We start from the raw sequence: 72,089 nt of genomic DNA on the forward strand, positions 1-72,089 counted from the left end.
AAAACTAAAGAAAAGCACCCCACTAAAATAAAACCTGGACTCACTGCATTCATTGAATATGTGAATTACAGGGAACTAGCACAAGATGGCAGCAATCTCCGGCCAACTGTGCTGAATTATTATCAACTCATGTAGGCATGAGTTGTTATCTTCACCGAGCAGAATTTTAAACTCCTAAATACATAAAAAAAAAAAAAAAAAAAGATTAAATCCTGACAAAAAAATAATGGCTCTCAACAGAATAACCCCTGATGCTAAAAGAATAATATCAAAATTTTGCCAAAGACTTGAAAAAGAAGCACAGCAGAAGAGCCGTAAAATTTAACTAAAATACTTTATGCCAAACTGCAATGTAGATTGAATCTGAAAAGGAATAACGTGCACATTGTTTCAATCTGAAGTCATCTGGAAAACTGTAACTCTGATACTGATGAGTCATACACTGAAACAACTTCAATGCAACATTTCCTGAGAATTCACTGTGTATGTTTTCACTGCAACAATCGTTTTTATTCTTTACAATTGCTCATGCCCTGTGGACAGTGACATAACAGCACCAAAGGCTCTTCTATTCTTACCACTGTCCGTGTCTAAGTCAGCAGTACTGATTTGCTTATTCTTTGACTATCATGTATAGACATCGTTAACTCGACTACTAAGACCAAAAAATCATGCTACTTGACTGCTGTCTTCGAAAAATAGATAAAATAAAATAAATTAAATATAAATATATATATATATATACGTATGCGTGTGTAGTAGTAAAGTTGGTGGTGGTTTCACAGATCATTGGTGAATGCCAAGCTTTAAACAGTCCACCATGGCGGGCTCCAGCAGCTGCTGCCACTACTACTGTAACTCCACCATGTTCATTTCCATGCAGCTCCTTCCAGCTAGTTACGTAAAGTGTTTTCATACAAAACACATTTCGGTGAAGTCAGTGGAATGTTCAGACGGTGTTCCAAATTAAATCTTGTGTCATATGGGAAGTCGACAAATGTGCAAAAACAATTCTTTGACTTTTGAAATTACGTACATCCAAAACTGTGCCAGAGGCTGCTGTCTAATGTGTGAGGCATTCTCGGTTAGCGGTTCCTTGACACTGGGAAAGCACTCGGACGGAGAGAATATGACATATAATGTAATATTTTCATGCAGTGGGATTTTATTTTGACTGACTATGAAATAGAAATGCTTGCGTGGTCAATATCAACCTTTTACTCGCTAATGAGTTGGAGCATTTGGAGGGAAGGAAAAAAAGATCCCTTTACAACAGGGGCCCTCTTCGTGCCAGATCAGATTTCTGAGTTCAACAGTCTGAGTCTCAAAGAAGCAAGATTAGTGACTCAGTGCTACTTCCTGTAACCCAAAACGGTCAGAAAGAACTCAGACCCCACAGCACGCTGAGCTGACGAAAAACCCCGACAAGTCTGCTGTTTTTGTTTTGCTGGACACAACGAGTGTATTTCAGGTCATCTGTGTACACCACTGCCAGATGGAGAGTAATTGGGTGGTGTGGCATTGACTGAGCAGCTGGATGTCTGACTGATGGTGAAAATCAGTGTTCATCCTGCTTTGAGACTTTGTTTCGCAAGCTTTTATTTTTCTTTGCTGACTCCTGGAATTCTTCAGACAACAGAAAACACACCCAGAATATAACCAATACTAGTCTTGTTTCGGTTCCATCGTTTATCTTAACTCTGCGTTCCTAATTGTATTTAGTTTTACTCTTTACACTGTAATCTGATCTAATTTATTTTCATTATATCTCGTTGTATCTCAAATGTCAAAAAATAGAGTATAATCCAATCAAAAGCCAGCTCCTAAAGTAATCTAGTGTAATCATCTTTATTTTATAATGATTTAATTTCATTGTCATACACTCTCACCTCTACTAAACTCTATTGTAATCACACATGATCTGATATGATATAATCCTGTGTAATTATGTATATACTTGTAATTTATATACATATTTTGGTGCTCTCTCTTTTCAACTTAAATGCTCTTTTACTTAAATTAAAGTGTGTGCCAGTTAAGACAATGTCTTCATCTAATTTTAGGTCCAATTCGATGAAATCCAAAATCATCTCTTTTGATCTATTCTCTTGAAATCTGAAAAAATTGCTGCTTGGTGCACTGCTTTGCAGTCTTCGGAAGAAATTTGGTTCCCCGAATTGCGCTTGTTCGTTGCAAGAGACACAAAAAGGAAACTGTGGGGTGTGTTGTTTGTGGTCAACAGAGTAATAACACAAGCTAAACATGCTGCATTGCAGATGAAAGCGCCAGGCCCGTCAGCTCTTGCAAAAAAAAAAAAAACGATTCCAAATGTGTTGTGTCATTCCAGGAAAGTTTGAGTGAAAATAAATTTCACTCTCCACTTTAGCTCAAGGTCGGCCTTTGTAGCTTGTCCTTAAGGGTAGGCCATTAGGCTTGTGGTTCAGAATAATTAATATTAAAGATCTTTTGTCTAACAACAACTCTATGAAGAGCACCAAACAAAAGCCGTTCTTTTGCCTAGACAGTCACACTATCAAATTTAACTCTACAGTTTAGTCATACGTCATCTAGTAGTCTGAATTTGTCTGAAGGTCAAAATTACATCATCGAAGTAATATGTGTGACTTTATCTATTGGCCTCTTCGTTCCCTCTTTTGCTTCTCCTTTGGCTAAAAATAGGACTCCAGTTGTACACATTATCATGGAACAAAAATTACGCAGTGATTTTTTCTTGAAATGGTCCTACAGAAAAAAAAAAAGTCACCTTCCAGAGAACTGCATGGTGACAATCAATTTATGTTGATGTCTTGATGACAGGCATTAACATTTTCGCAGCTGAATGATCTCTCTGAGTTCACCATTCAGTGACAGAAATGATAATGTATCGTGTAGTCTGTTATATTTCACAACCATCTTTAATCAAAGTGAGGATAATAAGGGCCTTATTTCATCACTATGGGTGCACATGTTCACTATTGATGAATGTTCATCATATTTCTCACGTCACATCTTAGCAAATCCCACAAGCTTAAGAAATGTCAAAGGTAAACAACACTTTCACTCATAAACTACGCTACAAAGGGAGCTGCGTGCCTGAGGCAACATTTCTTTCACATAATAAGTCTAGTCAGCGAGAAAGAATAAAAGGAAAAGTGTATTTTCCTCTTCTTTTTAGCCATTGTCTTCCACTGTGTAACCCGCAGTGTTTATGGTGTAAACACTCCTCATCTGTTTTTAACAGGCACCAGAGTCTGAGTTAACCTCAAAGCCGAGGTTCTCCTATATCAGAGAAGTGAACTGGGGAAACCCTTTTCCAGCAAAGCCCGTAAAAGGCCACTGACTTAAGATATTTACATTGAATACTTAATTACCCAGAATAGCCCGTGACGTGACTGGACTGGCAATAGTGCAGTTAAAATAAGAGAAAATCCTGTGACTGCTGGGCTACTACGGCACATACTTTCCTCGGGAAAGGAATGCTGCTCCAGAGTCAGACGAAGGGAGGAGGCACTTTTTCCTCCCAGTTAATGCACATTTTTTGAATCCCCTGTAGTGTAGACCTGACCGAGAGAGAGAGAGAGAGAGAGAGAGAGAGATTTATTATTATTATTATTATTATGCTTCTCTTGCGTTTCTATTCATTTTTCTCTTTATTGTATTATATTTCTATTGCTGCTTGAGATTGTCCCATTTTTATCCTATTTTTTTTAAAAAGCTTTTTTTATTTTTATTCTATTTATCTTTTTCGAAATATGCACATTCATTGTGGACATCAAAGAAGGATTTCATTGTACAGGGAAACACATTTCTTTACTGTACGTATGACAATAAGCACTTTGAGTCTTATTTATCTGCTTGCTTTTATTTTTGTTTGGTTATTGTTGTTGTTGTTGTTGTGACTTTGTACAGACTGGTTTTGTAAAGTAAGCAAAAGCAGTCGCCAGCAATATCTATCTTCTATTTATGGGACCCCCCACCTTCTTCCCCTCACCAGCCCCCCCCCCCCCCCTCCCTTCCCAGACTGACGTCAGCAGAAAGTTATTTTCATGAATGGAGGGGGCGGTCACGAGGAATCGGTGACGTGAGTGCTTGCGGAAGCGGAGCGTGGAATGTTGGTACATTGTTGTTGTTTTGTAGTTTAATTTAGTCCGAAGATCCGCCGCCGCCGGAGCGCCGGACAGCTTACCGCTTCTCCTCCGTCTGGGATCTACTCCACACTTTGATTTTATTATTATTATTATTATTATTATAAAAAAAAAAACCCCACACATTCCGGTCCGGTCCGGCCCGTCCACAGAGGTGAGCTTGTTTCTTTTTTTTTCTTTTCTTTTTTTTTTTTTTTTAGAAATGTGGAGATGTTTTGACGTTCCCTACCAAACTCCTAAAGTTTCTCACGGTGACATGTCGGGAGATATTTATTGCAAAGCGGGATTTATGAAAACGCTCGTCATGTTGGACGTGTAGACCTTTTTTTTTGGGGGGGGGGGGGGTTTGAGGGTTGATCCCAGTTGGGATTGTTGTGAAAGTTGCTTTTGACTTTTAGATTGTTTAGTGCGGACACGTGTTGTGTTGGAGTAACATAACATAACACAACAACCCCCCTCCCCAATCAAAAAAAAAAAAAAAACAAAACAAAACAGCTTGTTCTTAGAAAAAAGCGGCGAAAATAGTTCTTCTAAAATTATTGGCTGACTCATTTCTACTTCTCTAATTCCTATTTTAGTCTAAACTGACGGTTTTAACGACCAAAAGGAGCTCAGGAAAGTTGACCTCGTGGTTTATTCAACACATTGAATGAAAGGTTTATCTCACAATGTTGCTTTTTTTAGATTAAAAAAAGAAAATCGACGGCAAAGTGACAGGAATAATGTTACAGCCCTGAGCCCCAGTGACTGGAAGATGTTGGGGTAAAATGTGCTTTTTGTTTGTTGGGGATTCTTCGTAGCGACCCTCCGATTAGTTTTGGGGGGAATTGGTCGATAAATGAATTTAAAAGAGGCTTTTTTTTAAGGAGGGGGGGGTACATATTAGTTATAATTTCCATATTCTCCTCTTAATTCTTGCGCTGTTGCTCATTTCAAGGCGGGAGTTTCTTCATGCAATGCAAAAAATAATACCAGCCTACTTTTGACATTGGAAACAACACGTGGTCTGCATTTTAGACATGTGGGACAAAGGGCACGATGGGAAGTCAGACCACCAAGGCTGACTGGCCTACACAGGAGAAACAAGCAGTCACCAAACAGCCGGGGGAGTGCATGTTTCCACAAATACTCAATCACCCAGGAGGAAAGAAATGTCTTTATCTTATCTCAGAGTTTAGCTGTGATTCCTGCTTCACGTAAATCTTCTGATTTAAAGATAACAGAATTGGAGTATTTCCTATTAATAGCAACATTTTTCTTTTTTTTTTTGTATCTCAGAAACACTGCTGCTGCTGATCCTGTTGTTTATCCTGTGTCCATGGACTTTTGAACTCTTAAGATCATCGTGATTAATAAATGGAAAATATTTGTCTTAAACTAACTTGTTCCACTCAGTTGGTCACTTGTGCCCCAGGGGGCTTTTCTGATTCACTGTTGTCTTTGGTGGGTGCTACAGTGAGTGTTAGTTTCAGACCCCCCCCCCCCTCCTCCTCCTCCTCTCCTGTCATGGGGCTACCATGTGGTTAAATCTCCAAAGTGATGATGTGTTCTCTGGATAGAGAAGTTACAGTGGCTGACTCATTTAGCCATCGCAGTGAGCGTGTGTGCGTGTGACAGTGACAAGGCACATTGGGAGAAATTCCCATGAAGACACGGGACACAGCTCAGTTGTGCACCATTCTTCATTTTGCTGGTCTGTGGTGATTAATCAAAGTGACACAGAAGGCACAACATTTTTGTGGTGGCGGGGTATTGTGAAAGTGAAATAACTGTGGTTAGGTTTGAGATGAGTCACAGGACGCACGTTCGCTGTGGCGTGTTTTGCTCTTTTTACTGGAAAAAAAAAATATGTAGGGTTTTGATTATTGACTCTGGAAGCTGGTGAGTTTACACACAGTCGAACATGCCAAGCGGAGTGTATACAGTCTGTTGTGGGTTTATTGTGTCTGAGGCTGCTCTGTCTGCCACCCACTGTGATTTGCATCCTGTCTTTTCCTCCTTTCCTGTCAGCGACTGGATCCCAACCTGCTGATTTCACCTCGTTATGGTTCAGCTCACTCGTTTGTTTATTTTGTGTAATCGTGTTGTTGTTGTTGTTTTCTTGGGGAGGAGGAAGGTGAGGTGGGGGATTCCTCGTTGCTGACTTGCTGATTCAAACGTTGATCCCTTTCCTTGGAAACTTTCCACATTCCGACACGACTCAACAAACTGCAGGTTGACAGCAAAACGCAAACAAACCCGCGACACCATTCAAAATGTGCGATCCTGCTTCCACATCCGGTTACGCAACTGGTGGAGCCTGTTGTTTTGAAGGAGACTGCGTGCTGTAATATTAGAAATGTTTTAAACTAAAGTTGTTGGTTTGTTTTGATGTGTCAGGCTGAAAAATGTCAAATGTGATGTAATGTAACTTCTGGAGGAAAGGGGGAGGGGGGGGGTGTTAACATTTCCCCTATGCTTCCCATGTTTTTGTTTCCCAGGTCGTAAAAACTTGCACAGGTATGTCTTTTTTGCATTCTTGGCATTTCTAATGTCCCAGTGTCCCTGTCTGGGAGAATATCTCTGCTCAGATAATTGCTGAGCTCTCCTCCCTTTCCGCACAAACGTTCCGGCGCTCATGCCAACCATTTCCAAGGTTCTCTGTACTTTTCCTTCCTCCCCACGAAACAACGGGATTTTCCAGGAAACGTCAGATTGGGAGGGTGTGATTCCCTGCCGCTGGTTTGTCCTTTTTTACCAGTAAACAGCGTGAGTCACCGCTCAGCTATGCTCTCCATTTCCTTCGCATAATATCTTACCAAATGCGCTGCGCTGCGCTGGGCGGCGAAATCTTTGCACCTCCCCGAGAAAAGTGCAAGAAAAGCAGGAGCTTTGTGAGAGGAATGCATCAGACTGTGATTCCGCTTAACCTAGTGAGAAGAGAAAGGAAAACGAAGAGGCCACACAAGCCAACTCGGCATTTATCACTGAAGCATGAGCGCAGGAGTCTTTGACATGCTGTTTATTTTAGGGAAGGTCTGGGCCCCCGGGGGTCACCTGCTGGAACTGAAGTTCAGCCTTGAACTTGGCCAGATGCCTGACTTTAAATATATAAACAACAAAATAATAATAATAATAATAATAAAAAAAAATTGCACGGGTTCATAGAGAGTTGGTGTAAACAGACGTAGTTGTTGTTTTCCTGCTGTCTGGAAAGAAGTGTTGAAAAGGGTAAGTTTGTCTTCAAAGAGACGTGCACGCCCAGCGAACAAAGCAGCAGCTTTCCACATCAAATAAAACGCTGGCTTAACTGTAAGAATAACCACGAATTGTGTGTGTGTGTGTGTGTAATAGTTATTTATACGTTGTTGTGACGATGGCCTTTTTTTTAGCTCGTTATTCAGTGTCTCCTGGTTACTTATCCTCATTTTTCGGTGGGTGAGAGAAGGAGGAAAGTGAAAGATAGACAGTTCTGCTTAGGTCCTTCATCAGAGACAGGTGGAGGACTGCAGCGCACATGTGCTTGTTTGGGCAAGCGAAAGATGTGCGACTCGTCTGAATTCCAGACATTTTGTGAATTTTGCAGCCGTTGTTTTACAAGTGGGATCGTCTGAACCCCCCCCCCCCCCCCACAAAGAGCTGAGTGCATCACAGGACACATCCAGACTTCATGTTCCCTCTCTGAAGATTCGCCTCTGTGCATGTGATGGTTTGCACATGTGTGTTCTTTCAGGAATGTGTTTTTTCTTCTTCGCCATCTGTGGCTTTGTTTTTTTTTTTTTTTTTTTTCTCCTCCTCCTCCTCCTCCTCCTCCCCCCTTTGAGGTGCTTTTTCACCCAACTCCTTCTTCTTGGTGTTGTGGAAGAACCAAAGCCAGAATGAGAAGCCGTGATTTGTCTGTGCGGCGAAGCCTCAGAGGTTTTGGCCGTCTGATGTAGCTGCTTGTTTTTAGTTCTGATGGGGGGGGGGGGGGGCGTGAAAGCTCTGTCTGTGTGAGTTGCAAATCAAAAATAAAGCACATGCCTAAAGAATGTCAGGGAAGCAGCCTGGCCTCTTCAACAGGTTTGGAGGCCTCTTGTATGAAGAGAGGGAGCCCCCACACCGCATTTCCATGATTCTCACCAGGAATATACCCAGGGACCCCCCATGTGACGCAACACCGCTGAAATCGGGCTGTTTGGGCCAACCTGCTGTCGAGGAATACTTCGTTTGACTTTCCCGTCTTTATCAGAAGGTTGTGAAATGTTTAATTGTGCAACTGTTTGCCGAGACATCAGATGCCGTCCAAATCTCTCCACAGACGGCTCGAGGTTCAGCTGTCCTTTATCACACGGTGATTTTCTCTCAGCGTCTGCAAAGCCCCACGTTAGCACTGTGAAATGGAAATGTGATAAATACCCCCCCCCCCAAAAAAAAGGCAGAGCCACACCCAGAGTATTTTCTTCCACGATTGCTCCGGCTTTTCGGGCCTGCAGAGAAGACTCCCCCCTTCCTCCTCCTCCTCCTCGCTGATGTATCGCTTATCGCAAACTCGCTTAAATTGTTTAGTTGGCAGAAATTTGTGTCAGCACCGCGAGCTAAATATATCCAGCAGAGTTAAATAAGGGCATGGAGCAGCTCAGGAAAGCCCGGTGTAAGAGGATCCGAGGGGCCCTAAATCGATCGACTACAATTGTCTCACAGCAGAAAATACACCAGTGACTATAAAGGAAAGTATTTCACCGTGACACTCTATCTGCAGGAATGTTTCCACATGCATATCTACGGCCCTGTAAAGTTCAGCCTAACTGTAAATGTCTCTCTGATGATCCGAGGCATCCTAGATCAGGGGACAAGAGACATACCACGATGCAAGCCGACTTTTATTTCACTACGACTTATTTCTCTCGCAGCACGCTCCCGGTTTACCGGGACGAGTCGCCGTGCGAAGCCGTGAAGCAGTTTGTGGTTATGAATGAGACTTGTTTATCCATTTCGGTGGCCATGTGACTCACACTCCCACGCCCATTGGTGGGGTGTTTCCATGGCAGCAGCGGAGCATGGAACAGTGCACTCGTAGTCAGGCTGGTCTGCAGGTCCGGGGGGGGGGGGGAGATGTGAGCCTCTCACAGGATCACAGCTCTGTTTTTGCATGTGCCCCGAATGTAATGAGCCACAGAGGGGGCTCTTCTAAAAACTGCCCCTGCAAAAAAAAAAAAAAAAAGAATAAAAATAAAATAAAGACAGAACAATAAAGCCAAAGAGCTTCCATGGGGGGGGGGGGGGAGGGAGAACCTGGAGAACCTGTTGCTGATCTTGCTTGGTCTGGTGAACTACATTGTCAAAGCTTCCCTCCTCTTACAAGCAAATGATGGGGCGCTCCGGTGCTGGTGTTTAATGGTGGCATGGCGCCCTCTACTGGCCCATTATGGCTCCTCCGCCGTCACACAAACACAAATATTGGCACGTGAACTCACACAGGAGTGTTGTTGTGTTCTGAAGTTACATGGGGAGAAAGGATCAGGGTGTGTCGTCAGTTTTTCTCCACTGTGGAACTCAACGCTGGTGGAGGAGTCCAGCCAAAGAATCAAAGGGATTAAAAAAAAAAAAAAGTTTAAAAGGGCCACGAGAAAGCTCAATACTTTCCCCTAAAATGTAGCTGAGACTGTATTTGCAAAATTAGACGAGCTTATATATTTAAAATAAACGTGCATGGCTTTAAATTGTATGGAAGTAAACATCTTAATTGAAGGTGTAGTCACAGTTTCTTCTTCTCTTCTCAGTGTCTCCTGTGAGATTCAGGCCAGTTGTCTGCATGCAGGGAATGACGACTCATTTTAAGACGAGCAAAGCTTTAAAGGTGAGTGTGAGAGGCCCGAGGTCGGTCCTACGGGACTAAAGTTCACGTCCAGACATGCTCTGGATTCTCATCCTCTGGCCGTTGTCCTGCAGGTCAAGAAGGAGGCGGGTGAGAATGCCCCGGCGCTCAGCGACGATGAGCTGGTGGCCATGTCCGTGCGGGAGCTCAACCAGCACCTGCGTGGGCTGACCAAGGAGGACGTCGTGAGGTTGAAGCAGCGGCGGCGGACCCTGAAGAACCGTGGCTACGCCGCCAGCTGCCGCATCAAACGCGTCACCCAGAAGGAGGAGCTGGAGAGACAAAAGACAGAGCTGCAGCAGGAAGTGGACAAGCTGGCCCGCGAGAACGCCAGCATGAGGCTGGAGCTGGATGCCCTGAGGGCCAAGTACGAGGCCCTGCAGTGTTTCGCCCGGACTGTGACCCGCGGGCCCCTCTCGCCGGGCAAAGTGGCCACCACCAGCGTCATCACCATTGTCAAGTCCGCCAACCACAACAACTCCAACCAGACCCCGTTCTCTGCCCCCTCCTAGTGTTGACAGGACTGGGCTCAGCGTTCTCCTGCCTGGTCCTTGCCGGTTCTGACCCAGCCCGAACCCGCTCATCCCGTACTGAGAGGACGCTCAGTAGTTAAGACTGAGGGATGGGACGTGGTGGGCAACTTAGATGTGATGTTATTCTGAATTCACGACTCCGTCTCCCTCCCTTTTTTTTTTTTTTTTGTCTCTGTTATACAATCTACTTTGTCTGTGCACTGTGCAAATCCCCCTCCCAGACCCCCAGCACCGGCAGGGTAATGGGCCTCTGTGACCTTACGTCCCTGACTTAGAGCAGAGATTTGCTTTAGCTCCAGTGTGAAGAAGTGTTTGACATGCCTTAATGTGGCAGCAGTGGCCTAGAACAGCTTTAATACTTCTTTTTATTAAGCAGAAACCAGAGAGATTTAAGTGGCGTATATGTGACTGAAGCTATTTCCAAATCTTTTCCCAAAAGCCTTTAAAGCCGTTGCCTTAAAAAGGATCTAAATAAATTAGAAGCTCGCATGCAGTTTAACATACAGAAGATATAATTGTTCCAACGTTGTAGTCGGATGAGCAGCCCTTTAGAGCCAACGTGCTTTCAAGAGCAGCCAAACACAGCAGCAGATTCTTTGACTGACACGTTCTTCTTCTCTTGCTGAAGGTACTAAGCAGTAAAAACAAAAAAAGGATTTATATATATATATCACCAATCCTCCACATGGCTCTTTGTGGTCCATTAGGAGGTCGGCATTACGACCAAAGAGTGTAACAGCCTTAGTTATAGTATACAAAGTTTTGCCTTGGTGTTCTCTCATGCCTAATAGCCGATTTAGTATTTAGGAGTCAAAGCTGGAAGATTGTTTCGAAGAAAAACTAATTTCGCAGATCAATTTTTGACTAGTTTGGCAACTTTGAAACTCCATTCCCCAGAAATTCTATGCAACTCTTCTCGAGCTTGTTTTTGTGCATCTCTGGCCACCCGGCTCGCAGACACCTGCATCGCGTCTGTGTCGGATAGCTCAGATTTCAAGGCAGCATATCTGGTGCATCATCAAAGCGCTGTTGTCATGGCCTGTCCATGAAGCGTGCGAGCTCAGCGAGGAAGAGGTGGACTTTGTCAGTGGGGCTGCGAAGTGTTGATGCTGAAGACAGCGTGTGATTCTGCTGGTTTCTCTTTGGCCCCCTTTGACTCAAGAAATTATTCAGTTTCTGCATAGAACATTTTAAAAAGCACGAGAGTTGAATTATACTTGATTTGAACAGATCTGAAGTGTTATTTGATTGGAGAGGTCGACTTGAGAGGAACTCAAATGGTAATGTGAAAGGTAATACTGAATAATCTTGGGAGCGATTTGTTTGAACGCAGCAGATTTGACATCGCCCAGTCTCTCATTTTATAGCACTTAAAGGAAAACTGTCAAGATGCAGTATAAAAGGGAACAATTCACCGGGGAAAGTGAGCCCTAGGATTAGATGACAGAAGCTGTTTTTGCATTTCTGAAGTTACTGAGGCTTAAGTGTATGATAATATGTGGTGAGACCACATTTAGCCTTGTGTACATGAGGATGGTGTACTCTATGTATGCCACAGCACTTACTGGGCGATGTTCTGCCTCTCTCCTTTATATGCCACTCTTTGGTAGGTAATCCATATTGGATATAATGTAATGAGAGAGGCCTTTACAAGTGAATTGTAATTCAACTTACTTCCTGTATATTACAGATATGATAAAGCTTGCCACTGCTTCCGTTGTTACTGTACATTGAGAACTCCGTCCAAATAGAAAATCATTCCTACTTCTGGGTCACGAGAAGTGCTGCTGCCGGTGTTGGTCACTCTGAAACAGTAGCTATGTACTTTGCTTTTTGACACGCTCTTCGGCAAGAGAACTCCTGACGCCCATCTCTAGAAACAGCGGTGTCACAACAGCTAAATGCAGTGAACACCTTCGTCCTATTGTATGTTTTGAGATATTTAAATATGAAAGTCACTTGAAAAAAAAAAAAAACAAAAACAAAAGGAAGAAAAGCCGTTCTTAACGAGGATCCATTCCTAATTCGGAGTGAAGTCAATAGAGATTGTTCAGGTCAGGATTTTCTCTTGGCTAAGAGGACATGACTGTTCTTCCCCTGTTCCATAGTTCTAAAGAACAGTGTGGGGAACTTTGCTGCTGTACAACCTGCTGTGATTTTGAAAGCAGGGGCATTGCTGTGTTCTTACTCTTTATTTTGTATTTTCACTTGGTTTCTATGTTGATACAACCTATGTTCTCTTTCTGTTACCTAGTTTTATATGCATACATTATATATATATATATATATATATATATATGATGTATGCATATATTATATATTTTTCTATATTTATGCCTTTAACTATCCTGGGAGTGGTGTGATTATGTAATCATTCTTTGAAGTCTAAATATGTTGACGCTGACCTTTTTCTCGGAATAAGTTGTATTCACATTTACAATGAGAAAACTATTCTCATAACTTAAATTCTTCTTTGTATTTATAACCCCCGAATAGTTCTTCTCTGCACATTTATTATTTGTCTAATCCAAAAATTGGACAATGACTAGGGCTACATACAGGCTGAAGCAAATTTTCTCTAAAAAGGTCAAGAATGAGACGCTTAAAAACAGGAATGAGTTTGACTGCTATTTCACATTCTTAGTGAGCACACGTGCTTCCCTCATGTTATATATAAAATTTTTTTTAATTATAGCGACTATACTGTCCTCCTTTAGTCGTTCATGGTGAGGTGGGAGTCTGTTTTCCTACTCTATTGAAACAATGTCCATACGTTTCCACTTTTGGGTGATGTTCCCGTTTATTGATCAGAAAAAAAAAAGATAAGTTATTATATGGATGCAAAAATAAATAATGTTGGGATAATGATGAAAACCAAACAAAAGAAACCGGCTGCATGAGCGGTAAAAACCGCATGACCTTCCACCTCCAAACTCCTCCTCCATCACCAGCACCCGTGCTTATATAGAAAAATGGTATACTGCCACCTGTGAAGACCTGACCCAACACCCGAAGACAGACAAATAAACAAATGTGGCACCTACATTAATATTGGAGAAAAAAAAAAGTTAAACTGTAATGAAGCATGTCAAACTCTCTCTAATTCACTCCAAACATCTACAGCCAAGCACCCATATCAAAGATCTCAAGTAATGAAACTGGTGTCGTCATTCAAAAGAGGAGCACTGCCTCATATTTAACACATGTTCAGTTCCTATATGAGCCCTTTTGGATTTAAGTATTTAGTTTAGAGATTAGAAACGAATTATCCCACATGTCATGGTGGACTCTCTAAGGTAGATTTGGTAAACTTTTCTAAAGATGACAGTTGATTTTCTTTCAAATGATGATGGTAATGCTTTTGTAACTGCCAAGAACACTTACCTGAAAGTAAGTCCAAAGCTGCTACAAACTATCCACAGAGACCTGTTAAGTTTAAGGTCGCAGAGTCAGAGGAATTTATAGAAACACAGTACATGTTTACATAAGACATCTTCAGCACAGTACCTTATAAGAACATACTGCTTCAGCATAGCGATGCTAAGATGACCTCTCGTGAGAAAGGATCAAACATAAATGCTGTTTTTAGCCTAAACGAGGCATTGTTTTCATTTTAGTACTTATTACTGTATTTGGATCTAAAGTGAATACAGCCTCTGAAAAAATAAAAAAATTATATATATATATATAAAAAAAAAAAAAAAAGCCCAAAGTCTAAAAAGCTATCTTTTTCTGTGTTGTGCAACAATTAAAGGACAAACCTCTCTGTTGTTAAATCCAGTGTGACCCAGCAGGTCCATTCATGCTCTCAAACTCGTGTTGCTCTGAGGCACCACTAGCTAAAATAAAATTCACACTTTCTACAAGGCACTTTTTTTTTTTTTTAACAAAAATAAAAGCAAATCGAATAACCTTTGAGGGTATTATCCAGAAATAAATAGTTTATGGGTAAAAAAGAAGCATAAACAGAACCTGCCGTGAATGTTTACTCAAACTGGTCTGAGCAGCCTTCTTTCTTGTTATACCCAGGAGCTATAATGGAACTGTTTAAGATATCAGTGGTTATTTTACATTTTTATATGAACCATAGCAATGTATCCAGAAAGTTGGTTGCTTGCATATCTTGACTCTGTGTTCAAGGTTATGAAATTGAGAGTTCTTCCTGAAAACATGCCTTTGGGTAAATAAGCTTCCACACACACACACACACACACACACACAAACACAAGCTTTGCCAGCTCTACAAGCCTGTAGAATTTAACTTTAGCCGTGCAGAAAGTCAGTTTTTGAATTGCAGATCGAAGCGATTGTTTGTGCCACCAAACTCAAATAAAGCTCGATGAGTGGGGATGGAGCATTATATGCATTACTTGGTTGTGGGTGAAATAATGGATGCTATACATGCAATGTTAAATCAACAGCAGCAGTTTCTGTGTTAAAGTTGTACATTAGAAATGCGCGGCTTTCTTTGTCCTACTTTCATGATGAGTGATTGTAAGCAAGGATAGTAACAAGGCAGCAAAGGCTGAGTATGTACCCTCCACAGCTTGTCATTATTCTGCTCATATATATATTTTATATTTATTTCATTGATTTGTGTAATTTTATTACAAAAAAACCACCTAAATTATTTTTATTTTACATTCATCTATTTACATGTTTTCTCAATGAACTACCCTCATGTACAAATAAAATATGTATTTGTTTCTGCTCTGATTTAAAGGATGGTAAATTATTCCTATAAATAGGTCTGCTGTGTCTGTTTTTGTACTTTCAAATAAAGCTTTTTTCCCCTCCTATCAACAGCTGCACAATTGCTCTGTTCTCATGCAAGTTACAGAAGCAAAAAATATTTATTTTGCACCAGTACTGAAAAGGAATTACATTGCTGCAATTACAATGTACACAACTACGAATTAATTTCCCGGGAAGGAAGTTACCATTGGCACAAGAGTATCAAAATCCAACCAACTACAGCTACATTAAATTAGCCCTCAATAATTAACGTAAGCTCTGTCAGCCATGTGACAAACATGGACAACATTCCTGAATGTCATAATTTATAACTGAACTGAAAATATTAAATACTTAAGATCTTTCTGATTCATAATTCACTTTCTTTTGATACAAATTAAAATATATTTAAAAACCACAGTTTACAACAATCAGATTCTGCACACGTTTCTTTTCATAATCCTTGGGAGATCAATGTTGGTGCAAACACATCAAACACAAAAAGCCTCTTCCAAAAGCCATGTAAATAGTGTAGAGGCTGCACAAAGACTAATTGTTAACATCTGATGATAGCCTTGTTGCACTGAATTGCACTCTTGAGCATGCTGGGAAAATTAATGAGAATAACGCAACTCCTACATTCATAGGAGAAAGGGTTATCCAATTTGTCTACACTATGGTAGATACAAAGCAAAATGCTACACACTGCAGTTTGAAGTGCCTGCTCCAAAACTAATGTGTCTTTGAGCGTATCCTTCTATTTGTCAGGAAACCATGCAGAGGAATGCTCAGCAAATACTTCAAACAAGCAGATGCGAGACCAGGTCCATAAAGTGTCATCCCCAGCTGTCGCCGGCTTCACTGCTCCCCACCTGGAGTCACATATTAATCATCTTCCCTTTGAAACCGATGTGAATCAGAGGAACACGCTTCACACGGCCAGAGAGCAAGCGCTGACGTGATGACAGAAACAGAGTCGGGATCAGGGAGGCTGCTGAACACCCAGCAGCTTCATTTAAAGAGAAAGAAAAGCTCCACACTTCTGACACAGCGGGGGTGACTGCGATTGTTACAGCGAAGACGTTGGTAGATCAGTTCTCTGTTCTTTGAGTCATCAATTTTATAATTATTATTAATAAGACTTTTTGTCTTGTTGTTTGAATTACTTATTAAAACAGGTCAGAAAAAGGCAGCCCATTTTAAATACTGAAACAATGATAATTAAACACCTGGATTTCTTTCAGCTCTGTGTGATAAGTAATACAGCTGTGTCCAGAGATACGGGTGGCAAAGACACAAACACCCATATCTCCCTGGACGTATGCCTAGAATTCATCATCAGATGTAATCAGCATGATTTTGTCAGACTTGCGGGAGCTGATGTTGCCGGTGGCCACTTTTCCGTTGGTGCTTGGCTGCACCACCTCCTGTGTGGACTGCTGGGTGTACTGCTGGTAGGCTGGAGAGAAGTTGTGGATGGCATCCTGCACCATGTCTCCAGGGTTTATGGTCTCCTTCAGACCGCTGGAGATGCTCTGCATTGGGGGTAGGTTCTCTGCAGAAAACCAGGAAATTAATCAGTCACACAACAATGCTGCGATGTTGCAGGCTTAAATGTCTGATATCGAAGCAAATCTGGACATCTGAGCACAAACAGGAGGGAGTGGTTGTCAAGGAGACTGCCTGTATGTCTTGGCAGTATATTGGCTTCATAAATTGGGTTGAGGTGTTTTCTGGATAAAATGCTGATGAATATTTTATATTTTAAATTCATTATTAATTGATGAAAAAGCGAAAAATTAAAAAATGAATTCCCATAGCTCAAGGGCACATCTTCGAACAACCTAACATATTTACAGTACGCAAAAGACAGCTCAATCTTCAAGATGCCAGAACTACATGATACTTTTGATATTACTGCTATGATGCTTCGGCTGGGGCGACCAGGGGGGGGTTTAAGTATGACATTAAAACAACAAAAATTAAAAATCACTAAATAAGCATGATTTATTTCTTTCATTACGGCCTTATCGTGAGCCGCTATAGTCTATAGTGGAATGCGTTCACAGCCACCCTCTCCCCCCCAGCTGTGAGCCAGGTCACAGCCAGGTCCAAGCCAAAATAGAAAGAAAGTATGGAAAGAAAAGTGGGTGACATTTCTAGCCCAGTGCTTCATAGTCACTGGCAGCGCGGTCTGGATTGGATATGGCCAAGAGGAGGGCGAGGCTGAGTGGGGGTACAAGGCAGTTAGGCATGGTCTGCTGAGTTTCTCCTTACAGCCTGGTCCACAGGGCTCAAGCAGAGGAATGGGTAAACCAGAGATGTCGCATCCTCTGCAATCGCACACATCAGAACCCGAGGGTGGACGGGTGCAGAAGCAGAGCCAGAGTCTTATATAGAATGACCAAAACTAAGCAGAAAGAAAACCAAAAACGCATCCAAAGCAGCTCAATATTATTATTATTCTTCAACCAGACAACAAGATGAATAATAGATTTCTTCTGGGGATAAAATCTTTTAGTTCTTCGATTAATATTTTCATAATAAATAAATAAACAAAACAGTCACATCAAGCAGATAGGGAAATGTTTTTTTTTTTTTTTTTTCTTCATCTTTTTCACTACACCTGCATACTGAACAGCTTGAGGGGACAGAGCGTTTCCTACAACAGGAAACAGGGGCTGAATGATTGATGTCACCATGCAGGGCTTTTCCCTTGGCTTCCGTTTGTCTTTTACTTGGAAGCAGCATTGACATCAAGGGGCTGCCAATAGTTACTGTACTGTACTTTGAACTTCTCTTCATCTTCCTCCGCTTTGCCTTAATGGCTGCAGTCCTCTGAGCCATGTGTAACAATGCATGCCCCTAGGCTGATGGCTGCCCCCTCTGACTTGCAACCTGATTGACACACAGCTCACAACAGCACAGCACACACACCAAAAAAAAAAAAAAAAAAAAAAAAAAAAAAACGGGTAAAATTTTGACACCCCAGCCAGGGTTATGAGTTAGAATAAAGTAAAACTAACTTTAAAATGATTAACTGCAAAAATTGCAAAACAGCACTGTGACGACTGTTACTGCTAACAGTAAGCATGTGTCAAAACTTAGTATGTAGGGGCAGAAGGGAAAGGCGACAAGTCAAACTTCTTCACAGCGCTTACCTGGCACTTCATTTTTCTTCTCCTGGTAGACGGTGCAGGTGAAGGCGTATCGGAGTGCGATGGCCGCAAAGAACATTTCAATGCAGATTATAAAGTTCTGCCAGCCCGCTGCCACAGTGCCAGCACCAACCTCATGTCCGTCGATGACGAGTGCGTTGGGGATGACCCCGCAGCGCTCCAGGATGGCGAGGACCATTCCTGCAAAGAAGCAACATCTTCATCAATTCATACTATAATGTACAAGTACTGAAAGGGGAGGACAGGTAGGGGTGCTTACCTTGCCAGAAAGATAAGAAGATGACTGATTTTATTGTGAGGAATTTGAGCACCGGCTCAAATGGCCTGAGCAGGTCACTTGTTGCAAAGAAGAAGAGGAAGAGAGCATAGAGGGCCAGGCTGACTGAGAAGTTGTAGATGATTGTGATATACAAGTATCCTCCATTCACGCTGCAGAGAAACAGAGGTGGGAAAGTTAAAATACATGATATTTCTCCCTGACTGCGATCATGTGACAAAGGTTTTTAACTCTGAAACTTGTTTGTTCTGCCTCCATTTATTAATAGTCGGGCGGACACACACAAACCTGGCAATAAAACAATTTCCAATTCTGATTTTTGATTCTGAAAGAGGAAACTGCTGCCTAACATCTGATGATGTTCTCAGCCATATTGTGTGGACACCTGGAGAGGAATTAATAAGGACTCTGCGTGTCCTTTTATTTCAGAATATATCTGATAAAAAGACAGACTTGTCTTATTGTCAGCCTGCCACTCCACCCTCTTTGCATTCTGGAGAGCCTCTCTGAGGACTCAGCTGTGACTACATTAATTACTCCTGTGCAGTGTAGAGGGTGGGGCTGGATGAAAGCACATAAATAAACAATCTGAATCACTAGAGTCTTGCCACAGAGTTTAAAGAAAGACATGCTGCCAGCGAATTTTGCTGTTAGAGTATATAGAGTAATAAGCATGAGCGTGTCTGTATTTTGGCTCAATGGTGAGAGGGTGACAATATAAAGATGATTGGAAAGTTCTTTCTCAAGCCCTTATTGAACTCTGTGCTTTTCTTGACAAGTTTAGAAACAAGTGTTGTCACAGCTGACTCTTCAGTAAGAGATACTGAGCTAAGAGGCGGAGAAGAGCAACTGGAAATAAGTCCAACAGCCTCTAAAATGCAGTTTTTATGGCTTTAGATTACACTCTAAAGACTAAATATTACTGACAGTATCACCCTCTCCATATTGTGTTGAAAACCTTCCTGGCTCATATGAAGCACCGAAATACAGCAGAATTAAATTTATTAGTCTGAAACCTATCCCAAGTCTTTGAATCAAATGACATCCAAAAATAAAACATAACTTCTTCATTTCTTTAAATTCATTAAATGAAATGATATATCTTGCTTAATACTGTGCTTCACCGAGAGTAACACAATGAGAATTAGGGTCTTCATCGCAGAACACTTACTACATTTCTGAAGAAAATGTGCAATGTAATTATTTTAGTTCATATTGCAAAAGCTCTTGAGTTTTTATTTCAGATAGGAACCCAAGAGGTTGTGATTATAGTGAGGAGAGTGATAAACCTGGGCCAACATGCAGCAGAGTACCTGCAAAATTCTGAAAGTATAACTTTCAGGTTGAAATAAAGATCAAGCATTGTCACCGTGCCTGCTGTGAGAAGGTGATATAATTATCTCTGTTTGTGAATTGTTTCCATATGCATGAATACAGCAAATGAACCTGTCGGCTACATGAAGAATGAACAACAGTGAGTGATGTCGGTCACCTAAAATCTCCATCATGATATTTGCCAAAGGCCTGCAGGATGATGGTGATGACTGCCATGATGGGTTTGACGACGCAGAACTGGAGTGTCGCCTGGAGAACACATAACAACTCAGGATGAGACCCACAAACAAGGGAGAGCATAGGAAGAATAATGATGAAGGATGAAGATGGACATGAGAATCTCTTTATTTATCCAGTTAAGCAGAAACAATCTCTAACTGCTGATTGACAACAAGCATTGTATTGATTCCTTAAGCCTAACCAGTGGCTCTGTCTCCTTCCCCTTAATAATAGTATTATTAATAGTAATAGTAATTAATAGTATTTCCATTAAGTTTAGGACCTGCTACTGCTATTTTGTCTGTTTTCAGATGTCATCTCGATCTTATCTTAAAAATGCAATTTAAAGGAATAGTGTGACATTTTAGGAAATACAGTACCTCACATTCTGGCTATCCAAAATATCTGGCACTCTTAAATTGGCCCGTTAAGGTTAACACATAGATCAGCAGCTCTGAAAATCACTCACCAACTTGTTACTAAACTTTATTTTGAAAATGACAAGTCCATCGTAGAGGATGGCAGTTACTTCCTGGAGTGTCTGTGGTTACATACTGGAACAAGTGCTCAGAGCCAAGAAATGGCCCTGCCAATAATCCCTCATAAAACAGGCACTTGTTCATTTTAAACGGCCTTGCTTATGCAGATTAAAGAAGTAGTTATTAATTAGCAAGCTCTAAAAATGTAGTGCAGGAGAATGATTTCTCTATTTTCAATAATGTCAATAAGAAAACTCTTGGCAGTTGGGAAAAAAAAAAATGCAGCAAATACGTTTGCCTCAAATGTTAAACTATTGAAAGACTTAAAATACCAACTCTAAAAAGGTCAGAAATCAAACAGAATAGAGTATTACTAAAGTGGCCTTTTCTGCCCTGATGCTGAGAAATAACTCATCTGAATCTGCTGCCTCAATGCTGATGTGAGGCAACAGGAAGCTGCAGCAGTGATGAAGCATTTGACTTGACTTGAATGGCTGGAGTCCATGGTGGGATTAACAGAATGAGATCAATACTCATTTATTTAACTGATGTACTTTTTACTTTTTAGTCCTGACAATCTTTGGTTGCTCTATGCCTGTTCTCGTGCCAGCTTGTCACTGTGAATATCCTTAAAGCAAAAGAAATTCAGTGCGATACTCCCTGACATGATTGATAGTCAAAACACAATGTGCGTTCATTATGGCGGTGGATTAAAACTTAACCACGGATTCTGACTAATATGAATTCATTACTTGCAGAGAAATATGAACTTGGAGCAATGACTGAATGTCAGTATACGCTGCGTGACACAGATGTAAGATAAGGAGAAATATTAAACTACTTTCTTCTGCTCTGACTCACTCTGCTCTTTTGCAAATTTGGTTCATCGGAATTTATGATGATTTGCAAAATCTAGATTCATGACAAGCGTTGCAAGTTTTTTGTCAGCAGCTCCACAACATTTTCCATTGTAATGCTTTATTAAGAATTCACAGACTCAATTGACCTGAAGCATCTTCTTTCGGTTTTCATTTTTACCAGTTCACTGCAATAGCTCAGTGGTAGTCACAATCGACAGAACTGACTTTTTGATTTCTCATGAGTCCCAATTATCAGCAACACCCCATAAGCTTTGTTTATTACAAACACAGCTCAGAAGCTGATTTATCTAAATTGATTGTACACCTCAATAATTAATCTCCGTATTGGACCATTAGGCCATTGTTTTTGTTGTCCTGTTGCTTCATGCTGCTCCCCCTAGCTCTGTGCTGCTGTCCACGCTTGCATTTCTTGTAGAAGAAAACCCTTTGAATAAAAATTTAAATAAAACAGCCAGAGATGTGTGGAGCATTCCGTATTCTTATTGATGTTGAAGAAAAGAAAAAGAACTAGGGTAACACATGAATTATAAACACGTCTTGTTTTTACATCATTTACTGTAGCTTCAGTCCCATTACGGTCACAGGTAAGTGTATAATTGCATTTGTGTGTTGAAGGTGTATTTGGGGGTTATGTTTGGGTGATTTCTTTTTTTAAATAGGATGAGATTTTGTGATTGGCCACCCAGCTCCCCTTACAGATTCTGTAGATTACATTAATGTGTATATACTAATCATGCATTCTCAGTTCCTGCCTGCTTTATGCTATAAATACAAAAAAATAAAAAATAAATACTTGGCCGCACCCAAGTGCACTGCATTACAGCTGCTGATTGAGTCCACAGATTAGGGAAAATATGGCCCAATTGTGACTAACAATATGATAAAGGACTTAAAATTGAAACCTGAAATGTCAAAGAACAGTTTAGGATGCAAGGGCTCATCTCCTAACCTTATCTCCGAGGTCAACCATAACTCTAAGCTGCTTTCCCCTATCAGTGATTCATTTGTTAACCTCTCTTCTAATCATATACATAAACTTCCCCAAAATGTGCAAAGACTTTTGATGTCTTCTACCCTGTGTAGATCAGACTTCTCAGATTGTGTCCTGTGTGTTGTCTGGGAGAAGTTGTTAGAAGATATTTCCACCACAGCCCAGGATGAGACATTAGCTCATCTGAAGTCATCTCTCATCAAGGGCACTCTAAAGAGTTCTGACTGCAAACCACATGACGATGTGATCAATAAAATATGGTCCTGCCACAGTTATGTTAGAATAAATTAATATGTGCAACAGAAGTTAATCATTATTTCAAATCCAGTTAGTTCCTTGCTTAATGGGAGTTGGCCTGCATTAAATAACTTCTGAAGCAGTCAATGATTCAATTTATAAAACTTGGTTCCATGAATGACAATGAGAATGAGTTTGCTTACAAAAACAAAGAAAACCTCCACTTTCACACTTTGACTCCATCTAAGAGACTACAAAAGTTTTAGCACAGTGCTGTTTTTAAAAATCTGCTCGGCTGATCTTCAATCGATCTTTCACAGAAAATTATATTTCAACTGTGTCTTTCTGAAATGCCACCAGAGAAAACATGCATGGTTTTCCTTTTAAAACAGTTCACATCATGTTCTCGTCAACTTATATTGAGTGTTTATCACTTGCCACTTATAAAATCCCGAAAAAAATTGTTCATTTCAGTATTTATTTTGCTTGGAAGACATAGGTCTCTGTTTCAATTTTCATCAGCATTAGACTGGGAACTTGCACAGCACCCCAAGGCACTGGGAGAGAGCTCTGCGCTGACAGCTCATATCTTTTCTCTGTGTATATTATCAGGCCACTTTCACCTGGCCTCAATTTCTTTTGTTTCTTCTCTGTAACAGCTGTCATTTTTAGGCAGCCTGGAGACCTGGACAAAATGGTAATTTACACCACTTTTGTTTTTGTTTTTTTTTTAAAAACACATCATTGTTTTCAATGCTTGAAAATTTATTTATTTATGTGATCAAATAGACCATCTGCAGAACAGATAAGGGAATGTCTGATGCTCACCTGTTTGCAGAATCTTAAAAAGCCGATGGAGTAGCTCATACCAACCAGGCAGCAGGTACCATACAGACAGCTTGACCTTTGAATCCACAAAAAACAAATTGTTTATCAAATCAAAAGTGACACATCAGATGTTTTAAGCACTGGAAAGCCATAAACAAATCCACAAAAATGTGTTTGCTTGAGATATTGGCAGTTGTTTGTTCCTGAAAATAAATTGGCAGGTTTTTTTTTTTTATAACCAACTGTAGTTTCAGTACAATCATTTGTAGTTTTTGACTGTTGGTCAGACAAAAACATATTTGTTAAGATGCCATCTTGGGCTCTGTCAAACTGCGGTAATTCGTGTTAATCTGACATTTTATTACACTTTTATGTATATCTTGTCATGGACAATTGGCAGGAAAAAAAAAAAAAAAATGAAACCACATATTTTCAAGCCAAGCATCTTTGACAAAGTCATTTAGAGCTACACAAAAGCCAATCAGAAAGACAAGCTGCGTACACCGTACCCTGACAAGGAGATACTAAATATTACACTGTGGAGTTGTATAGCATCGCCAACAATGTGGTCAAATTTACAATATGTAACAGTTCAGCTTCTGAATACTGTGATGCTGCCACACAACCCACTAAGGCTCATCGAGCTGAGTGTTTCAGGAGCACAAGGACAGGAATGATGTCTTCTTACCATCCAAATGTATATGTCTAATTCTTTTGTCCCTGTTTCTCAATTGCAAGCTGAGAATTTGCAAATAAGCCTTGACCTTCAGTCCAAATATGTTTGAGAAACAAACTGGGATTTGCCTGCAGAATTGATGCACTTGAATCTATTTTTTGCTCTCTGCTTTGATTCCTGCAGAACTTTTCCAAATCTGAGGTGCATTTATACAGCATCTAAAACATAGTCTAGTTTATTATTGAGAATATGTTATATTAAAGTGAATAGGCACATTATGAATTAAAATATGATATGATAGTTGTTGTATTATCATGCTTATATGATGACATGCAGTCTCTGAGCATGGTAATGGTGTGGTATGCATCTCATGTGTTGCCAATAAAAACTAAGAGTAACGGCCTTAATTCAGGCTCAGCTTTGTGTGAGCTGCTTTCCTGAAGGTGTAGAATCTTTAATTATTAATAGTTCTTATTGATTTAATGAAGAAAATATTAATTGCCTATGTAAATCCTACAGCATATGCTACAGCAATACAGTGTGCAGAGCCACTGTTAAAAAAAAAAAAAGGGGGGGGGGGGTGGAGGATTTATACCTCGTCTCCCCTGGCTGGTGTTAAGCAAAGCCATCGTTTATCAGGACTCAACATTAGTGTCTCTACTGTCTTAAGAAGCTGGCAAAGAGCTGCCGCCCTGTGGCTGTGTTAGCTATAAAACACAGTCTATCGAAGGTGGTCAAAAGCTTGGAGATAAAGGACGACAGTTACAGATGAACACTGCAGTTGTTTATTGCCAGCACTTGCCTGTGGTGTTCAAAGTAAGTGCTAATTCAATGGCAGTAAGGTGCACACAGCACCTTGATAAATATGAAGCCGAACCCATACCACTGTTATTATAATATCTATTAGATATCAGTTAACCAAAAGTAGAACTTTAAAAAAAAGACTGCACGTCATGTTGAAATGAGGACACTCACTGTATGGTCTTCCCTCGAATCTCAGACATGATTGCACTCTCTCCACCGAGATACTCAAAGGACAAGCTCAGGAAATTGTAAATGACAAATGCTGCAACACAAAGAGAAAGAGTTACTTCTTTTCCACCCAGCATTGAACTTGTTAATTGACAGGATTTTGACTGCAGAATAATTCCTCATCTCCTTCAAGTATAACTTTATTTAAAAGGTCAAATTATTTCATGGGAGAACACGCCCACATGATAAAAAAATAATTAGTCCTACATTTTGGAACAATAAATGTTTCAGTCCTTACAATAAGAAGCTTCCAAGGGGTTCTGTGTCTTGGAAATCCCTTCCTAATCCTTTGTTGCTATTTAAGGAGGGATTAAATGAAGCTAATGCAGATGGTGTCCAGTCAAGAGAAGGTTCATTATGTTTTAGCCGTGGCCACTGGTGGTGTTCCAGTCTCTCTGCTTTCTGATGCGCTTCACTATCAATCAGCCACAAAATTGGCCTGCAAACTGGAAACTAATCTCCTGAATAATGTATTTCCTACTTTCCCCTTTCCCAAATTACTTGTAATCCATTTTGCATATGATTCACCTTTGCCACCGGTGAAGTGCTCTGGTCTTAAAACTTCAATACATCATTAGAGTTATGCTGTATAAAAAGCAATTAAACCACAACCTGTAAAGCAAGGTTTACATAATAATTAAGTACACAAAAATCTTAGTAGCTTTACTTTAAAGAAATTGTCAATAAAAAAAGGCTTTAATTTAATTATTCATCCTAAAATAACACATTGAAGTTTTCTTCAATTAATTTGCAAACATTATGACTTAACATTATGGCAGTGGTGTAAAAACATAAGGGAGCACAAGGGAAAGAAGTCATCAGGCAGACAGAGTGTTAAAAAAAAAAAAAAAAAAAGGGAGCGTGGTGTTTACCTTCGTAACAATCCCGGATGGAATCAAAGTATACGTAGTACTGGTCATTGCTGATGAAGAGCAGGCTGAGCCAAGAATCAAAGGCATAGACTGGCACAATGAACAGGATGCGGATGATGTAGCGCTGCTCATTGGGGACGGTGTAGGACCGAAGGTGTGTGTAGATCTAAGATGTGTAAGAGACACATGAAAAACATTAGTAAACATCGTGATGAGCATTTTTATAGATCCATAGAGCAGAAGGATGAATTTCTGCTTTATATATGTATATATATAAAAAAAAAATTGTATTGATTCATGTTTTTCAGACTTACCAATTAAAATAATACAACTAAAGCTCATGAGGCTTTGGGATTTGGAGGTTTGAATTCTTCTGTAGGTATCAACAGCAGTGATTACAGTTTATTAAGCATCCTCTTTAAAAGAAGAAAAAATATCTGTAATATGTGAGGTGTATTACTCTGACACGGAGGCAATACAAACCTGAAGGGTCTGAATAATGTGGAAAGTCAACAACAAACACTCAAATATATTTTTATCTGAATGGTCTCACTTATGGCCACAGTTTAACCTTTTTCTGACTTCTCTCTCTGTGTAAAGATTTGTCACCATGAAATGCTGTAGCGACAGTGAAATCGTCTAAAGTAAAGACATCATCCATCGTCCATTATAATGACCTCCCAGGACATTCCTGATTTAAATTCAACCTTGGCAACATCACATACAAATGCAGGCTGTAGGATCAGTAGATAAACTTCATTTTCAGGGAGCTAATTAAAGGTCTCGGGCTACACAGACGTACACCCAGGAACAACTCTCCCACACGATCCCATATGGCCTCTATAAAGGTAATGTAGTGTAGCTGACAACATTTTGGGGAGTACACAGCATATGGCAAAAGACGTGATTATCATTAATTTCATTGACCTTTACTTTTTAGACTGATGTAAATGTTTTTACGCCCCCACAGGCCCCACGTTGACAATGAATCCACATCTTAAAATCCCTACTAAAATGTACTATTTGCCACATTTGAGCCAGGCTTACCCAAACTAATCACAAGCAAATATGTCTTTTTCAGAGTAAGTTAAGTACAGTTATCGCTCTCCTCATGCCCTCAGGTAATAGAAAAAAGCTATTTCAACATTTTGCTGCTGTAATCTTGCAAGATGTCTGACCCAAAAGAGTGTGGGAATGAAATATGTTGTATATGTAAATTTAATTTATGAGCAAATAAATAAAATTCTAACTGACTGATACTCATAGGACCTCTTCAACTACATAACTAGCAGATTTATATCAGTCAAATTATTTCTGCAGCGTTATTGTCCCTCTGCAGATGTCATGCAGAACAGCAGTGCTTATCAGAGACCAAAGCAGACTCGGGAACATTATTGCAATGCCAGAGATAATAGTTTTCCAGTATTTATGGATGACTCATCTGTCTGTGTAGATTCTCAATTATCTAGGTTTTGGTATTTATATCTACTCAAACATGATGGCAACTGCATCTAGTTCGGATACCCAAGGACATTTCAACTCTCATCTGTAAGTGATGATGTGGCCTGTGATGATGCTTATTACCCGTTACCCAACTGATGGTGAGTGAGAGGGCAATACAAGTAATCACACCTGTCTAAAGCAACTTTTCAGTAGTGACAATAACTCTCTAAATCAATTAGAAGTAAAACTCATAGAATAAGAAAAAGTCACTTGATTAGTAGATTAATTGCCTTATATACTGACAAAGAACTTTTATCAGGACCCATTTTAATAATTATTGATCACATAAGTGGTCTTTAAAGCACAGTTGGAGTTTTTTTTGTTTCCATTTTCAAAATCTCTGGGTTGCAACCACGATTTCAACTTCAAAAATGTCACGGACATAATCTCTTTGATCTATATAATGCCAGCATTCAATTTCACGACTTATGATGGTGTTTGTTCCAAGAGCTTTTAAACGCCCCCCCCCCGAAAAAAAACAACAACATCCACATGGCAGAGCAAGGTAAATGTAACATCTACTGAACTTCCAGAGTGTGACTAATCAACACATGCAGCTTGATTAAATGCACATTAGAGACTGCACATTAAAGCCTGATTACTGTGGAGGGCGGGGGAGTGATGTATATGGCCATCTCTACATGTGAAGTGAAGCAGACTCTAGACTGATGTGCTCCATTTGGCTGAAAAAAACAAAACTGTGCCCTTCCTGAATCTATAGCACTTACCTGACCCATGATTCACTATAGACTGCTAAACTAGAATGCCACTCAGGAGAACAAATACTTCAGCCAATGACAATCCTGAACAGGCAAAAATTTTCACTGAAATAGAGATTATTATTCACAGTTCCATACATTATTTTCTGAGAACTGACAAAAAAAAAAATAAAAAATTAAATTAAATAAATAAAATAATAATGAAAAAAATCTCTGCTGTTCGTCAAAATTGATAGTTTCTGGAGATGCCAAATAACCATCAACGTTAAGTGGATTCTTTCCTAACCCATGCTTGATCCCTCCAACAACCAAGTTCAAATCAGCTCAGTGGTAGTTTTTATGCATTATCATTTTTTGTAAACAAATGATAACCAGAAAAGCAGACACATAACCCCCTTTGCGGAGGTTAATAATATTTCGACTCATTGTTTTTGTATTTGTCTATTACGTTAATCGCACTCTTGATAACAGTGCCATGTGCTAAACATGATGAACCCATACTGTAGGAAATGAGTCCAGCCTGTTGCTGATAATCCCAAATGCTTCAAGGGATCAATAAGCGCTACAAGAAAAATGAGGCTTCAGTCTGAAAACCACTGGCGACTTTACAGCAAAGAGGATCTAAGGTCATTGTCTATGTGTTTAGTATTCAGAATGTGAGCTGCAGAGTCTATAGCAATCCTCTGGAACCAAGTCAGATGAAACACCACCAGCATCGCAACAATAGCCCTGCAGACTATTTCATTCTCAGTGATAGAAAGGATGCCTGTTGCAAACCTGCTCCATTCTCCCTCTGGTACACTTGCTGTTTATTTGTTCAATTAAAATGTCTTGCTGCCAAGTGTTTGGACAAACAAGTAATATATTAAAAAGATAGAAACAAATTTGCCGGATGTTGAGTCCCAAATCCCTAAACAGGGATAGTTTTTGGATCAGAGGATGCAACATGCTGTTACTTTGTGATGTTAAAAAGGTTACAAAGCTATCCAAGTAAGAACAACTCTTGAGATAATTGCACAAGAGATAAGATGTGTGCGTCAACATACACGCAGGTACAGGCATTTGACTGCCTGACTAAGCATGTACGATAGACTCACGTTTGGTACAAAGATTATAAAATTCAGCTAAATCTGGGAGCCATTATAGCGGTAGAATATTAAAACCCCAGCAAACGGGAAAACATCCTTTATAACCCTGTAAAATCTTATCTCAATATCAATTGATTTCCCTGCTGATAATACACTGCACCCAACCGCAATCTCTGCAAATGATAAAACCATAATGATAAACCATCATCTGTGCACAGTGGGTAACTCACCCACACAAGTGGGAACGCTCATTTACAACGGCGATGAAATGGATTCTGGGTAAAGGTGGCCCGCCTTGAGCCATTTATTCTTCTTCACCCCCGCCCCTCAGAGACAAAGAGCACTCGCCATGTATTGTCCTTTAATCAGCTGAAGGCTTTTCATCCATTTTAATCTGATAGCCTCTGTCAACTATTAAAGTAAGCAAAGCAGTCCCACAATGCATTGGGGCAGTGCAAGTGGAGAGAGGAAATAATAATACCTGGCGGCAAAGAAGGAAATTCTCCATGACAAGATAAGACGTCAGATAAGCGTCAAAGTGAGTGTGAAAATATTTAGGCCAAGGCTTTTCGCTACCAGCGCTGTACTGGAAGGTAATATGATAAGTGCACCATGGGATGTAAGGCATATGGATAGGAAGACTGTTTCTCTGTCCTCCAGCAAAGGAGGTGCAATCTGTCAGCACGCACGTCTCTGATTACACATTTAAATCACAAAGTGCAAATGACTTTGACACTGTAATCCTCACTAGTGCTGTGATTTTTGCTTCTTCAGGCGTGAGGATTTAAATATGTACTCACCTGGTGGCACGTTATGAGCAAGGCAGACCAGACGAAGATCCCTGAAAGGGCCTGTGCAGCCAGCGTGTTTAAAAACATCTGGCTCCGGATGACTGAACCATTCACGGTTTGAATGATGGTAATGTTGGAGTTCGCTGAGACAGCCAGCGAAGGCATGTGGACAACAGAGTTATTTTCACCAGACGAGTTCATGTCTTCCAAAGAAATATTCATCTGAAACATAAAAAAAAAAGGGAGACATAATGTATTGGCTGTATGTATAGGCTGAGTATGGCTGACAGGTGAAATGTTAGAAAATCTCCACTGGGGGCGGAACTGAGTACTCCAGAGATTTGAGCACAAAGTAAAACTTAAATATTATTATATGAGTTTCAAGTCGAATAATTAAAAAAAAAAAAAAAAGTTGTGGCAGACTTCACGACAAATGGCGTTCAGATGATGTTGTTTACCAGCAACAACAAGCTCACCTTGTCCTGAGGAGGAAGGAGGCAGCTTAATCCGGTCTAGACGTCCCCGTCCACAAACAGCCCGGGATGGGCCCAAAACAGCATTACAGGAGGAATATCGAGAGGAAAACAAAAAAAAATTACCACCTTTCAGGCCAGCCAGGAGCGGACACTGGCAGCCATTTATTAATTCTTTTATTTATTTACCGCCGGCCCCGTCGGCTTCATCGACGACGGACACTTCCGTGTTGGTTACAGGTGTCTCGGCGAAGTCGAAGTCCACACAGCCGGAGGCGTTAAAACCTCAAACGCAAAAACACACACGAACACAACGACGTGTGGTGTTTACTCAGCGAAGTCAAACTTTGAGTGCGAACGACGGAAACTTGTTTTTTTTTTTTTTTTTTTATATATATATATATATCCTCGGGAGGAGCCGGAGAAACAGGTTGGGTGCAGGTGAACTGATCACGTGACCGCGCCTCAGCGCATGGCGTCATCACGTCCATCGTCTTCCTCATTCTAAAAATAAAAGCGCTACACAACATCGACATGGCCGGAGTAATGTCCTGAGGGGCCCTGTTGGGTGGGGGCCCCTCCGGGGTTACTGTCCCCCCCCCCTCCCCCACCCTATAAAATGATAAAATGATAATAGAAGGAAGTGTTAGTTGATTATTTTCTACTGTATGTCTAACCTCAGTAGCTAAATGCTTAAACAAATTAGGTACAAAATCTCCCGAACACACCTAAGGCTCACTAACCAGCAGAAAAGTCAAACATTTCAAAGGAGTCTTACATATTGCAAACACATGAAATTAGCACTTATTTAAATTAAGAAGTTTTGATAATATCTAAATCAATCCTCTGCACAAATGTTGTATGTCTTAGAATGTGTTTAAAGAGTAATTTTGCCCTATGCTCTTTTTGCCCCTCATATAATTGGCAATATACTATTTGCACAGGGTGTGCTGCTTTGAAAATTGCTAAGGGAGCCTAAAGGGGGTGCTTAACTGCATTGTGGCCTCTGAAATACAGCTATAATTGGCCCAATTTTCCAGTTAGATAGAAATATTTGTGACAGTTAAAATGTTTATCTAGTGCTAAGCGCAAACTATCCTTCACTTGGGAATAGATAACTGAGCATTTGTTTCAAAGACAATAAAAAAAGACCCTTTTTTGTTGTGACCAGCTTTATTACTAAATCAGCCTTAAGACAATTTTGAAAAAAAAAAAAAAAAAACATAAAAAAAATAATCCTGAAACAAAAATGCTTTCTCAAGTACAAACATAATATAAAGTTTTACAAAGAAGAATTCAAATCTCTAAGGTCAATATGCACTTCATACAGTGATAAGAGTTGAATTATTGGACATCTTTTGGCAAACCATAATTTAGTTGCTGCACATTACACCATCTCCAGTTTGTGTGAGCACAATTCTTGTTAAAACAATCCTTCCTATATCATAAATCAAAACAATGCTTTTCATTTTGTTCTGGGGCAAAAGCCAGTTGTTTGTTTTTTTTTTTCTTGAATGGACAACCAGTATATAGAAAAAGAGTAAAATTCTCTCATTTAAAAAATATGTAAAAGAGAAATGTGAATATTAAGGGTAATCCAGAAGGCATGACAAGAGCCTTCCTACCAGACTTTACAGCTTCTGATGATGTCTTTCATTTGTTTCACTGAATCTAGAGAAGAATCCTTAAGCGCCAGTCCGAGTAAAACAGGCCTGTTGCCAGCTTCTTGTGATACAAACGTTGCCAGATTTTTTGCACAGACATGCGTCATTGGCTGAAAATAGAAAAACAAAAGAGAAATTAGATTATTAGATACAGATATGCTGCTATGCAACATGCTTGCATCAGAAGGCAAAACTGAAAATGAAAGCAAATAACAAAAAACCCCACCTTAAGCACTTTCCCAACTTTTTTTAAGTTAGTTTGAGTGAGCAAATGATATCTTCAGACAACAATTTTTTTTTTAAATCATCTCTCTTGCCATTTCAATCACCTCACACCTGTCAATATTTACGAGGTAAACAGTTAAATTGCATCTACTGTCATGGCGCATTATTGATTGGGTTATATTCCAAACATATCATTAAAAAAAAAAAATTACATTAAATTTGTGCAGTTCTATCAAAGTAAACAACCACCTGCACATTTTACAAAATTACTTGATTCTATTTTAATGGGAGCCATAATGTGGTTATAGCAGGTTATCTGATTGATTGATTTTGTATAATCCAGTAAACTAGAAAATAAGAGATGAAGACTCCAGTGTTATCACATTAGAGATAATTTCTTTTTTTTTTTAAGTATTCAATCATAGTCAAGGATTGCTTAAAAAAAAAAAACAGCATAGCAGAAAATAAACAAACAAAACAACTATATTTTGTCTAGAGCACAAACAAACAGATCTGATTGGATTATGACATGCTCGTGCAGAGATTAAATAGGTTTCCTTGTGTAAATTGTGACAGGCACGCACACACCTAATGTCTTCCAACTTCCTGGACCAGGTTGGATCCAATCTCATCTGCTCTTTCACCGCATTAAATTAGTTACCCTGCGTTGGGCCAAGTCTGATTGATGTCCTGTGAACTAGTCTATACCACACTGATGCAATATTTATCTCAGCAGTATCATCCAGCATACCTCATCTTTGCCCAGCAGCACTTTGGTGGAGAATGATGGGGTGCTGATGTCATTAGATCTGGACTCAGGTGTGACAGATATCAGTGTCCCAATTTTTCTGTACTGAGTGAGAACTACAAATATATAATTGCTGAACGCTGTACAAACGACTTCTGTTGAAATTCCATTGACATTTTTCTCTGTCTGTTTCGATCTGATGATGGGATCAGGGGAAGACATTTTGTGAAACCTAGAAAGAGAAGTGACAATAACGCTCAGATATAAAACAGCAGGAATCATTACATAAATTATTTGAAAGATAACACACTGATATATTAGCTGTTTTAGACTTTTGAAAATTACAAAACAATATAGAAAACCATTATATTTAATTATGGCTGCAATTCCCATTTCCTTAGATCACCTGTTCAGAAAACCTAGTGGTATAACACTTGAGGATAACATTAACTTTCTGATAAGAGGAATTAAAGAGGCAAAATCTCATGTTTCCAAAGATGATACTTTTTAAAGACTGACTGAGCATCCATTACGGTTATATGAATTTCCATCCCCACTAATCAATGAACTGAACACTTAAGTTTCTCATGTTTTTGATGCTGGTTATGATCAATGTCCAATTTTAATGTCAGAAATTTTATGTACAGAAGTGCAAATGACAAACTCTGTTTTTTTTTTGTTCATGTTGTGCATTTTAAGGGTCATTTATCAAAAGATTAAAAAACACATTTCCAATCTGCTGAGTAACCAACTAATGCACTAAAATAAAAAGATAGAGAGCAAAAAAAAACATAGTTTTCACACATGAGATTGTGTTACTTTTGTGTATGTGATATTGCTATTTTATACTGAAAGCCTTAATTAGAGATTGGGTTGATAATAAAAACACTACGAGTGAGCCATCAGTTTGACAAGTGAAGACGTTTCCAGTCAATCTGCAAAACTTGACATGTGACTCATAGAAACTGCACAGCCTCTATTGTAATACACAATGAGTTGTGTCTTAAAAAAAAAAAGCAACAAATATTCACATCCCCTATGTGTTTCCATCGAGGCGGACGCAGAAAAGAAAGAAGCTCTGTCGACGTGATGAACATTTGTGGAAGAGCAGTAAGCTAACGTTAGCTTCACAGCTAGCGCTAGCTCCGGTACGCTGAACACAAACGAACAGCATTTTTCTTTTCAGCGTCTGTGTAGAAGTCATTTCAAAAACAAACCAACAAGTTCGTACTCACCCCTCTCTCTTCTCTTCTCCTCTGCTCGGTACAAACTAGGTCTGACGCTAAACCTTTTCACGTTTAGCGACTTCCGCCATGAAAAACAAACCCAAACAAACGTGGCTGGCTTTTCACCACGCAGGAGTCGCCTCTACGTGATGACGCGGCGTGACGTCACCACCAGCCAGCGTCTTAGAAGCAAATAAATAAATAAATAAATGGGCTAAATCAAAAATAAATATAAAAAAAATATCAGATGTAAAACCATCAGTAGCCGCTTGTTTCTTACTAAATTTCATTAGGCCTTTGTTGCATTCTATTTCTAGATGTAACGATATAAAAAATATACCCAGATGTTTGCAAAGTTGCATGAACACGTGGAATACAATCCTAACTTTGACTATAAAAACTAGGAAAGGAAAGTAACTGCTCTGACAGACGACTGCAGTGGAGTAACCACTTTGTACTTCTACACAGTAACACAGAGGGAAATAGCATGTACTTCACTAAATATATTTGACAGATACTGCTCAGAATTAAACAAAAACAATATGAAACAACACACATTTTAAGCAGTGTCGCATTTTCTTCATCAAATAAGTTATTTCACACAGGTCTTATACTCGTAAGACAGTTGTTTTGCTTTGCTATATTGGTACTTTTATTTGTGAAGGACCTGAATACATCAGGTAAAAATTAAGGTCTGGTGTTAAATATTAATGTAAAGTATGGATAAAAAGCTTTAAATGTATGTTGGCTACTTGCTTCAAAATTTAAAACATTCACAGTAATTTTTATATGACAATGAATAAATAAGTGCATTTGAGTGTGTAAAATCTATCATGAGGGTCTTGAGTAGTCTAAAGTTTGGTTAGAACGATAAGGGAAAAACTTTCACAAGGTATTTGTTCACAATCAGTATTTTTTATTTTGGTTTGTTTTTGCCCAAGGTTTGTACCAGAAGTGATGATAGAAGATTTAATTGTGAAAAAGAACATCGTGTTTCTGTTTTTTATTTTCCTACAGATAGTTCATCAAGGTTCCTACATTGTTCACAAAGCATGATTATTCTTAATTTGCATATTCATTTTCTCAGAAATTACTGTTGCGAACTGAAGATGATTAAACTAAAGTTATTATCTAAATTATTGTCAAAAGTAAATTTTATTTAAGTTTAAATACAAGCTGATCCTCTGACCTGGTTCGTTTCAATCAATGTTAGGTTACACAAACAGCTCTCCCATTCCAAGAAACCATGGATGGAGGGTGTTTTTAATTAACTATCAATGGAGCTGTACTTCCAAAACCAGATAAAGACTCCCTTTTCAGTTTTTAGCAGCAGGTTTCATTGAATGGTGATACAAGACAGACTGAAATCTCTTTCCAAGGACAGATGTGAAATAGCCATTTAAGTATGTTGGGGAAGTGGACAGGGGAGTAGTGATTTTAACCTGCTTGGCTTCCACTATGTGGAAATGCAAAGCATTCGAATGGATAAATAGATGTAGAAGAGTAAATACTTAATAAATGGTGTGCTTTTAAACCCATGTCTGATGAAAACCAACAGAGGAAAAATGACAGAAATAGACATTGGAACTATACCCAAATGTACGTAGATCATCCAAAGATAATTTGGCGACAGATTGGCCAACAACAGCCATTCACATCTGCTTTTAAAGCTACAGGAGACATGAGCAGTATAGGGATTTTGACTGCTAAGCGAAAAATGCTTGCATGACTTTTTTTTTTTTTATTTCTCCAGGTGAATATTAGACTCAACTGAAGTCTGCAAGTGCTGCATCAGGCTGATCCAAAAAGGAGCCATCCCTATGAACATGACATATTCACAATGTCAAATACAACCGGCTCAGCGAAATTGTTATGCGGTCTGAGTAGGCAGCAGTAGGTATGTAATTCGCTGGATGCCTCCATTTTCACTCGCGGCTGACCATCTGTGTCCTTGACTGATCGTTTGGATCCAAATAAAATTTGAATGCAAATATCAATATACAATATTTCCGTATTAGCATCTGGAAACTCCCGCGTAATGTGTGTGATGAGTTCATATTAGTGAGAAATCACCAGGCCGGAGAGGAGGATCGGAGTTTAGTGTGTGTGGTACACAGGGGAGGATGCAGTGGTGTTTGAGAGCTCAGACTAGACCATTGTGGTGGGGTATGGGCATATGCTGGTGTTTGAAACTGATCCTGACACGTAAAATCAAAGACAATAATGTGAGAGTAAAAGTTCAGACTGATGACAGAAAGAAAGCTTCCCATTCATTACTATACTTGGGACCTGTGCTGTGATTGAATTGACTAATAAAGCAGCTGCAGGCTCTTCTATTACTCTGTGCCAACTTTTTGATGTGTCAGGAATGCTTTTGTTCAAATTCATGGCCAAGAGGGATATTTTTTTTTCCCCCACTGTGTTTTTGTTTAGATCTGTCATTCTTTGTACTCTGAAAAGACGCTTCTGTCAGAAATCTCTGCATGTCCTTTTCTATAATTAAAGGTCACACTTTATAAAGCTATGTTTCAAAGGTGAGTTTTCACATTTCCAAAAAATGACACGGCGAAAGAAAGCAGAGAAACATGCTCATGTTATCCAGCAATCTCACCAGAGCAAGGTAATGAGGATTTTTAATTAATGATTTCATTCAACGATGCCTAAATCTTCATGTGCCTTGTTTTTGTACATTTTAAACTGCTATTCCAAGAAAACACAGAAATTTGTTGTGATGCTCTTTCTTGGATGACCTGCTAATTTTCTTTTCCCACTCTTTATATCGCAGACTTTGCTTGAAAATATCCAAATCCACAGATATTAGCTGCTGTTAGATAGGCCATACCAGGTTTATCCAGGAAGTCGTGAGGAGTTTTTTTTTTTTTTTTTATGATGGAAAATACCACTGAAGCTTTGAAATGAGTTCTCCTTTCATATTGCTCATTCCATATAGAACGTATTTGCATATTACTAAGGTGTTGCTTTGCATAATGAATAAAAGCAGACTCACACATATTGCTACAATGGGTGTTTCATATATATATAATAAATAAATAAATAAGTGTGTGTTTTCTTAAATCAGAGGCTTTTTCCTCCTCCGTCTTTTCATTCCTCTGCTTGCCTCAACCTTTTCCAAATCCTCAGACGTGTTGACAGGAGTAGCCTTGCAGCTGCAGTACATGGACACGCACTGCAGGGCCTTGATATCAGAACCCTTATATTATATATCTTAGAGGGGCGGGCATTTAATTTTTGGTTCCTGGTGGTGTAATTGTAACTGTCGTCAGCATGTTGTTTCCGTGTCAAATCTAGGAGACAGGGTGCACTTTGGGACTCTCTTGGAAGCCATCCTTGAGAGGTATTGTTTCACCAGCTTTCTTCGGGCAACGAACATGTTGACGCCAACTCTATCCCTAAAGTCGAGCGCAGACATCACAAAGAGAGAAGCAAAGTTTGACTGTCGCTCTTTCCAAAAGAGTTGATGATGCTCTAGGGTTCTCCGTTACATAAACACATCCCATCCCAGATTCTGTACGACCCGTCAAGTGTTTTCTCTGTCCGTCTCTCGCACAGCTCTATGTGTCAAAACATCATCTCCAATCAAAATATCTAATTTCCTGGGCTGAGTCAGTCTCTGCTGTCACCACCGTGCATTTCATCTACACATTTAAATTTCTGCACATGTTTTTGCCATCGAGTGTCTGACTGGCTGAACATATATTATGCAGGCTCATTTTGGTGTCTTGACCCTTTATGAATAATAACGACCCAAATATATGGTCATCTGTGATGGCAGTGTGTATGCCGAAGTGGAAGTGAAATGTTTTCCTCGTTTAAATGAAAGAAAGAGGGCACACTTTCAGAGCTCAAGTCACAAATATAAATATATGCAATATACTAACAAACATTTCAAACTTTCACACACACAGGCCATTATTACCCCTGTGACCACTAGAGTGCTGTGCTGTATTACAGATTGAGCTCAAAAGCAACTTTACCATGACATTTGAAAGTTGCACCCATGTGGGATTAACCATTTGTGATAGTCATCCAAATGGTTGTTTTAAAAAAAAAAAAAAAAAATGCAGATAAATGGAAACCAAATTAGAAATCTGACCAGACAAGCTAGGGTGTGTCATTTTTAGTTACATAATATTATATTTTGAGTTTTGTTGTTTTGTGATTTTGTTTTTTTTTTCCTTAAGAATTGAAACTACAACAAGCTTTGTTCTACTCAGTAACAGATCATAGACGTAGAAAAAAAAAACCCCCTGCCTTTTAAAATCTCACAGTCTCACGTATTTCTTCTCAACAATGAAGGACAATGCAAGAAAGTAGCTGTTTAGCTATTCAAGACCTTTCATTCTTAAGTCCGGAAAGCTCATCATGTCAATTAATTATTCAGTATTTTGAATCGAGAGAGAGGTTACAAATGTATCATGCTTTGCATTTGCAAAAAGAAGCATTTCCTTATAGTTCGTCTCATTGGCTTGAATGGGTTGCGACTGACAGAAGGCAGATCTAAATATTTTGGAGGGGAAAGCAGAAATCAGAGAAGCAGCGACACCTCCCACCCCGTCTCATCCCAGCTCCTCGCAATGTTCCAGAAACGAAACACATTAAATTGTGACTAGAACGTCTCCCAGTCGGTAAGGGTCTTCAGCTTAATGTTGGAATGCCTTCGTTAAATCACTCCATGCTCCTCAAATAATATCAGACAGGAGCAGAGACGACACACGAAGCATGCATTAACGAGGCAAAATGATTTTCTAATAACTGCATAACTTCATCATTGTTCGAGTACATCTGTGCGGCTGATGTTCATTTGCAGCACATCATTTTTGAAATTTTGAAGCTTAAATTTTAGTAAACGGCTTTGAAATTCTTTCGTTTGGCTGCAGCAGGATGGCTGTTGTGTTGGCTTTACCATCATTATCGTTATCATTATAAATAACACCAGACTTCGTTACAGTGTGTCTGCACTTTAATAGTTGTTATTCAAACATGCATTCATCCAATGCCACTGTCTGCTATTGTGTGTTTTTCTGTCTATTGTGTATCTTTTAAGTCACTATTTTTGTTTGTTTTTGTCATGTTATTCCACTAATAAAATCAGACTAATAGAAATTCTTTCATTTTCTCTCCATTTCTTTGGCACAGATGAAAATCTTTCCCTCTCCGTACTTTTTATGAGCGGCAACGCACGGTGACTCCACAAACTGTAACTGTGTTGTAAAGGTCTCCTCTAAAGCTGTTGGGGAGGCAGCCAGAAATACATCAAGGTGTAATAAAGTTAATACTTAGGAAGAAACAAACGTAGCATGCTGCGGTAATCTTTTAATCCAACTATGATCCGATTAGGCTGCCTGTCAAATATTATCACTTTCAACTAAAAGTTTTCTACTTACCATGCAAGTGGTGTTTGTTACAGTTTATGTTTGCAGGTTTATGACACATATAAGTACTGATCAGGACAATGTTTGCCTTAATAATTTTGTGATGTTTGTCCACTCGAAAGGCAATTTAGCTGCTTTTAATGAACAGACATTTAAAATCCCACTGTCATGATAGGGACCTTTTATCTTAAAAACACATTAAGTAGCCGCCCAACTCTTTTATTGTACCGGTAATGCATAATAAGTGAACTTTCACTTCATGCTGAAAAGTTGTTAAATATGGTTGTCTTTTTTAAGACTTGCCTGTCCATCTGACCTGCTGTCAGGGTGCTGAAGTATAATGAGTGCCAAATTAAAATGTCCTTTCAAGAAACATTCAAATGAATTGACTGCAGATCATAATGAAACTGGCCATCTGTTCAATATAATTTCATCCAACTTTTGCTCAACACATGGGTATGATATGGTTGTGTACAGTTCTATACTGAGTAGAATGCGTCTTACTTATCATATTATATCATATCAGAACATGTTCATAACATCTATTTTATATTTTCCATAAGCACAACATCTCATTTCACTGCTCTGCAGATGACACCCAGCTCTGCCTGTCCACCAAACCCACCTCCTCCCTCCCTCCCTCTCCGAGTGCCTTCAGGGAATCAGATCCTGGTTCTCTAACAACTTCTTTAAACTGAACAGTGATAAAATAGAGGTTCTTCTCATTAGCACCAAATCTACCTTTTCCAAGACAAACAACTTCACCATATCCATTGACAACTCCCCAGTTTCCCCCTCCCCCGATGTTGAGAGTCTGGATGTCATTCTCGACAGCACTCTGTCATTCCAGTCCCATATCAATAACGTCACTCGGACAGTATATTTCCATCTACGAAACCTCTTTCCCCCAGCAGCACTGCCATTCTGGTCCACAACCTGGTCACATCCCATCTAGATTACTGTAACTCTGTTCTCTTTGGGTTCGCTCCAAAATCTATCCATAAACTTCAGCTGGTTCAGAATTCAGCCACCTGCATCATCACCAAAGCCCCCTGTACGAGTCACAATACACCTGCTCTGCAGCAGCTCCCCTGGCTTCCAATCAATTTACTGATTGATTGTATTTAATGTGTTGTTTGAATTTATTGCCATATTTTTTAAGGTGTCCTTGAAAAGGCCCCTATAAATAAAATGTATTATTCTGATTATATATATATGATATCATATTGCAGCTGTTAGATTAAAAAGGTCATGCTGTCTCAAATAATGATAGAACCAAGCCATTATCTGAAGAAATAGAGCTCAGAAAATGTTCATACGCGGAGATAATGCTGCAGCTGCTAACATTTTGTTTTGAACAAACCACAGAGGGAGAGACGCAGACATTCACATGTTCATAGGAATTTAGTTTTTATGTAAAAACGCTCCCTTTCCTGCTCATGAAGTTCACGTGAGACCTGTTTGTGTGAGCCAACGTATGGAGCATCCACAGAAAAAGGAAGGGAACAATTATTCCACAGACTGCAGTCAAAGTGGGAATTCGGTGCACAATTAATATTTCTTTCATGTTGAAAGTGAAGACTCCTCTTTTGGTTGAAAGTCGCAAGGTGCTATATAACTGGTCACCTTCAACACCTTCACATACCTCAGTACAGGATAACGGGGCATGTGCTCATCCTTGTTAATAGATTTAACATAGACTCATCCTTGTTGTTCCCTTCTGCGTTAATTTGCTACTATTTATGTGCTGCAGCCTCACCTTTCGTTCAATATTTTATATGTAGTACTAAAGAGGCGTTACTTCAAAAATATTGTTCTCATCTAAGGGGTCAAATACAACATTAAGTGATTCACATTTTCCTTGTTGCCACACGTTAATCAGCAGTATTTGGTCCTCTGTCTTGTATTTGTGGCCATAAATCATCACTAATCCCCTTCGTGAGGCCTAACTTAGTTTATCTCATCACACCCATGAGTGTTTGTGGTGAAGACCGAGAGCTAGACTCGACCAATTATGAAAATATAATAGTGAATGAAAGATGGGATTAATGTCACAGAAGTCGGGACATATTGATGGGCCTCAGCGACTCCGTCTAAATAGTTCATCATATTTAGTTGATGACTTCATTAACGGTAATCAGTTTCCACTGCCTCTTGACACATGCCTGTAAATGATATATAAGTAGCGTGCCCTAAAGTGTTGTTTAAATTTTCACGTAAATGTATCACCTGATTAATTCAAATAACTTTGTTAATTTGTGCCACTGATTATCTGCCTGGTCTATGATGCAGCACCTCATTAGACCAGACCAGCCAGAAGGCATTCATAGCAGTCCAGCAGAGAAATTACATATTCCAAACAATTAATATTGATATTCTGCAGCATGATGTCGAGCAACATAATTTCCAATTGAATTACTAAATGGACAGTGGAATATGTTTCAAACACTTCCTTGCTTGCATGAAATACAGCGGAAGTGAGATAAAAACATTCAAGTTATAAATTTCCACCAACAAATCACACTAATATTCATAACAGAAATATTTAAGTGGACTTCTGAAGGAAAATGCAGAGGAGAAGATAAAATGAATACAACCCATGTTTTAACTGTATTGTTGCCTGATTGCTGTACTTGTTTATACTTAGCCTTTTAGAAAATAGTAGATACAATGCATTCAGAGTATTAAGAAACCTTTACTTTTTCAAATGTTATTTTACAGCCTGAAGCTAAATGTGTTTAAATTAATCCCTTTTTTCATTCATCTGCACTCGACTCGCTATAGAGATGACGGGTCATCTCCGAGATTTTTCTACGTCTCGGCAGGAGTCCTCATGTGGTTCATCAGCTGAAAAGACACATGAACCTATGCTTGGTCTCAAAGCTGACAGCATATCGGCATGAAAAGCAAGGCCACTGCAGAGTTCAGAGCAAGGATGGGATCAGGGCACGGATCTGGGAACCAAGATTTTTCCTCAAGCTTGGGCGCCAAGCCAAATTGATCAATTGTAAGAGAAGAGCCAGGGTAAGAGCGGTCGCTCTGGAAATCACAGAAACTTCCAGAGGGACAACCATCGCTGCAGTGCTCAATCAATGTGGCTCATATGTCCGAGTGACACAGAAGCCACTCTCATTTTGAGACACCTGAAAGCTGCTTGGAATTTTACCTACAGGACTCAAGAAAGTTTTGGTCCAATAAAAGCAGGACTGAACTGTTTGATCTCAATTATAAGCATCATATCTGAAGTAAAGCAGACAGACACAGCTAGGTAAAAAAAATGAAATACCTTACCGATACAATCTCAGTGTTGATAGCAGGTCTAATGCTGTGTTTTGTTTTTTTTTTTTGTTTTTTTTTTTAGTGGCAGGGACCGAGGGACTGGTCAATGAAAGATGAAAGAATGGCTGTACGAAGATATACTAAATGATAGCCACAGTGCTCAGGACCTTAGAGTGGGCTAAATGTTCACTTTCCAACCCGAACAATCGCCCTTAAACACACAGCCAACAATACAGACAATGCAGAAGTGGCTCAGGGACAGCGCGGCAAATGTCCTTACTCTGACTTTAACACAATTGAATACCTTTGTAGAGAGCTAAAAAATGCTGGCCAGCGATGGTCCCCATCCAAGCTGACACAGCTTGAGAGGATCTGCAGAGAAGAATGGCAGAAAATCCCTAAAACCAGGTGTGCAAGGCTTGTTGGGCTACATTCAAGAAGACTCAAGGCGATAGCCACTGGGAAAAAAGGTGCTTTAACACAGACAGAGCAAAGGGTCATTCACAGTTCTCATATTTGTCATTGAGGGGTATTGAGTAGAGATTTATGGGTAAAAAAAAAAAAAAATTTAAGTAACTTTAGCATAGAGATGCATCATAACAAAATGTGGAATGTCTGAATACTACAAACTCTATCCTGCATCAGAGAGTGCCATACGTCTGAACTAGAAATTATACACAACCACTGTACACTTAGTTTTAAGGATACAATGATTAAATAGTTACAATGCAAATGTTGTTTCCCTCATTAGGCGTCTACTCCATGAAAACTGTATTTGAAATGACCAGCCAGCTGAACATGTTATAGGAAATCACATCGTCTGGTTGTTTTAGGTCAGCATGATGTGGTAAGTGAACTCCACGGTTACTTATTCGCTTTTTTAGGTCTGTACCCACTGAAACTTTCTCTTCTCGAGGAAGTGGAACTTCCAGCAGCCCTCAAGGGAACGGACATGAAGTGGGTACTGTCCATCAAAGCCAGGTGTCTGGCTGTGTAAATCCTGCTGGTCAGTTTGTTAGTTTGTAATGCCTGGAGTTGGTCTTACTCTGTCTTATGCATTTATTTTTATTTTTTAATTGAAATTTAATTAAATGTTTTTTGTACATGCACATTGAAATTTCTGATGGTGAAATATTTGCTTTGATTTTGCGATCACAGATGTTCTCTTGAACTACTGAAACAATCCAAAGACAGCTCTTCTGTTCCCACTGATTATCGTTGATACTTTGAAGCTTATTTCTGCTGTTAAGTGTCTCCCCTGCAAATAATTAAGCACAGGCTTGTCTTTGGACAGCAGAAAGCTGAACAAGAACCTTTCAGCAAGATCCGACACCCACATATGCAGTGTACATTGGTGAGAGCTATTTATTTCTCCAGCTTTAACTGTTGTAGGGTTATAAAAAATAAGTACTGGTGCCTTCAATTCTACTTAGATACAGTAGTTGAGTAAGAAATTAGCCTTCCAACTCACGGCCTTCTTGAATACGTCGTAAATATTTATCCTTCACATCCAAACCCAGAACAACACAGAGGCCAAGTAATATGTTCTGACACCATGTTTTATTTTATTGACGATGATGGAAGTAAAAGCATGGAAAACTCATTTTGACTCATTTTGACTCTACGTCTGACAGGGGAGCGCTCACCTGTTGATTCAACTGTTTCATCATTTAACGCTTCCTCCTGCTTCCAAGCTATCCAATTTGCTAAATCTACTTTTTCCGTGAATGTAATCTTTTAGCATGCATTCACATGGAGATAACAACAGGTAGCAGCAGCACAGTGGTCTGGACGAGGATAACATAAAAATCAAGTTATCACAGCGAGGGGCCATAATATAAGAGAAAAAGAAAAAGAATTATGCTTTTAATTATATGACATTGGCTTTGTGGCCCACAGGTTTGGAATCAGAGAAGACATGCCCTATAGTCCGAGTGATGTAGTCTCCTTTGATGGACACTCACATTTTTGTCACAACTCAGGTTTAGGTAGATTGAATAAAAAACAACTTAGAGACACCAGCTAAAATTCAATGCAGTTCACAGTTATTAAAGTTCCACAAACCCAAAGCAGACAAGGGCAAATAGCAAGCAGAGTCTGAAATGACAGGAGAGTCAGAGTGAGTGGAATAAATGCATCTGAATCCCCGCAGCAGACTGAAATACGAAGTTATTCAGTGTGGTGTCGTGTTTCATTCAGGGTGATTTCTTAGAAGTCATTCTTAAAAGGGCCTACAGGGAAAAACAGCAGAGAGATACATTCATTTACTTTATTAGATTTTTTTCCTGATTTGGGTTTGTCCATGTTTGTGTTTTTAAAGCATGGGCTCAAATATCCACAGGCCACATTACTTTCCATGTAAATATTCGTCAAGAATCTGGACAGTTAGAGGTGTTCTGGTTTGTGTGTGATGAAGCGCCAGGCAAACCCAAAACAGCTGACTTCAGAGCGGTACGCAGGCAGCTACATATTTAATGAGCTGCTCCTTAATTGAACATGCCGAGACATTTTCAAATCCCCGAAGAGGTGGGATATGAGGAGCTTTAGGATCTGGAGCAGGGTGAAACTCTCTGCTGCTTTGCTCCAAAGAGGATAATCCACTGTGATCAATTCAATCAACACCACGCAAACAAACAAACAAACAAAAAAAAAAAATCATGCAGGTTAGTGAAGCACGCATTACAAGATGTGCAGCTTTTAAGATCACATTCAAACCGGGGAGGGGAAGGGTTGGTTTTTCATGTTGGATCAAAACATACATTGTATGCATATTTTAGAAAGCTGAGAGTTCTCACCCATGCATTACTGTTAAACTCGACTCGCATCTGAATACTTCATGTGATGAAGTGATCCCATTTGGGAGGCCCCTGCACATTAGGCTGGTTGCAGCCAGAAGGTTCAGCAAGCACGAGCTAAACCTCGAAACAATCAATGAATAAATCAACACCGGTGGCTTCTGTGTGAGAACGGGTGGTTTTAATTTCCCTGTCCGGATCAAGCCTCTGCACCTCGCTGAAGTTTTTTGTTGTTGTTGTTGTTGTTGTTTAGCAGTCGATCAGCACTGCTGCCTGGGAAGAGGAGCGTCACAGGGCGCTCTGATGTTGGTCGCCCCAACCTTGTGTGTGAGCGGAGAGCAACTACTGAGAAAAGGTTTTGTCAGAAGACCCCCTCCTTAAAAAAAAAAAACACACACACACACACACACACACACACACACACACACACACAAAAACCAACCTTTTAATCACAGATGTGGTCTCAAAGAAAGATCCGTGGCAGCAGGTTCATAATGTTCAGGTCGCTGCAGGTCCTCATTTAATATTCGCAAAGGAGGAAAACAGTGTGAACCGAGTTTGGGCTGAGCAAGGGGAAATTAAATCTGTAATGCACGAGCGGTCTCAGCAAGCATTCTTCTTTTTGGCAGGGAGCTTCTTTGGAAAGCTGCAGTTTTCTCATTTTTTTTGTGGCAGTGCTGGGTGTTTCAATGCTGCTGTGGCGTGTCATTTTGCGTAATTCATCACCAGCGTGATGACTGTTCACAAGCATCGACAACGGTGTTGAAACTTGACTGTGGAAAAAGAAAAGGAGAAATTCACCGAAATTCACTGTCCCGGTGTCTGACATGGATGCTAATTTAAAATAAAGAGCCTCTTTTTGAAATATCAGCCTTTATTATTAAGCCTTTTACATTTTGCCCACCTTGAATGTTGTCCGTAGCAATATTAATCTCCCATTTGGCTGCTCTTCGTCTTGTTGTATGATGAATACACAACACCATCTGGGTATTGTTTGTCATGAGACATAATGGGCACAATATTTTATGGTGACATGGCAATGTCTTTGTAAGCGGCCCAACCTAAATTCATTCATCAATCTGGGCCCCTGCGTTTGATGACTGGGTGGCATTTGGTAAGGCCTGAGTGCAGGTATGGTGACAGGTCTGTGATTGTCCCTTGGCATTATTTAGAACAGCAGGAGACTCACAGATACATTGCACATAGCTGAGAAAAGGTCACAGAGAAAAATGGAGAATGGTGGCAAATTGCCTCTCCTTCCCATTACTGGTCACTGTTACCGTAATATGTCACCCAGTCTGCCACACTGGAGGGTCGACGTGAACTATGGGCTCTGACACAGGACGAGGACTTTGACGACGCTACATTAATCTGGTCTTGGTGTTCTCCATCCTGTCAACAAAGCCTTTGTTTTAGCTCCTTGAGGGAATTAGGAACAGTAGGAGGACATGAAATCATTTACACCACGTGTTTAATTTTTGATTATGCCATTTTCTCACGTCCAGGGCTGATTATATTGACAACCGGGAGTTAAAAATGTTTGAAGTGGCATTTATGAATATGACTTTAGACCTTTTTTCTTTTTTTTGTTGCGTTTTTATAATGAACCTGAACCGTATTGTAAATGGTTCACAACATTACGCATTCACAGAGATGAATATCCCCTTAGTCACTCCTGAAGTTTGAGACGCAGCCATCCATCTGACCTGTGAATAGACGACATCTTTTTATTTTTTTCAGTGGAGTTCATTGGAGGCTGCAGAAACACACGATAACGGTGCGAAATGTTAACGTTCATAACTCTCCTATTTAACATATTCATGTATTTGAATATGTTTGCATAATGAAATAGTACAAAGGAAATGCTTCCAATAAAGCTGCTCTTTGGCCAACTGAACAGACTAAACTAAAGGTTTATTGTTATTTTACTCATTACTGTCACTCTATTTCCACATATTGTAATTCTGCTGATATCCAACTCCTGAATCCCTCACAGATCTAAGAGGGGAACCAAATATTCGACTGGCTGTATAAATGACTGCATATACCAACATCATTATTGTGCGCAACAAGTGCGTGGTATTCTGGGGCATTTTCTTTTTGAAATCATCTAATCATCTAACAATTGCCACCACTTGTCAATCTGTTCATTTATAAGATTACTGAAAAATGAATGATGACAAGAAACGATTTCTCAGGACACGACGTTAACAATTATCAAATGTCCCTTTTAGATCTGATTTCGAATGCTGAGCCATTTCAGTGAAAAAGTTGATTAGATACTGCAACACGTTGCCAAAGGAGGTCCAGGCTGCATTTTCCATTCATGGACTTCTTGAATCGACACAAACCTCTTTTAAAAATCATCCTTACGGGACGCTGTGGTTTTCTGTTACTCAGCAAATCAGACTCCCCACCAGCCTGATTTTTAATTCTGCTGTAGCGCTCCACTAAATTAACATGGCAGGGGTAATTTGGAGGGAGACTGCTCAGCCTCATCATTCACACAGGCATCAGAGCGTCATTGGAAGTGTGTGTCTGTGTGCGTGTGTGTGCGTGGAGGTGCAATGAGTGAGGGGGTAATGGCTGATGAGGTTAGGGTGCTGTGTACCTCTGTGTCGTTTGCTTTGGTTTACAATCTGTTTTGAAAAGACTCCCAGCAAAGACTCGAATGATGTTTGTGTTTCTCTGAGTGTCCAGGGCTCGTCAGACACACAGAACAAAAATCTGCCAGTTTAATGTGCTCACCGAACGGGAACATTGTGTTGACTTCGGGTGTTCTAATCTGCCCCTTGGTAGTTTCCTCCTCACATTTTAATTTTCCTTCCTCCGAAAGACATTTCTGTTATTAAATTATTCAAATGAAGATTGCCACAGTATGTGAAATAAACTTAGAGAGAATGGGTTAATATTCCTCTTCAGGCAATAATGGTTACTCCCTATTTTTCCTGAATGAATATCATTTGAGCCAATAGCCCTCAAAGCATGTAGTGGGGGAAAAAGAAAATCTGACTCATTCATGTGGATACTTTTACACACAAGGGGAGCTGATTAATTCAAACCAAAACGTCTCCTCTAGGGCATTTACCTCAGTATAGCGCTGTTTGATATTGTCAGAAATGCTATTCAGGCCAGACAAGCCTTATAGTGCAAATTATTACATTCCACATATTCTTTGTGTTTTATTCTATTAGTTGCAGGAAGGTAATTAGGGGTGAAACGATGTTTCTCAGTTACTCCAATACTTGAAATGCATTCACTCGCCCATTTTTTTTTATTTTTTTTTTTTTACATATAACATATTGGATATTTTCCACTGTACAGGTGCAGAGGATGACAGCACTATTTCCGAAGTTTTTAAATAGCATCCGTATTTATGTATTTATGCTCACTGGGGGTGGGGGGGTGGCTACTTTGCCACTTATATTTTTCTGCTGTACTATTACTTATATGGCATGATGCACAGTGTTGGTTTAATCTGGAATCTAAAGCTAGAACTGCCTATGGTGCTCACTGTTACTATGGAAGTTTTAAGAAGTTTTTAAGCTGAGAAATAAAGTTATTACGTTATATCTGACATGAATTCACCAGGTCAGCGGCTGTCATCATTTTAACACAAAAGATGTTATCCGTTCAGTAATTCGGGAGAGCAGAGAGTTTGATCTTAATTAGCCCATGACAGGCCATGTCTTATTATAACGATACGCCAAAAATGTTCACATCACCTAACAGGTGCTGTCAGGCCAGACAGATTAAATAAGTTTCACTCCCTCTGTAGAAAATGGTTTGACCGCCCATCATAGTCAAGGACTTCATTTGAGTTGTTTTTTTTTTTTTTGTTTGTTTTTTTAACAGTAACCTGCTACTGTCCTTTGGATCTGTGAAGTGAGCTGTCCCAAAAATATAAAAGCACAACAACAAAGCAGACATTTTGACAGGTCATTGCAACATCAGTGCTTTACAAAGAGGAGAGAGGAACGATGATCTTTGATGATCAGAGAGAAGAAAACAACCCTGATGAAATTATCTGGCCTAATGATGAGAAAGTCATTACTTTTTCCTCCTTTTTTCATATTCAAATTTTAGCACAACTTGACCACAGTTTCCAGCTGGCTTCGCTGGAGAACGCTGCTGTGTTGCCAACATGCATTGCCAGTGTCGGTATTTTTCAGCATAATCTAACATTTGTCAAGGTTGAACCGTGAGAGCAGGATCTGAGTCGCATTTCGTACCAGATATTCATTTTGGACCCTTTCACTCATAAGCATAATCTTTCCCTGAGCTCAACAGACCTCAGCTATCTATTTCAACTACAACACAGCTATACTGTATTCAAATTTAATCAGGATTAATCAATGTTATCATCATCAGTGTTCTGTTTGGCAGATGGTTTGACAAGTCCCATCGCAATAAAGCCAATGTTCTGTATCCCTATTCTGCTTCGGTGCCTTTGCTGCGAGTATGACCTGTTAAAAATCTCTTATGAATATGTAAAAAAAGAGACTTTGCCTAATTTTTTACAGCCCTTCATCCCAGTGAAGCTGTAGAAAAATGTTAACTTTGCCCCAGCTGGAAGTGAGTTTAGGCCCCAGAGCACTTCAACAATTAATTAGAGATTTCCAAAGATGGAACCGTAGTTATGAATAATCCACGTATCAAACCAAAGTAGTTAGCAGCATAGCCTTGAGCAAGATAAACAAATGGACGCATTCTAATTATCAATCTTATTTCAATTTATCTAGTTTTGCAGCCAATGCCTAATTACCTTCGATGCCCACAAAGCACCTCTTAAATAAAAATCTGTTGGCATTGGGCGGATTTTAGGGCTTAAGTCATGCAAAAATTGAGAGTTCAGTCAACAGTTTCTTCTTTTTCATAGTTGAAGTGGCATGATATATTTCCATAACTCTCTCATTAAATCTTATTGAGGCTTTAAGTTTTGTATTAATAAGGGCGCGCCACTGACTGGTGACTTGCAAAAAAAAAAAAAAAAAAAAAAAAAAGTCTTGGCCTCATCACCAGCTCTTTGTTAACTTTTGGATTAAATGAGATTTAAAACATTCTGGGGGATGGTGACAGACTTCACATCTTAATTTATATTGTTTTCAGTCAAAGATACGCCTGATCATTTTTAATATCTTTGGTTTTCATCTATTTTTGGAGCAGTAACAAGATGACTTGAGTTTGGTGCTCCAGAATGTTAAATCAATGGCTGTCAATATCACAAACAACCACGACGAGGGATTGCTCCTTTCTTGTACTTGTTTTGTTTTTCACATGACAAGCTCTTTTATTACATCATGGAGCGTTTTCATATGAACTTCACAGAAAGAATAACCGTTGGGGACTGAGTCATGTGTGGGTAGAACAGGTAAGCAGAAGTAGACGTGTTGCTATGGCGTTAGACTTGAAAGTACTTTTTATATTTCAAGATATCAGACTTGCGTGGGTAAAGTCTGTGCAGTTATCCATCTGACCTCAACGCTCGAGTCACTTTCCTCAATTCCTTATTTGATCGCAAATATGATGTCTCAGGAGAAATCAGAGCAGATTTTGCAATAATGAAACTGTGAAAATAGATCTAAAATCAATGTAACTCAATTCAGTTAGATATCACAAATTGCGAATTATTCTTTTAGAAAAGATTTAAACTGATGATGCTTATACAGGCATCTGTTTTAAAACGTATACGAGTCAATGCAATCATTAGATTTGCAACAGCCAGTAACAGATTATTATTCAGTATTTAATTCAGTATTTTAATAAACAGAATGTTTTTAAAAACATGAAGGATACTAAGGTTGTGTTTTTACATATACTGAAAAAGACCAAGCTGTTCCCACTTAATTTATCCGCTGGAGAAATCCTTGTTTTGGATAATGGCATTCAATTTCTAAGTTACTGTGAAAAGCTGTAGCCTGGAAAACCTTTTCACTTAAATAAACACAACAACAAAAACAGAAAAACGGACTTAAAAAGACACGAGTGTTTATAATTTTATTTAAAAGACTACCTTCGCCAAAACGGTGAAGCACAACTCTTTCAAAGGGCATCAGCCAGACACTGAGCAGCAGATGGATAGCCTACTGCATGTTTGAAAATCTTTTCAATGTTTTCATTATACAGTACGGCATTTTAAATTATTAAAAAGAATCAAATTAGGCGTACGGGGACGTGGGATCCCTGAGTGAGTGTGGGCCCCTGTGTTGGCAGAAGTAGCAGAGGTTGATATTCACATTAAAAAGGTTTTTCCACCAGGAAATGACCTCGATTTTAATGCGAGGAAATAAGGCTGAAGAGAATGCCAAAAATGGGAAATCCTAAAACAGGATTAGGGTCTCGTGAAAACCAACTCTGCAGCGATTATTGTTTTATTACTACTATTTTATTTTTCCTTCCAGAAAACTAAACCCGGCATGGATGCAGGTGGTTCTCTTTTGAATCCAGTATCAAGTCTGCATGGGTGAAAAAAAAAAAAAAAAAAAAAAAAAAGGGTCCACGCTGAGTGGCTGATGTGGGAGGATATGGTCCTCACCAGAGTATATAAACATGCACACATCGACACACCCACACAAAAACGGATGAACACACAGCGTCAACATTTCAGTGGTTGTCTTCAGATGGGCCACCCGGTGGTCTTCAACATGCCGGCTGATAACCAGCATGTGTACATTAAATTCCCATCCGAACAGTTTTCAAAGCAAAATGTGATGTAACAGAGTTCACAAATTGTTTGGCCTCTCTGCCTTCAAACTCTGCGCCTGCAAATAATGTTTTTTAAGAGTCGCTACCTGAGAATGTTCCCAGCAGATATGTGGACTCATTCGACTCCTGACTGGATTCAGCTCTCTGGTCTCCCAAGTGATAAAAGGAAAATGTATGTGAAATCTAAATGCAGGCAGGGGGTCTTTTGTCTGATGGTATCCTGTTAGACTAAATTAATTGTAATATGTAAAATTGGCTGATAGGTTTAAAGGAGTTAGAGTTGTTCTTGGATTACTTTGTACATGAGGTGAATAATTATAGCATCAGCGCACACTTTGGAGCAGACACTGCAGACGACACATACCCGAGCTGAGTTAGGAGCACTGCAGTGCTGTGTTGATGTGGAATCTAAATCGTGAGCATATTTGTATCCATCTTTTGTATGCAATTACAAAAGTGCATTTGCATCGAAGGTGTAAACACCGCAGCGCAGCACTGTGGTTTTCCTCTCACTTTAGCTGATTGGCTGCTGCCGATAGAATATTCTTCATTACGTCTTTCCCTGCACATACAGTAGCTGCTAACTTGAAATGATTCTCACCTGTCTCTAAACTCCAGCCATGACCTCCAGAGTCAATAGTTTACTTTTCCACTTTGTCAATAATGACTGAAATGCCAGTTACTTCTTTGCCCGACTGCAAGTGGCTTTAAGTGAATGCGATGTTTTATTATACCGCCGCCCGTATATCACCTCGGTACCAAGAACTTAATTCATATCAGTTCTATTTAGCTGTTGTGAACATGATGAGTGGGTCATTAACCGGACTTCACATTAAGAGCTCAAATAAATGAATGAGCAACAAAAGATTAGCAACCATATAAAAAGCAGGAATCGCTGATAAACCAGTTGTGCACATGAGTGCAAACCCATCATGCCAGTTTAAGTATGGACGCATCTTAATAAACTCTTAAGCACTCACAATGATTAGCTGTTGCATAACCTGAAACATTGCCAAAAGGTTAAAGCCCAGTTTTAATGTGGCTCAGGCATTACTTGGCTTCAGGCTTGGGCTTCTTCCAAAAGGACAATTTAAGAGAATTACTGGAGGCACATCAAGTTGTCAAGATACCCATTCCATCAATGAAAGCCTAAAGAAACATTGTATTACTGCACAGAAATGCATACCACCACACACGGGCTTCGTCAACTTGATACATACATAAGCCTAAATGAAGTCTCTATAACTAAAACAGGAGAGCTGCATGACTGCCACGGTGGAAATGTTCTGCTCTATTGTACGCAGCTCCATATGGTGTTTTTCTATTGTGTTCATGATCGGTGTGTGGGTTGACTGCGCTGAAATTCATCATGACATACCAACAGTGGTTTCTTTTGAGTGCATTAATAAAGACATGATTGTTGTCCCCCCCCTCCCCCTCAGAGGTGAGAAGAATGTGTTGTTCCTGTGTCTTCCTACAGTTTTTATTTTTGTTGGTGTGCACCTGCTGTCCACATTGTCTACAACATAACGTTGAAAAGCTAAGAAAGAGGCCAATGAAAGAATGGAGCAACGCTTTGACGTGTGCGCTATAGTTTGTTCATATTGTTCAAAGGTTCAGAGTGATAAACACCTCGACATAAATTCTTGGGAAATTAATTGCCTCTGCCTATTTAGTCATTTTAAAGCACAAACAACATATTTTAATGACTATAGAGTGGATTATTGTCTGTGCATCTGAGACAAAACAATATTCAGAGCCATTTTCCACATCTGTGCAACTTCACTGCAGGCTTTAAATGGGCAATTTTACATTTAGAAGTACATGACATAAAAAGGTGAACAGGTTTTAACAGGTTTTACTTTAGAGGGCTCGGCTCATGCTGTTGGTTTTTATCCCTGATGTCAACTGACTTCTTTGTTAACATCTGTACCCATTTAGAAAAAAGAAATAGCTCACATGGTCATTTTGAAAGAATTGAATGATTAATATATATATATATATGTATATATATATATATCGAGAATTACATGAGTACTTTAAATCAATATCCTGAAATGGTTTTGACAATTCTCACAACTACACGGTGCAACCAGCATTGTGTCGCACCAGCAGAAACAACACCAACAACTTTTATGTACACAAGCTCCCTGTCTGTGTTTGCAGTCCCCCGGTCTCTGCGACTGTGTGGCCAAACGAATAAAACCAACCTGTGTGCTCACAGCGCTGGCGAACAGTGATCCATCACCGTGAAAAGCCGGAGAAAATGAATATTCTAAATATTACCGTTTCATCTGGATTACAACAGATGCCAAGTCTGTCACTGTGAGGGGCTAAGCCTCAAATACGACACGGAGATGTCAAACATTGTCTGGGGTGATCAGAAGACTGTCACAGCATCATTATCTTTATTTTTTATTTTTTGCCAAACTTTCGATGATAGCTGCAGTTATTAGTTCGACACTATGAAATCATCTAATTCCATATTTCAGTCCACTGGACAGTCTTCCTGAATTTATTGATATAAAAATTTTGTGAGATTTCTACCTCTGGTGCTTCAAAGTTTGGGCCTGTAGTCTTGCGTTTGGCTCTGCCTGCGCGTGAAAAGACCCCTCATTTCCTACCAAAGAACACACAGGAACATCGAGGCTGCAGACGAACAGAGAGTCAGATATCAAGAAAAGCTGGCCTTTACTCTCTTCAGTGCACGAGTCGCTGTGCCTGACCCCTGCGCTGTGTTCAACGTTATGTAACTGCCACAAAAAGTTGATGTTGGGAGATTTGACAGAACTCTTATTTGTTTCCAGTCTTTTTTTTCTCTCAGATCTAGTTAAGAGAGAAAAGGTAACATGTGGGAGTGTTGCAGTATCATCGCTTTGCTCTCCGTTAGGAAACTCCGGCGTGACCTAATGTCTTCTTTGAAATTCTGGCCTTCTGGTTGATGGACACCAACTGTGCTCTGAAATATTCAACCACTGGCGGCAGTATGATCATTTCATACAACAAATGGCACACATACATAACATAGGATTTTTTTTTATTTCATTCAGCAACACCAACACACCATTACTCAAAGTACCGTTATTAAACCATTCCTCCCCGATTACGGCAATTTTCACAAACCACAAACATGGAAATTCAATGGAGAAAATATGTGAGTTCAACATTGGCCCAAGAGGAAACATTACTGAATGTTATGCAACGTTGTCGAAGATTCCATTTCCTCTCGCATTTGATTTTTAAGCTGCATTCCAAACTTTGCTTAGCTGCGTTGTGAATATGCAATATGAATATGCAAGTGTTCGTATTCATTATTGAATGTTTCTAATGTGGTCTAGTGTGTTTACTAAAGCAGCTTAGTTCTTTTGACAGCCACTGAATGTAATCATCAGTGGAAAGACGACACATAAGTGTTTTTTAATTAAAGTCTTTTTCTCAGAAAGGCCTGAGGCGGCCTCAAATCTCAAAGCTGCATGTTGTTGAACACAGGGATGTGTAATTTTCAGGTCAAAATTAAATTCTGTGCAAAGGTTGCTATCAGAATCAAAGACCTGCAAAATAGATGTCTCCTCTTCGTATTTTCAATTTGAGTTTCAATTTTTTTATTTATTTCTTTCTCCTAAGATGCAATGAAAAAAACGTCCAAAGTTGTCTGATGTCTTCCCCGCTAAGTGGAGGACTCAATGGAGCTTTTTATGTCTGGCTGCTTTTCTTCAGGCCTGCTTCACTTCCTCAGAAAGGAAATGCCTCTCCGTCGCCACCCGTTTTACTTTTCTTGGACGGTAAAAAGTTAACTGACTGCATTAACGGCACCTGAAATCTGCCCTCAGGTAGAAAACGCTAATGTGGGGAGAGAGCGATGTCTGCTTTTAATTTTAGTTAAATATTTAGTTCAGCAATTTCAGCATTTAACGTTAGTTAAATATTTAGCTTGAAAAAACCTTAATTTGGGATTTTGTTAAATATTTAATTAAATGAACTATGTGTGTAAGATTTTGTTAATTATTCATTTATTTTGATTTATTTATTTTTATTCAACTTGACATTTCATATTTAGTTCCAAAGTTTGGGATGACATTCTGCCCCCACAAAAAGTCAATTTTCACCCATTTCAGCCGGAGTGCTTTGACTTTCACCACCACATGGACGACACACACGCAGAAACCATTCATTCCACCATTCCCACTTATGGACAATTTCAGAGTAACAGTGACCCAATGTCTCTGGGCCTGTAGGAAGTCTTCGAGCCCAGAGGAAACCCAGAGAGACGGCACACAGAGAAATGGCGTTTTAACCTTTTTGCGAGGAAAGTGAACTAACTGTTGCCCTCCTTCTCTCTTTAGTTCAAAAACAAAAAAACCCGTCTGATCTAAAAGAAGAGTTTTACATAAAAAAAAAAGATGGTCGGCAACCCTAAAATCCCTACAACCGTCTCAGAGTAGAGGTTATCAGGGTGGGCAGGAAGGGGGAGAGCGGCAGGAGTGGACCGTGGAGGATTGGATGAGGTCAGTGAGTCAGGTAAGTCCAAAACCATCGGGGGGGGGGGGGATTTGAAGATGACCATGTCAGAAACTGTTTGTGCGACGCTGTGCGATGAGGTGTTCACAGGGTCAGGGTGTACAGATAAATCCGCTGAAGGTTTCCGGCACGCTGCTATCTGAACTCCCATAATGCAGCAGGTCTCAGCTACACGGGTTTTATGAAGGAAAAGAGTTCATCATGTGCCCTCGATTCAGAAAAACGACACGTTTTCGACGTCCTCAATTAAGAAATAAGCAAGGTTTTATTCATTCCAGTGGAAGCAGGCTACATTCAAATATATGGCACAAAGAGGAACCTTGGAAGTACTACCAACACCAGAAGCCACAGACTGCTCCGAATCTGAATTTGGCTGTGACACGCTGAATATAAATTAAGCTCTGGCTGCACAGACCTCTGCATCATCTTTTTTTTTTATTGTTTAATGGAGAAAACATTATAAGGAACAGCCCGGAGGAAGTTATTTGATACAATTCACCCTGGGAAGGCAGGAGGGAGTTACAGCATCCCCTTTTGGGAAAGAAATAAAAAACAACAGCAGCAGCAGCAACAACAACAACAATAACAACAAGCCAATCAGGCCACTTCTTAGCAACAACTATTCAGTCAAGACTATAAGTCAAAATGAAGCTGAAGTGATGTGAGAAATGATTTCTCTGCTACAAACACACAAAACCTTCCATGATAGAGGGAGCACAGTTGTCTATCTCCTCATCACGTACGGGGGCTTTTCTGCTCTGCACCATCTGCACAGCTGAAGGTTTTGTTTTTTCTCCCACAACAGAACAAAGCCACATCATTACTGTTCACTAATTCTAATTTATACAGACAAATATTTGGGCTGCTGTGTACTTTAGAGACTCTGGGAGCTGTAAGGCAGTCCAATTTAAATAAAGTTTCTATAACTCCGGTGACCAGGGACACATTTGACATGATTAACAGCCCATGGAGGCGCAGGAACCACAGCGCTGGTTCAACCACATACAGAAATTGCAGAATTTGCTCCTTGCTTCCTTCTCAAGCAGGAACGGGAAATAATATCACAATGCAATATCATGGCACAGTAAAAATTCAATATTATCACACTCACTTTTGATTCATCAACATTTATTCAGCAAGGCTGAAAACCATTCATTCTCATGGCTCTCGTTTCATAAAATGGCACCACCTTCCTGTTATGTTCACCCAGTGTTTCACGTCCAACTATCATTAAAGTATATTATGCCAACGCTTCTTCCTAAATTGACTTAGAAGCGAGGGACATCACAATGATTTCAGTACAATAGCACGTTTACATTTCATTTGGGTGATGGATTGAGGTAACAAAGTCTATTGTATCATCAATTGTACATGTGCAGAGGGAAATTGTCAGTCTGGCTCCATAACCGCCTGTAAAAACACAAGCTTTAATCAGTAATGACTGAACTGGCAGCCAGAAAAACTGAAGGTCTGATCAAATCCCATGACGACTCTCATTTCCCCAACAGATAAAACCCTCAACAAGCGTTTCCAGCAAGTTAACATGAAAAACGGAGGTCAAAAGTAAAAACTAAGATGGCTTTCTGGAATAAAGTATTTTAACCAAAGTATATCAAAAACAAAGAGCGGACTCGCACGTGAATCAAAGAAAAGACATCAACAACACTGGACCACGTTTCTAAATTATCAAAACTAGAAAACTAGAAAACAAAAAGTGGAATGGTTACAGAAGGTTATTTTTTATTATTATGAAAACCTTTTCCTTCCTGTTCCGATCAGCTTCAAACACGTCGCAGACTTCCCACGGAGGTTGAGAACGAACAAAAAGATTGCACTGAAAGTTTGCCCCCCACCCCTCAGTCTCTCTCAACAGAACATCTGATAGGAAATCTGTGAATGTTTTAGTCCGACAAATGAAACAGGCTGCAAAATATGCTCGTCGCTCTGTGACGGGAGGGAGGGGGTGAATGCTAACTGAGCAAAGTTTATCGTGACGATCAATTTAAACAATATTTATTTTGTCTGAAGAATTATCATTTCAAAGGCCTCTCCATTTAACTCCCCCTTGTACCTTCATGACCTCCCCCAAAGAGTGGAAATGTCCTCTGAATTTTAATCGGCCAATATGAAGTTATTCACGTGAAAAGGTCAGAAGGTTCGGATTTTCATTTAGCCCTCGACTATCGTGCTATTATTCGCGAACTAACTTCCAAGGTTTAGGGGAGTTCAGTCCAGACCTCGGAAGCCTAAACACAGATGGCATTACATTTTCTGGTGTCAACTTTAAGTATTCATTCAAATATACAATGGAATGAAAATACCATCTGTGCAACGAACATTCATGATTTATTAATGTTAGAAAAAAAAACCCAAAACGGCTGTAACACAGACCTAAGCCACTGAAGATTGCAATCACATCCCATATTTTAAAATTTTTATTTTTTCCCCCCACAAACCTTTGCGAGGCTAATATCTTAAGTCTGTTTCCTCTCTGAACTCATGGACAGGAAGAAAGAGAAGAAGAGGAAAAACCAAACCACATCATCACTGCCAGCAGCAAATTTCACTAATAATGTAAATTCAGCACCTACTTGGCAGCACACCAGCTGTTTCTCATCAAAATAATGAGCCTCTCTTTCTTTTATGAGAAAATTATCTATGTTCTTTTGACGCTGAGAGCTCCTCCTTAGTTTGCATGTGTGTCCTGACTCCGAGTTTTACAGATAGATATCCAGTCTGAGCCTACCTAACGTTGCCAGCAGCCTGAAAAGAAGGAGGGAGGGTGTATTTTTTAGTTTAGTTTTTTTTTTTTTAAACATCCACTGGGCATCTCAGCTGAGTGATTCATTTCCTGCCTTTGTTGGTCAGGACAATATAGACCCCTTCACGAATCATCCACCTTGTCTTCATCCTCCTTAATGGCTTGCCGCACAGTTTGATTGTATGCAGATGAGGGAAACCGATGAAGTCAGGTTTTGTGCACGTGCACATCCACGGGGTCTTAGATCAACTACTTGAGTGCGAATAATTAATGATTTCTGGGACTCCAACTCTTGCATATGCACTGGGCAACATAAGAGGTTAATAGGTATTTTATTTTCCGAGTCCAAAGGCAGACACACATCACTGGTCTGAATGCAATCCTTGCTGGGTATTAAATAAAAGAGGCTCCTGGCATGGTGCTTTAAAGATTGAACGATAGCCATTCAGTAGTACTAATGAATTGCTGATGGCTGATTTAATGAGATGGCTTCAACTTATACTGTATCTGAGAGCAAAAACATCCAGCTTCTAATTAGGTTCCTCTTTGAATTTAATGAGTAAACATCCAAAAAGTGTCATTGATCCATATCAGCTCAGTGCTCATAAAAGTTTGATCATTTCTTAAGGTCCTACATGAAAAAGTTAAGGATTAAACCAACGCTGTTTGAGCATTTCCTGCCATTACTTTTTACAGGTATTTAGTCACAAACCATAATACTGGGAAGATTCAAATCTGGGCCCAACGATGACACTAAATGTTGGGTCACACTATCACCACAGTGAGTCCAGTTCAGCTCAAAGGGCACTAGAACTTCTGTGCAAAACATCTTCACAATTTTTATTTTTATGTGCACCAAAGTGGTTCAGCTGACCAACCAAAAGCCTTGGGACTCGCTTTGTTTCAAATTATTCATTTTTGTAGTTGAAGAACAGTTCAGTAAACTCTCTCTCACACACAAACACCCATAGAAATATGAATTGCACAACTTCAAAAATGCTATTAATCCTCTCTATCATCATTGATGTTATGATAGTTGATGATAAAAGAAAAGAGTACAAAAACACAAAGGGAGTGTTGCACTTCCAACCCATTAATGAGACCTGGCTGTGTGGATGTGCAACCCTGAGTAACTTCTCCTATAGTTGGGTTGGCCATACGCTGAATGTTGAGGTGAAGGTGACCCCAACCATGCAGCAGTTATGAAATGATGGCTTCTGAGTTTTTATTTTAAGATGGCCATTTACTATGCTGTGTAATACATTAATTATTTTATCCTTATGTCTGTACTGACATATAGAAGACTAGTATCTACTGAAAGAGTCATTAATAACATCAGATTTTATGTTATTATAGTGCTAAATAAGTGCTGCCTTTTATTTTTTATAACTTATTATATGAAGTTATAACTTCATTTATGATCTCAGCTCAACATCCAGTGACACAATAAATACAACTGCAAGCTGCAAACACGTTTGTCAGGCGTAGCCAACAGTCTTTTGTGAATTCGGCTCACTAAGTAGCCGCAGTAAAGTTGTTCACAGGTAACGTCACAGTTAGGCAAAGGCAAAAGATCGATCAGCTGCCACACACAGACACAAGGAGATTAATGATGCTTGTTAGCTTCGAAGCTCTTGTACTTTCATTCAAAATTTGGGATGGAAGTGTTTGTGATTTGCATTACCAAACAGAGAGAAGGCTTTCATTAAGCAGAACGAAGAAGATCAAACCATGCCTGGAAGTTTTACACTGTAAATAAACTCCAAGGGACATTTTTCTGTGTGCTGTTTGCTCTTTTTTTTTTTTTTTTTTTCCTTTTACCCCAAAAAACAATTCTGAAATGAGAATTCTTGTTTAGTTTAGTGTTTAGTCCTGTTAGTGTGAAACAGCATAACTAAATACTCTGAGGCATCCTCTGATACTTGCATTTAATTTAATGCCCAAGCTGTTCGGGATTAGATTTTGGCAAAAAAACTATGAAAGAGGAAAGAAAACTTGAAAGGTAACAGAGAAAATTGTACAATTGAAAATGAAATTGGGGAGTCTCCTGAAGAGACCCCAGTCATTTGCATAATAAGGAACGCTCGTGCACCATTGTGCAGTCCGATACATGCTGTTTAACTGCAGTAGGAGTTTGAAATGGTTTGTTCCCGGCCTCTGAAACTCTCTCTGTACAGACGATGACTGTGCACTGAGCAGAATGACAGGCAAATAATGAAAAACCATCTCTCACATCAGAGTTCTCTGTATATTCATTTGAACACATCTGTTCCCCTGGAGTGTCATCAAGAGATGCAGCTGTAAAATATGTGGGAGCGACATTTGTTAATGGGGAAGAGCACAAATGGTGAACATTACCCATCAGCCACTGTTTATTTGGAAATAAAATGGGCTTATTTGTATACTCAGTCAGTTTCCTCTACTCAGGGGACAACTGAAATCATATCCTAGCAGCGGAAACAATAAATTGAAAGGGTACCTAAATGTTCAATAGCTGAATAAAAACCACTCATCTAATTTATCAATTAAAAAACACGCTCAGCCTGCCCATATGCCTGCCATTAGCATGCCTGTTATTCACTGTGTTGGCAAACAACAGTTTTTTGCCCTTCACCTGAATGAAATATTCATCAGGGAGAGGCACACAGGTGGAGGGACATGGACAGGCGTTAGCGTTGGATAGATGACAAGCAGACATCTTCATCCTTTGCGGTCAGCCAGCCATCGGGGTCGTCGCCGCTACGCTCCAGCCCACTCCAGGCCGAATCATTTTAATGGTTACATCATGCGGGGCCTCAGCCTTTTCGAGGAATGGATCACTGTGATTGCATCTGTCCCGCTCCAGTGATATCAGTCTGTGTGGTGGCATCACGGGGTCACGCAAGTCTGTGATTGAAGAAGCCACTGAGGGATTTTAACAAACTTAAAAAAACAAAAAACAAAACAACAAAACGCCTACCCTGTCGAAATAGAAAAGTCTGTGTTTGTTCAAGTCATTTCAGATTTTTTTTTTTTTTATTTTCTGTCTCCCCCTGGTAAGCAATAGAAAAGCAATTTCATATCAAGAGTTTGAGATGATATCTCACTTGAATCATATTTTGCTCACAAAGGATGTCTGAGAAATACAACTCATCTAAAACTAAAAGATTTGTAGTTCACCGTGCCAGCGTGGACAAACGATAGCACACGTCCCTCTGTGTGGAAAAAAAAACAAAGACCAAAGGACTTTGGCCATTGTTGTATTTACAAGACAAGCTAGGTGGTTAGTGATCTTGCATTTGTAAAGATAACTCTGGACTTCTGTAGGCAGCTGTTGAACTTTGATGCTGAAATTCGACCGTTTCTTCTAGATATCTAAGTGAACTCCTGTGAATGCCAGCGTCAGCTATCAGCAATAACAAAACTAACACATAGCTGCTTTAATGGCCGACTTTTAAAGACACTGATTTACAGACAGAGCTTGGACGTTCTTCCCACTTTCCAGTTTGCTTCCTGAGAAACAATTACCAGTTTCTGGCTGTAGCCTGATGTTTGGCCAGATGAGATCTCTCGACTAATCTGAGACAAGAGCATGAATAAATTGTACTTTCTAAATGGTCGAGTTTTCCTCTGAATTATTTATATCTAATTAATTTACATAGGCGTTCGCACAATATAACAAGGCTTTGTGTCATATTTGCTGGAGGAGCTGATGGGCTTTTCAACTGACTGCATCCATATGCTGCATGCCTCACACATGAGAGCTGCAGGCCAGAAACAAGGCAGGGGCTGTTCTCAGCAGCCCTGCCTACATGCTGCTCTTGTCTCAAGGGCTCTCAGGTTTGCATTTGCAGAGACTAAACTAAAACAGCATTAAAAGCCTCCCTCTGTTTCACAGAAAGTCCTTTATTTACACATTCCACAGTCTGTGGCGGAACAGCGACTGCAACATGAATGAATTTGTCTTGATTCACCTCTGAAGCTCAGATGAGATCTTATCCTCAGCCTCTTTTCCAGAACTGAGCAGGAAAAAATATGTTTCCATTTCGCCGTGACGTAACAGCCAACTAGCTTTTGCCAACAGCAGATTATTCATTGGATCATTACAGCAATACCAGCTGCTGCTCTTATACTTGCTGATTTGCGTATTCGACACCTCTGTAAACACTGCAAGCGATAGTATTCATAACTCTTCCTGGCACAGTGAATGGTAGCAGTGAGTTACAGCGATGTACAGTAATTATTAAAAATGCTGCTTTTGCAAGCTCACGGTAGCTGCGATTTGATTTCTCTACATCGGGCCTTTCAAAAAGCCAGAGGAGATGTTCTGATTTATTTTCCCCTTTGGTTTCAGTCATCTCCTTTCAGGGACCCCCCGCCAACGCTGTGTGTCACTTGACGCTTAGTGTTTTCCTCTGAGAGCATCTCTTTCAGAAAGTGTGTGATTATCACCACCAGTCAGGATCCTAATCAAAATAAAGTTCAGAAATACCGCAGTTTGTATTACGAAGGATGCAAAGGTGTTTTGGATGGCGAAAATCAGGCTTTACTCCTATTCTGCTGTTAACAAACATTCTGATGCGCAAGAAATGTGGCAGGCGTTGAAAGGTTTGTGTGTGGTATCAAACCTGAGATTCCTTCGCTGGGATTTAATTCAAACAAGAGCAACACAGGAGTGTCTGTCCAACCAGTGCTATGTTTTAACACTACTCAGTGTCCCCGTGGTGGTAGAGACTGTCAGGCAGTAAATACTTTTTAAAATAGTCCAGAGTGAAACAGTTGGGACCTGTGAAGGGATCAATATTTCATGATACGTCAACAAAATATTAACACAGTGGAGCTGCTGCATAGTCCACAACACTCACACACACTCTTCTGTGTCAATATATGACTACACATTAAAAGACAGTAGTCTCTTTAGATGTAAAAGAAACCTAACAGACTTTTATATTCAACAACTTTCACGCTAGTGTTTGACCCTCACAGCGATGGTGGTCCATTCAAGCTCCTGAGCTTTTGGCTCATACTTTAAGTATATCATGCCTTTCACTGTTCTTTACAACTGCAACAGCCTTCATGCTAATGTTACAGATAAATAACCAGAACTATCTAAAAGAAACTCCTCACTCACAGTTCTACATGCCGGTTCGGTACTCGGATATCCTGATGGTGACGTAGGCCCGAGTGGCAAGATGACAATTCGCAGCTTGTGCTTTATGCAGCTCATGCATGAGTTGACGGTAATTGTATTTAATTGTATGCGGCAGTATCATACTAGCTCAGGAGGGGGAAGTTAATATTCACTACAATCGCTTTGTTGCAAAACACGACTGATTTATGAAACAAGTTTCCTGTATTCTAGTTTAACCAAGTAGGCCAGCAGGCTCGAATACATTTGAGCTCCTGAAATTAAAACACAAAGCCTTGTTAAAAGGTCCACACGCAGGATACTAAAAAACGTACTGTTTTAAAAAGCTTTTCAACCTAATTCTTTTTTCCTGCCCTGGGCAGAATCAGAATGATGCTTCCGCACAGTCTGAAACCGAATACGGTTTTAGCTTGCTGCTTACTAGTTATCAGTCTCTTCACGTTCAATTAAAACCAGATTGTAGACACAGATGATCAACTGTTGCACTGGTTAGCTGTCTGTCGTCCCACAGCAGGATCCTCATATAACCAAAGATGAATCAATCCCCATCCACTCCCACGATAAACAAACACATGGCCTTGCTCTTTGTGACCACTGCACTTGAGGATACTCTCATCCATCGTTCTGTATGGCTGAGCTCATGCAGCTTTGAGTGACAGGTGGGTGTGCGAGTCTGCCACAAACCAACATGCACCAAAGTCTCAGCTCCACACATGCTGGCCCTCATTACTCTATTTGCCTCTTCTGGAAAGTTTAACCAACAGCAACCCACAGGAGTAACAAGTAATAATATGGCTTTAAAAATCTATGTTGTATGGGTATTGTAAAAAAAAAAAAAAAAAGACTGCACTAGGCAACGCTTACTATGTGCCCTATTATTTTATGGTAATTGGCTATTTATTTAGCTCATGATGAGAACTGTATGCATTTTATTGTACTGGAAGAAGCCAAAGCTTAAATTTCCCCTGAGGCGCAAAATGAAGTTAATCAATTACTGTAATCAACAGAGTGAGTGAAAGAGTGTCGAGCCCTTAAAATAATCCATCCATTATCTGTCAGGGTCGTAAATGTGTGTGTGTGTGTGTGTGTGTGGTGGTGGGGGGGGGGCAGTTCCAATCCCACCTGACATTGGGTGGAGGCGTCGCCGTCGATCGTGCTCAAACCTTCAAACATTTTAGTCACCAATTAACCAAAACGCTCACGTCTTTAGACTGTGGGAGGAAGTGCCCAGGGAGAGCCGGGGGGCTGAAGTGGCCCTGTGATTGACCGGCCTCTGTCCAGGCTGTATGCAGGAAATGTTGGCTCAGAAACTCCCTCAAAACTATCAAGAATAAGCTGACGTAGGTCAAGGAGAAATGATGGAAATTCTGAAAATGTAAACGTCAATAACGAGCTGCGTTCTGCCGATGCTTCAGAAGCAGCCCTGTATTCGTTTTGGAAGCTGGTTATTCAAAATGAACCAAGTTATTACAAATGATGTAAAGTATAGTATGAGTGAATAAAGCCCCGTGCTAATGAGCAGCAATTAACATGTCACAGTAATAAGCTCACGAGGGATTTTGTGTGGCATCAAAACCTGGATGAAAATTTCGACTGAGAATGAAGCTGTGCCCGACTGTCATCTCCGCGGGAATGTGCGCGTGTGTGTGTGTGTGTGTATGTGTGCGTGCTTTTATTGCTTTATGGCTTCAATAACAGCACCTGCAATAATAGCTGAACATGTTCCTGCTGTGTGTGTGAGTGCACTTCACTTGCCCCCCTCTCACCTTTGCCAGATGCAGCGGCGTTCAAAAGAGAGAAGCACTTTTAGCCCGAGTTTATCAAAACAATCCCTTTCCCCGTGCCATCTGTCAGAAATCATAAACTGGCTCACAACCCCCTAACACTCCTCTTTTTATTCCAGCAACTCTTCAGCGCAGTAATGAAAAGTTTCACAAGAACTGAGACAAGTATTTTTTCGAAACACTGATCATACACTTCACAATCTGCTCGTCTCTCACCGTTACGTGAGCCGGGGAATCATTCAGACAACACAATGTGGGCGGATGTCCGTTTGTCGGTAGGAACAGCATCTGTGTGGGCTGCCTGCTGGGCCCAGCTCTCTTATGGATAGGGCTCTGGAAGACCCGGGCTCCCTAGTTGCCAGTGAGACAGATGCAGACTGGTGGGCGCCTCATCGCTAACTGCCTTCAGACAGACACACAAACAGCAGCTAGAGAAACACTCGGTTTGAAATGACTGGAGGAGTGATGCGCCTCGGTCCACCTCCCTGCCCTCTGAACCCACCATCAGTCTGTTTACATCCCATAACATGAGTCAGATGTTGTGAATGGAAAAAAAAAAACAACAAACAAAACAAAACCCAACATCTCATCAGGATGTTTTCATCCATTATTTCCATTATGGATTGGCTGGCGGTTTGCACTGATTTAGCTTTGCAAACCCACACAAGGTGTAAGAAGTTGTTTGTAATTCTGGCAAATTCAAATTCACACACTTTCATGTCAGTGTAAAAGGGTTAGGGTTAGGGTTAGTGGCTGTTATCTTAGTTTAGCATAAAGAATCAAAATAGGAAAACAACTTGTCCCTTGTAGAAGCCGCTCGTAAAACTGCATCATGTCATCAGTAAACTTAACCAAAAAAATCCTTAAATAAGGGCTGCTGAGTCTAGCTTCATATTTAGCATCGTGACATTAAAGCGGTATTGATCTTCTGCTTGGCCAGAAAGCAAAGAAAAACACTTCTCGAAAAGCAGAATGGTTTACTTACAACTGTAAAATAAAGCCAGCCATTAAAATATGTCAAAAGCACTGTATAAATAATATGTTGATGGCTTACACACACACACACACACACACGCTAATGTTTAAATGGAAATCAGTTCAGAATACTAGAAGACATTCACCACAGACGTTTTCTGGATCTGCCATCCTTTGTTTACATTACTGTACAACTCAAGTATCACAATCATTGTATATACGATACAATGATTGCAGCGTGTAGGTGTGAGCGTGGTGCATGATTTTGACAGTTCTTCTGCTTTGCATAAACTTCAGCATCAAAGCAAAGAAAATCTTTGTCAGCATGGACTCCTAATGACGGCTGAATCAGTACTGATGAAAGTGCCATGCAGTTTTTTTCGTTCATGTGTTAGGAATGTATTTTTAGCTCGGGAAGTTAAATGTGAAGGTGTTAGCAGTTTTGTTTTTTGTTTTTTTTTTTTTGTACAAACACAGCACCCAGAAAATATAAGTCTGACATGAAGTATCAGCTCATATTAGCAGGAGCATTATATGAGCTCACATAGTTACAGCTAAAGAAGATGATGCTATAGGTGTGCTGTACATCTGTGCTGACAGGCGGAAATGCGTCTTAAGATATTTCAATTGATGAAAAATGGCATCAGTTCCACAGGATGAATAATTAACTAGTTATTTTTACTTCTCTGGGGCATGAAGCGGCTGCCAGTGCGTGTGCAGGCAGGTGAGAGGATTGCTGACTATATAAACGATGGCATTGAGTCAGAGGATCTCATGGTTTCACAGGCATGCAGCCAAGCTTGTTAATAAAAAGGTCCTCGTAGGGGTTTTGCTCTGCTCTGCATTCAGAGTACTCTCAAATTTGAATAATTCGGTACAGTAAAGTTCGTCCTGCACCCTACGCTGCTGTTCTTGTGTATAAAATCATTACTGCGGGAGCAGCGGTGGACAAAGGACACGGCTCCAGTACTTTAGTCAAAGTCCAGATGCTCCCAGTCAAATATTACTCCAAAAAGAGTCAAAGTGGCCAAGTTAAACTGTGACTTGAGTAAAAGTACATTATTCGAATTTACAGTTTCAGGACAAAACACTTTAACTGTCTTTTGTTCAAAATCAAAATACTAAATAAAGTTAGTTATAATGCACGTCTTGGCTCCACCGCACAAAGCCAAGTACAATTTTTTGCTTTTCCAATGTAAAGGAGTAAAAATGTGAATAATAAATGACTCAAGTGAAGCGCAGATCCTCAAAAACTGTACTTAAGTATTTTAGTATATTGACTTTGTTACTGTCCAACACTGCTGGAGAGGAATCCAATCTCAGTCTGTTATTGACAGACTCATTGTCATGAACTTGAAGGAAAAGGTTCAAGTTAAAACCAAACCCTAACCCTAGAGCTGCTGCTTTTGCTGACGACAGATAAATTGAACCCGTAAAAGGCAGAACAAGTCCCCTGGATCATACATGTGGTACAATCCTCGTCGCTACTACGTGTAAAACATAGGTACAGCCCTACTTCATATTTCTTGGCTCCAAGTTAATGGATAAACAAAGACTGGTATACGTTAAAAAAAAAAAGGCGCTCAGCCACTCAGTCATTTTAATTATGTATGGAAAAATAACCCGTAGTGTGCGTTCCCTACAAATGTATCAATAAGAGCTGGACGCTATTTACAGGCATGCAGCTCCATTCCCTTGGTTGAGGTGGTGGTGGTGGTGGGGGGGGGGGCTATACCAGAGTACCTTAGCTGGGAGCGCTGAAAGTATCAGCATCAGGTATTTTCAGCCTTTCTTCCATCTAAACCATAAATAAACCTTGTTCATTCCAGAGTCACGGGGTACAAGCTGCATGTCACAGCTGCGGGAATAACCGTGTCTTTTTTGTAAGGCTTTTAGTGTAGGTGGCGTGTTTATCCCAGCGGTCACGCTGCGGCAGGCACCACGGGGCCTCGGCCCTCCTCTCTGAGTGCTGGATGCCGGCTGAATTTGCCCACGCTCTGCTCTCCAGCTGAGCTGTCTGTCTCTCCTAGCGCTCAAGCTGTCAAATATCTTCACAGGAAACATTGAGGAGGAGGGGGACATCATTTTCAGCGCATTACAGAGCAAGGTATGACCCTCACACCATCTTCTCTCTCTCTCTCTTTTTTTTTACCTTTCCCTGGCTCTTGAGGAAATTATGAGGTAAGCCTGACACCTTGACTGCTGAATGATGAGTGCAGACACAGGCAAAGCAGAAAGACAATAAACTCCACTGAAGGTAATGCCTTTGGCTTAAGCAATATTTCAGCACCACTGATAAGAAGATCAAATCTCAATTGGTCTCGTCTCATTCGACGGGTGATTGATATTTCGGCAAAACAGAAGGAGTTTCCGGCCAGCAGAAAGGAAACCTGCCGTGGATGTAAAAAAAAAAAAACCAAAACAAATCCCCTCACTTGGTGACATTAAAAACTTTTTCGGAACCCATAACACAAAATATAAGAAGATTTATTATCCAAGTTTATCTGTGCTGATTAATATTTAAATCAATGCAAATGGGGCTCCCACAAAGGCTCGGCTCGGGCCCTGTGTCATCACCTCGTCTCACTCAGTGCTCCATGTTGTGTTTATGCAAATGATTCACGGTTAGTTTGCTCACTGCAGTTCGTCGGTTAGCGCAGGTTAAACCGTTGACTACCTGCAAAATTTTCTCTTTCCTTATTTCTCTGCCTCGTTCATCTGTCGCTGGTTGTTCTTGTCCTCTCGATAGTATTTCAGATTCAGAAGAGTGAATACTTATATTGCAAATTGTGATTGTTCGCAAAAGAAAGGAGTCTGGAGACCTTCGGGGGAGTTTCACAGGGTCTCAAGAAAAAAAGAGGAATCATTCATTTTCACTATCATTCCTCTAAGAAATAAAAATAGGCGCTTATTCAAATCTTTCCACGACCATTTTCAGTATTGAGTATTTGTGAATCTTCAAGCACAATTTAACTTTTACTTCAGCACTTAATGCTGGACTTGTGTTCGGAGTATTTTTAAATGTACTGAAGTAAAACACTACTGCCAATATAACCAGTATATGTTCACATGTGAATATTTGTAAGACAACAATATTTTTATGCTTCGTTAAAAAAAAAAAAGGGATGTTAAAATATAAATCAATTTTGTTAGCAGGTTTTATCACGGGCAGGTGAACGTTCTTTATCAGACTGTCCTCGGTTTTATCCTACTTCTGCGTTTGACGACAAAAATGGCAACACTCCATCTGTTTACTGTGTTTCTTTGTTGATGTTAATGAGAGGACAGCAACGAGGTATGTTAGATGGCAATAAGAACCTCTTTGCAGCTCCCTATTTCTCCCACATAACATTATCATTGGTGAAGCAGAGCTGCCCGTCCCACTGCTTCAGCAGCAAGATGGATCTCCTGCACTTCACTGACAGCACATATTCCATTATATCAACCAGCAGTCACCGTCTCCTCCCCTGAATTACTGCCAGCCCTGTTACTTGCCTCAGCACCAAATTGGCTTAGCCAGTAAATGAAGGATTTGAATAATACATTCCACCTATCTGTCTCCTTTTCTTCTCCGCCCGGACTGACTGGACTTCATTTGGTGACATTATAATCTCTCCATTCGCAGCCGTTCCTCCAGATTTACATGGAGCATTAGCAGTCTTCTCCAATGAAAAACAAGTCAAAAGTATGATAACATGAGCGGCACGGCTGTCATTTTTGTCTTTTAAAATTCCCCATGAGACTCGAGCATTTGAAAAGAGGGATTACAGATATATGCGGATAAATGCAGTTACACGTACGTACACGGAGGTGGTGGCATCTCTGGTCTCCTGCGCTCAGTTATTCTCTTTGTTCTTACTCTCCACCTCCAATTCCACAGAGATGGTGAGTTGACCAAAAAAAAAATTGCTTGAACTTTTCCACTGAGGTTTTGTGGAAGTTAAAAAAAAAAAAAAAAAACCCAAAACAAAACACAAAACTCATGTCTGTTTTTTGAATCCCAACAATGGACTCTTAAACTGGATTTAGTGTATAGTCCACATATATATGAGATGCATAT

General features: G+C 39.9%; 3 protein-coding genes across 3 annotated transcripts; 1 reads left to right on the forward strand and 2 right to left on the reverse strand.

The window, feature by feature from the left end:
• Positions 1-4,178: 4,178 nt before the first annotated feature.
• mafk (v-maf avian musculoaponeurotic fibrosarcoma oncogene homolog K) lies at positions 4,179-14,219 on the forward strand. The gene is made up of 3 exons (XM_029507724.1): positions 4,179-4,299; positions 9,887-9,963; positions 10,056-14,219. Exons 2-3 carry the CDS (start codon positions 9,919-9,921, stop codon positions 10,491-10,493), a joined length of 483 nt encoding a protein of 160 aa, XP_029363584.1. The 5' UTR covers positions 4,179-4,299; positions 9,887-9,918; the 3' UTR covers positions 10,494-14,219.
• tmem184a (transmembrane protein 184a) lies at positions 14,216-31,254 on the reverse strand. Its single transcript, XM_029507723.1, has 10 exons — positions 31,018-31,254; positions 30,832-30,867; positions 30,365-30,577; positions 26,255-26,420; positions 25,326-25,416; positions 23,675-23,750; positions 20,197-20,288; positions 18,687-18,856; positions 18,410-18,607; positions 14,216-16,803 (listed from the first exon to the last, which is right to left on the reverse strand). Exons 1-10 carry the CDS (start codon positions 31,036-31,038, stop codon positions 16,574-16,576), a joined length of 1,293 nt encoding a protein of 430 aa, XP_029363583.1. The 5' UTR covers positions 31,039-31,254; the 3' UTR covers positions 14,216-16,573.
• A 1,013-nt stretch (positions 31,255-32,267) lies between these two features.
• psmg3 (proteasome (prosome, macropain) assembly chaperone 3) lies at positions 32,268-34,835 on the reverse strand. The gene is made up of 3 exons (XM_029508908.1): positions 34,701-34,835; positions 33,469-33,697; positions 32,268-32,602 (listed from the first exon to the last, which is right to left on the reverse strand). The coding sequence occupies exons 2-3, from the start codon at positions 33,685-33,687 to the stop codon at positions 32,450-32,452; spliced, it is 372 nt and encodes a 123-aa protein (XP_029364768.1). The 5' UTR covers positions 33,688-33,697; positions 34,701-34,835; the 3' UTR covers positions 32,268-32,449.
• Between the last annotated feature and the right edge of the window lie 37,254 nt (positions 34,836-72,089).

The sequence above is a fragment of the Echeneis naucrates genome, chromosome 8 (assembly GCF_900963305.1).
Source record: "Echeneis naucrates chromosome 8, fEcheNa1.1, whole genome shotgun sequence".
Taxonomy (NCBI): domain Eukaryota; kingdom Metazoa; phylum Chordata; class Actinopteri; order Carangiformes; family Echeneidae; genus Echeneis; species Echeneis naucrates.

Excerpts from the sequence above, each read along its gene's own strand:
- mafk (XM_029507724.1), top strand. The coding sequence starts at position 9,919 with ATGCAGGGAATGACGACTCATTTTAAGACGAGCAAAGCTTTAAAG. Across the intron at positions 9,964-10,055 it reads AGACGAGCAAAGCTTTAAAG|GTCAAGAAGGAGGCGGGTGA; the intron begins GTGAGTGTGAGA and ends GTTGTCCTGCAG.
- tmem184a (XM_029507723.1), bottom strand. The coding sequence starts at position 31,038 with ATGAAGCCGACGGGGCCGGCG. Across the intron at positions 26,421-30,364 it reads TGCTCATAACGTGCCACCAG|ATCTACACACACCTTCGGTC; the intron begins GTGAGTACATAT and ends TACACATCTTAG. Across the intron at positions 18,608-18,686 it reads CTTCTTATCTTTCTGGCAAG|GAATGGTCCTCGCCATCCTG; the intron begins GTAAGCACCCCT and ends GCTTCTTTGCAG.
- psmg3 (XM_029508908.1), bottom strand. The coding sequence starts at position 33,687 with ATGTCTTCCCCTGATCCCATCATCAGATCGAAACAGACAGAGAAAAAT. Across the intron at positions 32,603-33,468 it reads TGCTGCTGGGCAAAGATGAG|CCAATGACGCATGTCTGTGC; the intron begins GTATGCTGGATG and ends TTCTATTTTCAG.